This window comes from Tasmannia lanceolata, unplaced genomic scaffold, assembly GCF_043159265.1.
Source record: "Tasmannia lanceolata isolate RefF3 unplaced genomic scaffold, GAP_Taslan_0.1 ptg000015l, whole genome shotgun sequence".
NCBI lineage: Eukaryota > Viridiplantae > Streptophyta > Magnoliopsida > Canellales > Winteraceae > Tasmannia > Tasmannia lanceolata.
Genome location: NW_027518692.1, coordinates 56,895,440 through 56,966,030, shown reverse-complemented (window position 1 = coordinate 56,966,030; position 70,591 = coordinate 56,895,440). Strand labels below are relative to the sequence as shown.

Sequence of the window (70,591 nt, the reverse complement as noted above, 5' to 3'; positions counted from 1 at the left end):
ATAAAATAGGGTGAAAGTTCTTAAAGTGAGAGTTACCACAGAATGGGGGTTGAGGACAGTGAATCCCGAAGTGTGGTGGAATGTTATGGCCCTTAGTGGGAGCCTGCGTAGGTATGGGACTTGGTGGGGCCTAGACTAACACGTTCCGTTAGTCTAGGGGATTTTGGCATATTAGTTAAGTACCTAACATGTTTATTTTGATATTGCAGCTACAATTTACTGAAAGAATGTCTCAGAGGAATATTAATAGTCACTCAGCTTATATTAGGATTTCTAACTTTCTCTATCACCTTCTATGTTTATAATTAGGGAATGTATAAGCAATTTCACATATGAAGCCATTTCGCAACCCCTCTTTTACAGGAGAGAAGAGCCACTTCATAGCTGAATTTGCCTTATTCATTTATTTCATATGAGGTGGCAACTCTCTCCCGAAAAGAGTGGCTCCAAATTTGCTTTTGCAAAATCGCCTAGACCTCTCTTATAATTATCTTTAAGTGCGTTGTTTGATGTTCTATATAAACATTCATTAAGGTTCTTTGTTAATCATCCAAAACTAGTGAAATCAAATCTCTTGCGTATGAGATATCATTTGATCTCACTGTTGGATTAGATGCTAGCCGAGGTAAGTGCATTAAGAGGCAACCGCGCAAGATTAGGTAGTTATGTATTAAGATTTCTATCTTTATCACCTCCTATAGTTATCGTTGTCTCTAACTATGTTTATCCTTTCTGAGGGTTACATATAAACAATCATTAGTGTTCTCTGTTAATCACCTAAGATTAGTGAAATCAATTATTTTATAAATTTAATAAATTCACATTGTATGATTTGGTAAATTAAAGTATTTCTTCTGAACTTCTACGCCAATATTTCTAGATTTGATTTGATAATGGAACTCCTTCATTTGGTTTGCACTTGTAATTTATTGTTAAAATATGTTATAATTCCCAACAAGATATCAACAACCAATCAAAGAAGCATTTAGTAAAATGAGGAATGTCATTATCAAAATAAGGCAGTGCTGATATCATTTCCCCTCGTCTTGGCAATAATAATATTTATACCTATGAGGACTGATAATATTTAGACTATAACATAATATGTCTCTATCATCCACCCAGCGCACATGCCCACATTCTAGGGTATCCAATGGATGGTCCCCATGATGTGCTAATCCAAAAGAAACAAAGCACTAGTATGGATCTGTTTGGTTGCACGAGAGTAGTGGAATAAGTAGTCAACAGGAAGGAAATGAGCATTGGATTTGCCTGGATCTTACCTAGGAGAATAGTGGCAAGTAATGTTTGGTTTTCAACCTAATAGAGTAGTGGTAAGGGGGTGCCATTACCAATATAGAGAGAAGAGAGGGGAGAGAGAGAGAGAGAGAGAGGACAAGCATCATTCCCAAGAAATCGAACCAAAATTTTACCTTTTTGTGGTTTTAGGCTTGGATATTACAGGGAGTGACAAGGGTGACACATCAACAAACATGCAATGATTAACCAGGAGACATCCCTGTGAGTCCCCATAGATTTCAATGCTATATTGGCAACCAAACAAGGAATTTTGCTGACATGCCACCCAAATGCCAAGCAAAATCCCTAATCCATCCTAGCTTTCGTGAAAAATCTCCATTGACTGGATAGTTGCGATTCATGCGATTCATAAGTCAGTGCATTTTCGAAATGTAGTTTTGGATTATGGCCTATCAATTGGAGGACCCCAAAGGAAGAACAGGTGCACTAGTTAGATACACTAAATGACTACAGTGCACTGATTAGATACTAGAATTGACTACACACCAACTTTTTGTATATAATGTAAGGGCGATGATATCCCCCCCTCCTTGAAGTACGCATTCGGCCCCGTTTTAACATGATTTGATGCCAAAAAGCGTTGAAAGTTCCCCATTGTTCACGTTATAAGGGGGGTGAATGCGTACTGCGAGGAGGGGGTGAAAACATAATCGCCCATAGTGTAAACAGAGTTTTTCCCCCTCAGAGCATAAGCACATTTTGTTTCCTAATACTTCCGTTATTAACATAAACTATTCAAAAGATTTTTATTTGATAAAGGGAAAAAAACCAATCGCTTTGTTCCATTTGAAAATTTTGCAAATAGGAAATTAAGGACACTATGAAATAGGGAAGTGATATATCCGCCCCTTTTGATTACTCGGGACACCCAGAAGCATTGTATGTGACAATCAGCCCCATTGAATCCTTCTGGCAGAGATATCACTTTCCAAACCATTCACTATATCATTTCTGTAAGTATTATAATCATTTTTTTTCAAATATTGAACTTCAAAAGCAATTGCATATAATATTGTATTCAAAGAGTTTTTGGAGGCATCAGAAGGGGCCCTTAGATTGCCAAAAAGTTATTAGAAAGGTGTATAATCCCATACCTGAACTATGCATCCTCCAAGTCCCACTCCCTCAAAAAACTGATGGAAACTCAAGGAAGCCAAAAGAGGCCTTATTGTGTGTGGGATTTCAGAAGCACCCAATGAAATCCCAATAATTATGGAATGGACCACAATTCCCAACTCCAAAACCTATAAAGCAGATCCCTTCTTCAGTATTTTAGGAAGCATAAGACATAAGAAAGGGGAAAAAAAAGGAGATTTGATTTAGCAATTTTATTTTGATGCACATTTAAAACCATACAGTAAATCCCTTTTTGCTTGGAAAAAATAAAGAACAAAACAAATTAAAAAGAAAAGGACCAAAATTAGAATTAGCAATGTCCTTTTTATGGAGAAAAACCTATTAATTAGCAGATGAATTTCAAAATGGATAAGTTTCTAACCCAGAGCCCAGTTTCTAACTCAGAGCCCATCTTTTACAATGAGAGAGAGAGAGAGAGAGAGAGAGAGAGAGAGAGAGAGAGAGAGAGAGAGAGAGTTCATTGTGAAATCCATTTAGCGATTTTTTTTTTCAGAGTTGTGGTAGAAACGTTGGGCTATCACAGAGAGGATGTTATGTGGGGATAGCAAGCTGGGAATTATTTTATCCTTGGATAAACTCATTGTTTCCAAACTCCCGCACATTACGAGCTGAAATCCCTTTTTACCTTTGAAATGTTCTTGTTACGTCATTTTGCTCTATGCGGAAAACCAAAACTCCTTTGCACTCACAAGTTAGACTACAGTACTTGAGTCTCGCACCGAGTTGACAAGGATTTACTTTGGCCATGTTCATCGTTTCGGGCCGAAATTTCGAAATTTTCTTGGATAAGTTTATTTCGGCCAAAATTTTGAAATTTGCTTGGACAAGTTTATTTTGAAACACTCCTAAACTTTGTTCATGGATATTATATTACAAGAACAAAATTGGTGAACAGCGGGCAAGATTATGTCAAGATAAAACTTATCCAAGCAAGGTAGCCAATCTAAGGAACAACTTATCCAAGAATTTCTGTCCAGATGGTGAACAGCCCCAGTATCACCATTGAAATAAGAGCCAGAGACATGAACATACGCAGAGGTGTTGCTTTCGTCGTGAGACATAAAAACAATGTTTCATAATGCAGATGCAAGTCAAAATGCGGCCGAAGAAAATCCTAGTCGACTTGGCACAACGTAGTCCAACACTCAATTGAAGCAACTGAGTACTCAGTTGACACAGTCATATAACTCGGGAGAGCAAAAATAGTTTAATTTTATTGACTTAGTAGGGTGAAATGAAAGGTAAAAGTGAGTCGACTCGAGGGAGTCCACGATGACGTGGGGACTGGGGAGTTCTGAAATTATGCTTAAAAACCCAAACCCATTTAGAAAAAATGACAACGAATAAGAAATCAGCAACTTACTTGGGAGATGACGCGGTGGCGGATGAGATCAGTAGACTTCATGTTCTGTGACACAAAGGCCAAGCCATGGGTGTGTCCGTGTCCATCATGAGTATGAACATCAACATGACTGGAGCGCTCCCCCAACTCCTCCTCGCCCCCGCTCTCCTCCTCATTCACTGGTTGGGCCTTACTGAAGTTTGATCTCTTATAATAACTAGTAGCAAAAGTGTCCACCATTAATGTTCCAATAGCGGACAACATGGCGAAGAAGCCCGCGAATGGGAATTTCCCCCATGGGTTCTCTTTAAGGCAAGGTGATGATAAACTCTCGAACGCGCTGGGTAGTATATGTATCAATCCTGTTGCTAGGATCACTCCTGCCGCGAAAGCTTTGATTACAAAGAAGATGTCTCTATCGGGTCGAAGAACGGATATCGACTTGCCTAAGATTGGAAGACACACACCGATGGCACCGGCTGCTAGAATCGACGCGATTGCAGCTAATTTCAAGTGAAGCGCCTTCGATTTGTTAGGATCCGCGGAGTTGGCCTCACATTCACACTTGGCTGAGACTAAGAAAGGTATGAGAAGAAAATTGAAGATTAAGACCATTAAATAGGCTTGAAGCTTCATTATTATAGTAGTCGCAGTAGAACAAGAACAAAGTAATGAAGAAGGTAGAGGAGAATGGAAGTGTGAAGAGAGAGAGGGAAGTGCAATCATGCAAAAAAAAACAGGGGGATGGTCCAATAATTTTATAGCAGTATGAAAACATGGATTTTATTTGGGACTAAAACATCCTTCTGTGGCATCTAAAAAAAGTGAAAGAGGGTGCATTTTAAAGGAAGAAAGGTTGAGGTATTTTGGGCATTTCACATGAGCATGAAAGTGATTAGTTCTGGTGAAATGATGTGCTCATTTTAGTCGTAGATGGAGATTAAGAGGTTTGTATCTGTTTAAACCTATAGTTTGATTGGGGTCTTGTAGTTACTATCAACAGAAAGATGTTCACAGAATGTCGTCATGGAAGGAGAGGAATTAGGTAAGAATTTGAAGACTTTATTGAAGTAAGGAGTGACGTTACCAAAACAAGGGCGACCATAGTACGAGCGGCAATTGTTTGAGATGGGACCCTCAGCATTAAATGAATCCGACAATGAGGTCTATGAGAGAAAAGCAGCAGTAGTTGCTGACATGCCGGCCACATGTCCTAATGATTCGCACCCCCTGTAGGATGATTCGCACCACTCTAATGTTAAAGTATTTGGCGGACTTTAACGAATTTATCATCATCTCCCATAATTTTTAGTCGTTGATCCGACAACTAGGTTTAATCAATCGGTGAGATGTATAACTTGTGGACAGGCCATGTGGGGCCCATCATCTGTTTACATCTATTTTCATGAGTAAAATAATCCTTAAATTAAGTCTCTCATATTTGTAGACATGTTTAGTTAAGGGAAATTATATATTCACCCCCTTTTCTTCACCAGGCCACCGCTTTCTACTTTTCTAGTGTGATGTTGAAGTTTACTTTGTGTAAATTCCATCGTGTCGATCTTTTGCTGTAAAAAACTCCACCGTAGGCGTGTCGATGGAAATGGATAGGATCCGAACAGTGTCCATTGGATCCATATCCTAAGGTCCAAACTTATTTCGGATTGTAGGCTTATGTACAAAATCCGATGGAGAGTCTAGATCCGAATGGAGGGTATTGATGTGTGAGAATACCCTTCTTATTGTCCTTCATTTCTTTCTATTCGTGGGTTATTTTTGTAATATTTATAATTTATACACTAAAGAACAAATAACATTTTCTTTTCGTCTCTCCATCTCGAGTTTCTTCCCCTTCCATCCCTTAATCCTAAGCCACTGCTGAGTACAAAGTGAGTAGTACCTAAGACAATCTAATGGACAGTAGCTGTGCGACTTTGGTCGATTTTAGCAAAAGATCAACCCTACCCCACCCAAGTTGCACTCCTAATGGACGGTCCGATTCGAAATGGGTAATAACCTCCAAAAGGCATAGGGCCACACATGGTTTATAGGTATACAGGGAGTTCTTGTCTACGATTTACCCACAGGATCCTTTCTTACTCTGCGTATTAGGGGTGTTGGTTAACCCAAAGGGTCCGACGACGGATCTAAAATGGGTCCAGACGGTAATTTTAATTAGACGGATATATTGATTTTGGTGATATTAAATCATGGCAAATGATTTCAGCATTCCACTCTTTTTATAAGATGCGCGGAAGCATCTTATCATTTAGTATTTAGGGCTTGTAAAAGCTTTTTGAGAACTGTAATATTATTCTGACAGCCCTTTAAATACTACACGACAAGATGCATAATGCATCTTATAACAACATAGCAGCATTGGTATTATGTCTCTAAATCATTTATTCTCTCTTTGGAATATTTATCCTTAGTTTAAGGATTTTTTTTTATAAGGATTGAAAGAATAGGATTCTTTGTGGGTCACCAGGTTTTGTGAAGGTGAGTGCTAGCTACTTCCTTTGCTGTATCTTTCACATTTGACTGGTGAAAATTTTCTAGCCGAATTGCCCATGGACGTACCCATAGTAAGGATAAAATCACGTAAATCTCTCGTATGTTTTGTGCCTAATTTCTCCATTTTGTACATTATTACTTGAATATAATTTGTTGGGTTTATTCCACAGATTGCTGGGCCTTGTCCCCGACAAGATCATTTAGATTCCAAACAATTACACATTCCTATCCCTATCTGTGTTATGTGGATATGTTTGAATATCTGATTAGAGCCTGTTGAATTACAAAAATGTCCAGACCAGTTTTGTAGGGTCTTGTATAAATTATGAGGTTATTTTAATAATTTTCTTAGGGCAACTGATAGCCCCACGACCATGTTTTGATAATGGGACTCCAAAAAATCTACCCCAGTTGCACCCGGAGATATCAGTCTTTTTTTTGTAACATATTTTATCATAAATTATAATATTATTTTAGTAAATCTTTGTAATAAATATGTAAATACCCCCTCATTGCATTGCCTTTGCATCTATCATTCCTCCACTTACAAAATGGACCTCCTTTTTTAAAATAAAGAAGTAAATGAAAATGACAGACAATTTGGTCATTTTTATACTCTTTTTGGCATAGATTCGAGCCTTTCCTTGTCTTCATAGGCAAGTGCCACAATAGAGTATCCCACTTTTCTTTTTCTTTTTTTCACAAAAGGGATTTCTATTTTGGTAGAATTCCTCTTTTTATAATGAAAATAAAAATAATTTTGATTTTATTGTTTGAAGTCGGACTGTCGTAATCCAAGTTAAAAAAACTTAGATACAAACATTGAGAGTAGAATCCGAAAAAAAAAAAAAAATTTCGATTATAAAAATCCTAAAGTTTATCTTATTAATTATAGGGGAGTGATAAATCGTCCCCATGTGTCTTTCTCTCTCCTCTGGGTTAGAGATGAAGAATTTTGGAGATTTTCACTAATTCTTGGATGATTTACAATAGAGCTCAAGGAGTGCTTATATTGAGCACATACATGATAAACATAGAAAGAGATCAAGCAAACTATGGAAAGAGATAATGATGAAATATTCTAATCTAATATACTTACTAATTAAATCTAGCTGCCTGTTCTGATAGGTTGCCTCATTAACCAACTTGCCTAATCTCCCAGAAGAAGATCTAACGGTGAGGTCTACACCTAATCCAACGGTGGATCTCACATATTCTAACAAGAGAGAGAAAGAGGAAAGAGATAGACACATGGGGAGTCGATTTAAGATATTTGGGAGTCGATTTATCACTGCCCTAATTATATTGATATTGATATTATCCATGATATTGATAGATAGTGAAGGTATCAATATTGATGATAATGACGATGTTGATTCTAGATGATAATGATGATATTTGAATTTTTTAGGGTGTGCCACAAAAAATATTTTATGGAATATTCATGGGCTAGTTGTGACTTGTGAGTAATGGTGGGAGTGATGGGAGCATGAAAAGCCCATGAAAAATAGGAACAACAAAAAAGCAATTTGAAGTAAGGCATTTTTTTTTTCCATTGTTTTTAAGGATTTCTCATGCTCTCTCCGATCGTTCCATCTTTTAATTCTCTCTCCTTCTCAACTCGTCTTTCACAGTTGAACCCATTTATATTTCATGAAATAATTTTTCATGGTCATCAAACATGCCCTCAGAGAATGCTGAAAAAGTTGCTAACATTTGAATTGAAATTGTGTGAGAAGGATTTCATGTGCGAAACGCTTTTGTATTTGTTCAAAATTATCTTCGTGTATCAGACATGTAACATGTTGCTCTCTCTCGCCGGTTCCCACTCCACTCACGGGCCTATCCTGTGACTTTTTATAGCTTCTATGACTGGTTTTGTCATGTATTGCACCACTTTTATGTCTTTTCACAAAGTTAGAGAGAAGCACAAATACCCAATCTGTTCATTTGCCTGTGGGCCCAAAAGTTCAAAGATGATTTTGGGAAGGGGATATAGTGTTTTTTCCTTCTTCTTCCCTTTTTTTTTTTCCCCCGCCTGAATGTTGAATTGTCATCGAATAGTCTTCGATATTTTGCAATCATGACACTATTTTAAGTTTATTAATTTAATATTTTGGTGAAAAATCAGGAAAAGGTTGATCCTATTTTAGTACAATGTTTTGTTTCCTGTGGATCCTATCTGAGTACAGTTTTTATTTCTTGACTTTTAGCCACTTCTCACTGGTTGGAGACACTAGTTTCCTAATTTTTAGCCACTTCACCTGCACTCCCCTCTCTCACAACTTGGAGATGCCAATTTATCATGAAAATTTTTTATGGTAGCCAAACGTGCCCTAAGTGGTGAGAGAGGTAGAGCAGGTACAAGAAGGAGAGACTTGAGAGGGCATGAATGAGTAGATGGGGTGATGTGGCTAAAAAACAAGGAAAAATAATCATATTTTGGCTGGACTTTTTTGTCTCCTTATTTTCCAGGCTTTTCTTACCCTCTCCAGTCTCCTCACTCAGTCTCTCTCCTATCTATCCTCTCCCACCCTCCCTGATTAGGGGGCGGATATGATTTTAAGGAGAGTGACCATGTGGCACTACTCAGCCTTCTTCCTCAAACATCAAAATCTGATTTTTCCCTAGGGTTTTTGTCAAAGAGATGAGTGCAATCTGTTTTTCCAAAGTTTTATTTCAATTCTTGTTTTCAACAGCAAATAAATTTTGGATCCGAGTTGCACAAACTTGGGCCCGAGTAACCAACTTGGGTTCTAGTAACCTGTTTGGGTCCGAGTAACAAGTTGGATTCAAAATATTGTTTTTTGGGTTCATTAAGCCATAGATCATTCCTCTTTTGTTAACAATTTCAACATTTTAAGATTTATAATATTCTGAGGGAAATGGTTTCAGCGCTTCAATGTTTTGATAAACATGTGCTCCACTTGTTTGTCGTGTAGTATTTATAGGGCGTTAAGAGCTTTTTGAAAACTGTAATACTACACGATAGAAAATGGACGCATGTTTATCAAAACATTAGAGCGCAGAAATCATTTCCCTATTCTGATTATCTGTTTGAGAGAGAGAGAGAGAGAGAGAGAGAGAGAGAGAGAGAGAGAGAGAGAGAGAGAGAGAGAGAGAGAGAGAGAGAGAGAGAGAGAGAGAGCTTTTCCAAGTTCACAACACTTTCCTTTGTTTTTTCCAAGTTTACAACACTTTCCTTTGTTTGTTTGCTCAAGGAAAGGCTTTCCAAAGTGGAAAGACCTTTCCATCTGGAAGTTACTACTCTTTGTTTGTTTTTCGTCTTAAAGTTTTCCATCTTTTTTTTTCTTTTATCGGTAATTTGGGGTTACGCAGACCCCCCCCCACCAGCTATATTAAAAAAATAAAAAAAAATAAAAAAATTAGAACCACTGTGTACCTTTCCTTGCAGTCTGGACAGACAGATTGGGCAACATCCATCCATGTGGGGTCCATTAGATTTTGGCAATTAGTAATCCAACTTTTTACATTTATGTGGCCATCATTATTAGTTTTTTTTTATACCGTTGGGCCCTTATTCCTAGCTCTGCTACTTGCGGATCATCCATTAGTATACAAGAGGAGTCTATTATTATTATTAGGCCCTCTATCTGCAGATCCCACTAGCACTACCATATCTCATTACTATATGGATGATCCTCGTTAGTTTCTTCTCATTGGGATCTCAATACTCCACTAACCACATCACTGGGCTCATTATTTCTGGTTACTATGCCCTTTATGTGACCCCACTACTATGTAATTCATCACTACATATCTTCTCAATTGGTTTTTGGTTATTAGCTCAGTTAGTATATTAGTGATTAGTATGCATGTGCGGTTCATTACTTTTTATAGCCTTTATGTAGGCCCCACTACTATATAACTAGCTACTATACATCCGGGTGTCATTAGGCCCACATGTCATACAATCATTTATTAGAATACACGTGGGTCTATTGTCTTTTCTACCATTAGGCCCGGCTAGTAGATCATTGGTTCTTATACAAGTAAGTTTTTTTTTTTTTTTTAACCATTAGGCCCTTTGTAGTGCCCACTAATATGTAACTCATGGCCTCATGAGAGGTGATATATTCGCCCCCTTTTTCCCAGGGCAAGCCCCCTCTAGTGGGTGAGCCAAGGAAGAAAAAGGGGTGATATATCAGAGAAGAAAAACGAAGATCGTTTTGTACCTTTGAAGAGGAGAGAAAATAAGGAAAAGGAGGACTTGAGAAGGTATTCTCAAAAGTAACTTCTTGATTTCTTCGAGCTTGCTTGGATGAGAAGAAAGAGAAATCTTTGTATATACAAGACAATCATTTACTTGGGTGGAAGAAAAATTGAGTTGGAATTTCCAAAGTGTGTTTGTCCCAGTGGACTGATCTAATGCATGCAGCCAAAGTTTGGTGTTTAAACTTTTAAAAGTGTCTAACAACTATGCTGTCTTTTGAGTTTTGACAGCCAAGTTTTAAACATGCTTTGAGTGAGTCCATTCCTCCCTTCCATATTATAGCCCCCCCCCCCCCCCCCACTCATCACCACCATGTGGTTGTGAATCTTGTGATCACAATTGTAAGTAGCGTATATGCGTGGAATATCGGGTGTATACGCTAACCCTTTTTCCTAAGACAATGGATTTCATGTGAGTTTAAAAAACAGCCTAGCAAAATTTGCAAGCAATAGTAACCTCCAAAAGTTACAAGAATTTGAATCTCAATGTGTTGTGGGAAGAGTTTTTTCAAGGTCAACAAACATGTTTTTATAGGACCCATTGCCATGCGTACAACGATCTGGTCCATTAATACTGTCGATCATCACAAGCCTGGCCTATTGTCATTGATCGCTCCCTCATCAGATGATTCTAGACCTTTGATCAAGCATGATGAAAAAGACTTTCTAAATTTCTTTAAGCTCTATATATTTGCATGTCTCTATCTTGCAAATGAGATCTTTATTCAGTATCAAACCTGGACCCACTAGGTCACCTTCTGATGGCCCATCGATCAATGGTCCCCATCACCAGGCCCATGGATCATAGTCGTTTTCGTTCATCAATACGAGATCTTCCTGCTAGTCTAACTCTTTATAAAAAATAACTATATTTTCAACCCCTTTTGGTTGTCTTCCCCATTTTTAGAAAAAATACAAACAAAAGGGGTGGAAATATCATTTTCCTTCCTAGGATTTCATGTGGGATTCTCAATAACAGATTGATGGACCCTTCTTTGACACCTGAGGCCAAAAACAGGTCTGTAGATTGGTATGCATTTGTGACAAATGCAACTTCTTCCTTCAGCATAGGCTGTTTCGGAATATTCATTGTCCCTTGTTTATTCATATTTTATAAATTTGGACTTAATCAATTCATTTGATAAAATAGGTCTTAAGAGAATTTTCTTGGACCAAATAAGAAATGTGTTCTACAGTTGATCACATAATCACGGTTACCATGACTTTCTTAAGCAACATACCTAACTAAGGATATAAAAGCATTAGCAGAACTCCCTCATTTTTTGATAAATGGGTCATTGATGGGTCCATTTAGTTTCACAGACTAACCTAAGGGCCATGATTTTCATACTGCATCAGATTTCTATGCAAGGGTGACTAATTCAATTGCAGCAAATAAATCTGAGTGTTTGAATCAATTAGATGTGAAAGAATCCATCGCTTCAAGGAACGCCAAGAGGAGGTTTACATGATAAATCCAACTGAGTTTTCTAGTCAGGAGGCGAAAAGGATGGTTTATGATCAAAATTTGAAAGTGAGAACCCCTTTATTTGGCGTAACTACTTCAACCAGGAAAGAGGAAACCTTCACATCCAGTTTTTAAGAGGGAAACTCTTGACCAGATACAGTAATGCATCAACAAAACAAACCTTCCATTGAGATCAATGTGGCATGAACTAATTTCTTTGATTCCCCGCCCCTACGTATTACCAAGAGGCGACCCTAAAAGCCCTTGTAATTGGGTATAACCAATCACTCTAACAAAGGCACTAGCTCTCACAAGTGTTGTAGAGCACTAATTTAGTCGTTTGGGGGAAGAGTTATTAGCATTTCAAGATTTCATTTATCTGATTAATTGGAGTTTTGTCATTTTAAAAGTGGTGGGAACATCAATTTAAGCCATTGCTTTAGTAAGATTATTTGAGTATTTTACTTTATTTTCACTTAAAGTTAATATGTGTGGTTGAGTTAGACTATCTTGATGATGAAGATAGCTATTGGGGTTTGCATAAAGTATAAAAAGGGTGCAAGAGCTTTAAAGAGGGGATTATTGACAAGATAGTGAAATCATGAGGAGGTTTTCTCCCTTTTACCTAAACCTATTAGACTAGACAAACACCCTTGTTGTTTCTCGATCTCAGCTCTCTTCTTCATGTTATTTACTTTTCTCTAATTTATAAAACCAGATTATTAAATAGCTAGTCTTGTCTTTTATGTGCTAAGTTTGGTATCAGAGATGAAGTAGATCTGAGATTCACTAAGGCAGCACGGTGCCCACGAGTTCAAAAGGTCAAACCAAAGCCAGCGAGGTGAGAGGTAAAAAAGTTCAAAAGATCAAACCAAAGCCAGCGAGGTGAGAGGTAAAAAATGACCGAGCAGCTAACGCGCAAGGTGAAAATTTTGAAGCATAGAGATTGAGCAGAAGTCAGAATGAAACAACAGAAATGCGATTGTGACCCTTTAGACCTGCCGAAATGTGAATTTGAAGATTATGATGGTAATATGGAAGATGGAAACCCATTCAATGGTCTCACGGTTCATGATTAGTCCGAGCAAGGTGGATTAGAGGTTCAATCAATGAGGACCCATGATCTAAGCACTGGAGGAATCGAGATCAAGGTTGCTCATTTTAATGGAAAGATGCAAGCTGAATATTTCCTTGATTGGGAATCAAGTATAGAGAATTATTCTGAATGGAAAAACATATGGCTGAAGAAAAGAAAGTGCTGTTAAATTAAAATTGAAAGGAGTTCCAACAGTCTCTCCACGAGCAGAGCAACATAAAATATTGGACTTTATGGCTTTATCAAGATATTACCCAGAAGGGCTGAGAACTGCTGTGGTGATTCTCATCTTTACCTTCACATTTCTACCCTCCAAACCAGGCAAAAATCCCATTCTTATTTTCAAAAAAAGAAGAAGAAAAGAAACGAGTTGCACTTCAATGGTGAAAGAGATTTGAAGAGCAATGGGCCAGACAAGGGAAGTCGAAAATTCAAACATGGGAACATATGAAACTGAGGAAGCAACTTTTCTGTGTGAATTACTTGATGGTGATGTATGAGCATTTCCATGGGTTTAAGGCTATGTCACAAATATCTCAGATATTTTCAAAATATAGCATTTTTATAGCGAGATTTTGATAAAACGACAAAATCCCGAACTAATCCCAACATTTAAAAAATATAGCGATATGTTGGTTTTTATCATAAAATATCTCGATAATATCACGTTATTATCCCGATATTTTTATTTTATATTTTTTTCTTAAATTTAATATTCGTATATATTTTTCAATAATTTTATTTTTACCATTTATTTCCCGTTATAAACCTGAAAAAAATAATAAAAATTAATATATCCCGAGATTTTCCCTTGCCGAGAAATTCCCGAGAACGACATTTGTGACATAGGTTTAAGGCAGCATGATAGGACCATAGAAGAATACACTTCGGTAAGAATCTGTCCGTACAAGTTGGTCTCCAGGAAAGTGATGAGCAACTCAGTTCGCTACTCATCTGGACTAAAACCATCAAAACTCAGGATGAGATGGGGTTTATACGGTTATCTAACCATGAAGATACTCATCGGTATGCCCTTCAGGCAGAAGAAAGTAAAAAAATTTTTTTTTTGAAAGATAACAAAATTTCATTCCAAAAAGCAGAAATATAAAAGGGGGACGAGGAGTCCCGACACCAGAGCATACTCCAGACCCTGTATACATTGTTATACGATCTACGATAAAATACCAAGTAGATCGGAGCATATTACCGCCACTGAAATTAAATTTACACCCTCATTCGCTAAAGCATTTGCATCTGAATTTGCAGATCGTCGGCGATGAATGATTTGAGGATATAAGAAGGAGACCAAATCCCGAATTTCGTTAAGTAAGTTGGATATGGCCCAAGACGTTCTACAATGAGGGGAAGGTAAAACGTTATTTTGGATGCTTGCAACAGCAGAAACATAGTATCTACGAGACCATGGAGAAACTGAATTTACTAACAGAAAAGAATCCATATATTCCTATAAGGTGGCTGGATTCCAAACAGGTATTGAAGTTAATGTTACTCCCCCTTGTTTGGTTGAATTCTCTATAGGTCTGTTAATTTGTTTCATTTGCCGGGAAAGGAAACAGAAACAAGGCATTTTTTCCGTCAAAATGCATTGACTGTGTGTTTTGTTGCCTTCCGCCTAAGTTTTGATTTGTGGGTCATGCTCACGTGGATTTCTTGTCGCTCGACTCAGTTCCATGTCGGGATATGTGGACACCATATTTTCTTCGAACAAAAACTATTGCTCAGCAATGGATTTCAGTGGAAATCTCTCTCACTGCCCCTTCGGTCTCTTTCTCTTTTTTCGTCCATGGCCGCAAGACAGCAGCCTGGTCAACTACCCCTTGCCACCTGCTTCTTAGACATATATCACGAAGAGAGAAGGGGATACAGTTGAAAACCGATCTGGCCTAACCGGTCTTTCCACCGACCGGCTATCAGGCTTAATTGATCGTCGATCTGCAGCCCCATTCACTGAATTTCCGTCGCTGTTTTATCCAGCCACAAAGCTCCGTCATTTCAAGTTTCCGTTCGTAACCGCCCATGCTGGAGTTCTTTCAATCATCTCGCTCATTTTTCCTGTAAATGCTCCTTTCTCTCTGCTTTTGCCTTTCTTTTTTCTCCCACCGTCACTTCCACCCTAGGCCGAGCCTCAACCGACCTCGATCTCATCTTTCTTTTCTCCAGCTAGCCGCCCCTTCTTCTGTAAATGTCCCTTTTCTCTGCCACAGACCAAGTAGTTTCTTTTTCTTTTCATTTTCCTAATAAACTAATCCATTTTTATTCTTTTTTTTCCTTTTTCCACATCATTTCCTCAAATTTTCCGACTCGAGGAGCGCAACTGAACAGGTCATATCAGTGATAATTATAGGGATGGACTTGGTGTGGTGTTGAACCTATGGATAAATGTCATACATTGTTGGGCAGGCCTTGTTTATTTGATCATGATATAGTCCAACCCATATACATTCCGGAAAGAAGGGAAGAAGCAAATATTACATCCTATGAAAAATAATTTTTCTAATACACCTAAGGACAACAAATTCCATTGCTACCATTCAGCACACCAATTTGAAGAAGAAGAAAGGAAAGCAAAGTGGTTTATGTGTTCAGTGAGAGGATTGTATTACAATAGGATGAGAGTAACAATTATTCAATTGAAATTAAAAATTTATTGAAAGATTTTGAAGAGAGGTAATTGAAGAAGTACTGGACAAGAAAGAGGTTTGTTCTCGTCGAGGCAATTAGTATGGTTGATTCCTGATCAAGTGGCTAGGACAACCGTCCAGTGAAAAAGCACATGGATTTCGAAAGAAAAGTAAGGCATCTAGATCAATCCATACATCAGCATGCATGCAAGTATTTTCATTGGGGCAGAGTTCTCCCCAAGACCCCAGCCAAGTTTTTTCATCCTTAATAAAACTGTCTATAATTCAAAAAAAAAAAAAAGAGTTGCAAAGGGGGGCTTATTGACAAAGTAGTTAAATTGTGACAAAGGTATTCTCCCCTTTACCTGGACGTATAGACTAGACACCTGGACGTATAGACTAGACAAACACCCTTGGTGTTTCTTGATCTTAGCTCTCTTCTTCATGTTATTTTCTTTTCTCTAATCTCTGAAACTATATTATTTAATATTTGGTCCTTGCCTTCGCTGGGCCAACAGACCTGCCAATGCTTAGCCTCACACCCGCGTGGCACTCATGCAATTCCCCAAAGTCACCCCTAGTAAGCCCAACCCAAGTGCCCTAGCTTTGGCCTAATAGGCAAGGACACTAAAACTCTCACATCAAGAAGCACACAAGAACGGTTGGGAAGAAGGCTTGTATTACTCCGTGGAAAGCTTACAAGGCTTGAAGTTCTAAGGTCTAGAGGTGGTTTGCAAATGAGGAGCTCATCCCTATGTATAGGATCTTGACCATGCCACATGGCAATCATCGAGCAGTCTAGAACCATCCTAGAAACTTCCAGGCTCTTTAGAATTCTCCACGCTAGTCTCTACAAAGCACCTAAAGAATACTCAAGAATATCTACATGTTTCATTGTGAAAATGATCAATCTATGGTCTGATGAAATGAAAAATAAAATGGAGAAAAGCAAAACAAGTACACACGGAAGGCAAGAGATTTTACATGGTTTGGCAATGGTGGATATGTTCACGACCGAAAATGACGAAAGAGCTTCCACTATACAAAAATTACAAAATTCCATCAAAGTTCTACAACCAAGACCTTATATCATACCCCAACCCTAATCCCAATATATTTGGTAGCCCTTATACGTGGGCCCATCAGGCGCATATTCTAATCGTATGGGGCATATGAGTATACAAGTTAGAATTCAAGACATAAATATAACATTCTTCTGTACACTTCAAGGTATCTCCAAGAGTCTTCTACACATCTCTAAAGCATTAGAATGTTCTTTACTCCTCCACGACTGCTTTAAATCTCCTTTAGGCCTATAAAATGGGATCAATGGAGACCAATTGTCATCCCGAGACAATCCTCCCCCACATGATTTCACTGACGACCTCATCGCGTCTTTTTTGCATCACCTCCTTTCTTCAATGATTCTTCTGATGAGGAACTCAATCCTTGGGTTGAGTAGTCAATTGGTTTGGACAGTCTGAGTGTCCAAGTGTCTGACTTGCTCCTTTCTTTGCAGAACCATCAAGTACTTGTAAGGTTGAGACTCTCCCAATCTTACCCATCTACAAGTGCACAAGGGGAATCATGCATGAGAACTCATCATTCATTATTCTTATTACACCAAAATGAGGCATGGGTGTTACATTTACCACGCATAGGAACTCCACACCTAATATCACCTAGTAGTCATCTAGCGAAATCATTGTCAGGTTGATGGTACCTTTCCATCCTCTGATCATCACCTCCAAGCCTTTAACCACTTTGCTGATAGGCTTGGCCTAAAGTTTTTCGGCCTTTACAAGCATAGTTTCCTTGCCAAGTTGAAGGTCTAACAGCTTTGCCTCCTCCAAGTTGCGGGTCATGCATGTCTCTACCAAGGCCCTCGTGGCCTTCATGTTGATGTGCACATCCAGTTACATCAACTCTCTCTTCAAGGGACTTGTCGTTTTTGTGAAAATAAGAGGGTCTCTGTTGCCAAGCCTTGTCTTCCACAGTGAGGGAGTTCTTGCTCGGGGTCTGTTAATGAAGAAGAAAAGTTTATCCTTCTCTCCCATGTCTGGAAGATCAAGCACGAGGGTTGCGAACTGCATCACAAACTCACAAATCGAACCAGTGTCCTTCAGATGCATCAATTTCTTTTAACCCAAGAATTGCAAATTTATGAGAAATCCCTTATATTTTGACTGCGACAAGTAACTGATAAATTGAAAAAGAAAAGAAATGATCAAAATAGAATTTTTTTTTCAAATCCAATTATAGGGTCTCTGTTGCCAAGCCTTGTCTTCCACAGTGAGGGAGTTCTTGCTCGGGGTCTGTTAATGAAGAAGAAAAGTTTATCCTTCTCTCCCATGTCTGGAAGATCAAGCACGAGGGTTGCGAACTGCATCACAAACTCACAAATCGACCCAGTGTCCTTCAGATGCATCAATTTCTTTTAACCCAAGAATTGCAAATTTATGAGAAATCCCTTATATTTTGACTGCGACAAGTAACTGATAAATTGAAAAAGAAAAGAAATGATCAAAATAGATTTTTTTTTTCAAATCCAATTATTTCCTTCTATAGTTACTCAGAGATAATTTCAATTTCTATAGTTACAAAGAAAAAAACCCTCCGCTCCTTGAGATTTTTAACAATAAAAAACACAGAGAAACACAGCACAAGATCATCTTCCAACACAACATGGCATCATCCATGTGCGCACCTTGCCTTCCTCTTCCTCAATCTTTATAAGTTATAACTTTAAACTATTCCTCCAATAGCTAGCGAAATTTCTCTCTACTTGGCATCTCTAACACCTTTATAGCATTTAGGCTTAGGAATTTGTACCTTAGTGATGTCCCTAGTGACCACTCCCCCATTGGCAACTGCCTTCTCAAGGATGATCACCTTGGTCTTCAACTCTTTGACCTCCTCCAAGGATTTCAATCTCTTCCTTGAGTGTATCACCTTGGTCTTCAACTCTTTGACCTCCTCCAAGGATTTCAATCTCTTCCTTGAGTGTACTTACAACTCTGGTGACCATTTTCATGAGTGCATCCATCACCTTCCACATCTCATCCTTGAAGGCGTCAAATCCACTCCACATGCCGCCCTCAAGATATGCATCGGCTTTCGCAAGCTCATGGATGTCCTCTTCCCTAAAGTCCATCTTCGTATCGAGGTGTTAAAGCAAGCTCCAACTTGTTCGTGCCCCCCTCCAGTAGCAACAAGTCCTTGACCAATCCATCTTCGTCTCTTAGGACTTATTCTTCCTTGACTTAGGAGGCACACCGTCAATATGTACGCACAGGCCGAGTATCAAGTCTTTTATACATCTCAATATGTACGCACAGGCCGAGTATGGCGGATCATCGATGATCAATAAATGCCGATTTCAGTATGGACTTCGGTTCCCACAGATGTGGAAGTCTATGGAAGTCCATGGAAATCCTATAAAAATCATCGAAGTTTATGGAAGTCCATGGAAGCGATAGAAATTTAAGATGACGTCTCAGCAGATGCTAGAATATGCACAAATATACTCCTAAAAACCATTACATAAGCAAGACAGTCATCCATCATGGTTTAAAGAGATCAAACACCTAGAGACATCTGTTATCGAGCATATCTAACTCTAAAACAGTAAGATTCATTCTACATAGATATTTCACATGTTTTGAAAGGTGATAACAGTGGAATCGAGCATGTCTAACTCTAAAACAGTAAGATTCATTCTACAAAGATATTTCACATGTTTTGAAAGGTGATAATAGTGTAATTTCTTTTACTTTCCACTTACTCATCTTATTATAGAATGGCATTAATATTTCCTAAATATATGGGATTTTTTTGGTTCTGTGGGTGCACCAAAAGGAATCAAACTTCAGTCCCCACGAAAGTTGACATATGTTAGCCAAAATCAACACGTTACGGAAGTTTAAAATCATGCACTAAATCACTACTATTGTATCTTCCTAAGTTCATCTATCATGTCCAAGAAGAGGAGAAAAATCTACAATAGAAACAGATCATTGAACTACAATGTTTTCTTAACCACTAAATTTTCTAGTGTATGTATTTAGTCGACTTCTCCCGTTCCTTTTTTTAAACAACACAGTATATGGTTTAAAATAGCCTTCAAAATTCTTAACTCTCCCAGTCTCTCATTTGTAGATTCTTAATTGAGAAAGTGTTTACAACTTTGTCAAAGCTTTAGTGTGAATCCCATATAAACAAAGCAATCAAGGCTACAATTACTATATAAGAGAAAGTAAAATGCAATATAATAGAAGGTACAGATCATACAACTTTGTTATTTATCTTCAAACATTCAATATGGCAAAGTAAAGTTATAATGATGTTGGATTCTCGCTCTTACAAAATCAAGAGAATATCAAAGGGCTTTATTCTATAAATACAGATATGAGTTGTAAAATCTCACCAAATACACCAAGTTCTTTGCTCTTTCATTTTTCCTTTATTTAGCGAAGTCCACCAAGACAAGTACATGAACAGTCTGCTTATGTACACCCCCACCCTTCTCTTCCATGACCGAGGTGCTATATATGATACAACACCTACCATTAATGCATAACCGGAGAACAAAACAACCAATTGATCACCTCTAGGCATGATACCACATGATCACAAACAAGTAACCAGCGCCTCTTGCCTGAGCATATAACCTTCTTGGTCTAATGTTCCCCTTACTGCTCGATAAAACTCCAACCATGAAGACGAATACTCCTCTGGTGGTCCCCACAAGAATGTAGGGTTCGGACTTGCCGGACAAGCAGCAACCAAATCCAGGACTGAAGCCGCGGGTTTAAGATGCTGAGGGAAATTGAATGCCAGATTATCAACTTTGTGCTCATAAATCTTCCCATTACGATCCAATTTGTATCTAGAGCTCCCTTGAAACTCCCCTCTTGCCTCCCACGGAACTCTTGGAATGCCTCTCAGATTCCATCTGATGAGAATAACATTCTCCGACGGCTGCCAAACCCTAAGCACCTCGAGTGAGATCTCGCGAAACAGAACCCGACCATGGAAACGCAATGCCCAGAAGATTAATTTGTAGTTCTCAATTCCATTGAAGGTGTTCAGAGGATCGACAAATGTTATATCATCCCTGCAGAACGAGAGGGGATGAACCAAGTGTTAAAAAACAAATTACTCCAAAAGATTAAACCGTTAGAGTTAGTGTTGATTAATCATTATAATTCAACAGTCCCACCTCCTCTTTTTTGGGTTGGCCGTAAACGTGGATTTTTAACATTAAGGAGTTGTTGGGTTTTGAACCTAGGACCTGCCATGAGTCAATTGTTCTGATACCATGTGAAACAATCAGTTACTTAAGCCGTTAGAGTTGGTGTTATTTAATCATTTATACTTCAACAACACCATGTGAAACAACCAATTACTCCACAAGCTTAAGCTGTTAGAATTGGTATTATTTAATCATTGATCATTCGCGATCCGACGGCTATGATCATAAATATCATAAACCCTAATAGCCCATCAATTGTGGAGCCCAAACAAGAACAGTTAGAAATTTCCAATCTTTTTACAAATAGTATAGGGCAACGAGAGAATAAATTAAAACCTAACCCTAGAAAAATAAACCCTGATAAAAAGAAAAGAAAAAGAAAAAAGAAGAAGCTATTCTATTTAATTAAATACCTGTAAATGTGGTAATTGAGGTCTTTGGAGAATAACAAAGGCAAGTCTTCTCTGAGGGTCCGAACAGCCAATCCCAAATTAACGTAGAAATCATCCTTTTGCTTATTATTATTGTTATCCTGCGCACCGGGAGGGCGGCCCTTATCCTGCGCATCCCGTACGGGCGGAGGCTCGAGTTTCGTAAGAGGAAAATTAGAATAAGAAGAAGAAGAGAAGAAGGTGGGATTACGAAGAAGAGAATAAGTGTGAAGGGATTTTTCTCTTTTTTGGAGAGGTGGGGGGCGAGGAGAGGGAATAGGGAGTCCAAGAAAAGCCATTCTCACAGTTTCATTACAACCAGAGAGAGAGAGAGAGAGAGAGAGAGAGAGAGAGAGGGTTTGTGTGGTTTTGAACGTTGGAACAAAATACAAAAAAACACGTGGACGCAACAGTCAAGGTGCCTTTGGATTGCGGGAATCAGGGATATTCTTAATACGATCCCTTTTAAACAACCAAATGGGAAAAAAGAAATTAAAATTAGAAAATTCTTAGGGCCGGGAGGAATCTGAATTAGGTGGGTTAGAGTTGGAAAAAGATTTAATTTTGGGTTGGGTTAGGGTTGAGACCTTTGGCAACTCGACCCAACCCACACATGGCTTTTGTCCTTTAATTTTAGGGTACCAAATATCTTAAATCGACTCCCTATGTTTCTTTCTCTCTCCTGGGTTAGAGAGATAGGCACATTAGAGCGATTTGATTTAAGATATACGAGAGTTGATTTATCACTCCCCTAATTTTATTGTTATTTCTTAGGATTATGTTTTTTTTTTTTTTGGCCCTAGGTTAACTCGAATCCAATCTGACTCATCAGGCCCGATCGGGAAAAAGTAGGTTAGACGGGTTGAGATATTTAGAGGCAGGTTGGCTTAGGGCTGACCATGCTCGATCCGAGGCTTGTGTCATTGGGGGAATGTTATCTCGAGTTGGGCTAGGATTGGCCTCGACCCGATCGAACCCGACTCCAGTTGCACACCTAGCAGCAGGAAGTAGTTTTTAGCATTTCCCCCGCATTCTATATTTTAGGCCATGTCCGTTTAAGAATGGGCTAAGCAATTATGAGTCCAAAACCAATTGTTGGACTCAATTTTACATGTAATTTTGAGTACCAATAACTGGTTTTGGATTCACAATCTGTTGGCATAATCGTAAACGAACATGGCCATGCATTTTAGGCCCCGTTCGTTTGAGATTATAAATAATCGATTGTATACAATATTCTATTATACAATCGATTATTATAAAAGGAGTGTTCGGAAAACTGATATAACAATCGCTTATAAATCACAATCTGATTATTCGATTGTAGTAAAATATACATAGAGCTATAATCACCAAAATTGGTGATTATAAAACGATTGGGCGCGTTTTGAAGGCGGAAATCTGCCGAATTCCGACTCGTTTTCCCATACTACCCTTAAATATTTACCGTAATGACAATATTACCCAGATCCAAATTACCCCTTTCTCCAAATCATTTCTCCCGTTCCGAAACCCTAGCAGAGAGAGAGAGAGAGAGAGAGAGAGAGATGCGTGAGAAACCCTAACTCCCCCACCTGCGAAATCCTAACTCCGGAGAGAGAGGGACTTTGCGAAACCCTAACAAGAGAGACTTAAGAACTCGAAATCTAGGTTTCCAAAAGGTATTAATCTCTTGTTTGAACATCTTCTCGATTTATTTCTGTTTTATTTGAGATTTCTCTCATTGATCTGCCATGACGAACGCAGATTGATCGTTGAAAGAACTTGCAGATAGGTTGCTGTGATCGATCTGTGGTTTTTCTTTTTGTTTTTTAGGTTTTAGAATGAAGATGATTATTAGGGTTTGTTCTTTTTTCTTTTGCTTCAAATCTCTCTCTCTCTCTACAATGAAGATAGATCTATGGAATGATTGTGAACTGATAGTTATCATTGATCTATTCATTTTTTCTTTTTTCTTTTTTTTCTGGGTATTTGAGATTTAAGGATGAGTTTTTGGAGCAACATTTTAGGGTTTGTTGAGACTTTCTTTTTGCTCTAGCCATATATTGATCCGTGACTTTTTTCATTTTCATCTGTATTACAATGACAAGTCTTTGTCTAAGGAAATGAATTTCTTTGGTAAACGAAATGAATTTTCATGTGTATTACAATGATAAGTTTAAAATATTTATATTGTCCATGTAAATTTCTGCTTTCTGCAATGTACATGGTGTTTCCTGGTCATAAGAATATGCTGCAAACTCTAATAAATTCTATTTTTTCATGCAGCTGAATTTCTGACAGAGCCTTCAAATTAAAAAATTAGAGCTAAAAAAAAGTAACAAAAGTCATCCTACGTTCAAATAATAACAAAATTCATCCTATCATTGCATAAGTGCCACATCTTTATTGATACTCCATTTTTAGCATGATCATTTATTTCTCTGTTTGTGCATTAATGCTGTGTAATTCATCTTGTAAACTGATTATCCTCTGTCTGCCAAATGTTCGTGGAATACATTTTGAAACGACATACTGACACAACTATCCCATTGGCATTTTTATTTTATTCTTCCTGCGCACTCCAAAATTTCCATCATGTAGTGCATTCGTTTTAACTTTTAAAGAGAGCTGACCACAGGGACATTCAACTGAATAGTGAAATTTTTGGAAGGATCAGCTCTAAAAAGGGTCCTTTTTAGTCTTACCGCAGACTAAGCTATTGTTTTCAACGTTAAAATGCTATTTACGCCTGATATACTTGACAATAAATTAAGGGAAATGATAAATGCGCCCTTTTTCATCACTCGGGACACCCAGCTGCATTGTACGTAGTAGTCAGGTCACTTCATCCCTTCAAATGTGAAGTACATCAGCCCCTTTGCAGTCGTAGATACACTATAGCTGGGTGTCACAAGTGATGAGAAGGGGCGCATTTATCATTTCCCTAAATTAAGTGGTACTCAAATGAACTATTAGAGGTACTACGCTAGTAGCCATTAAACTTCTGAGAGATATACAACAAATAAAAATTTTCAGCATATTCTTATACCAAACATCTTTCTCCCCCGCCATGGTGTTTAGGTGTCGTAGTTAGTTTTTTCATAAAGAAATGGCCCATCTATTGATCCGTGACTTTTTTATTTTCATGTGTATTACAATGATAACTCTTTCTGTATGTGATCCATTGTACCAAACGTCTTTCTCTACCTGCGAGGGGTCATAAAATGTTAATAGATATTGAAAAGATCACCTTTTACCATACTATGGTGCCACTCTAAGCTAAAGAATTTATGGATGGTAAAATTTCATTTCCCAGTTTTGTTTGAGACCGAAGTTGCTTACTGCTACTTTGGTTTAGCACAGCTTTTGAATAGATGATGTTAATACACATTTTATCTTTTCAAATGGCAAAATTTGTTATGTAATTATGTACAGCTCATGACCTTTGTTCCACTCTATCTTTATAGGGGTTTCAATATCAACTCTGGTTTTCCAAGTCAGGCTGGGAAAAGTTGCCTCTTCTCACTCCAAAAATTTGAGAGGAATTGTTATGGAGGTACTCCAAAAATTTGAGAGGAATTGTTATGGAGGTATGACATGCCACATTCCTCTTCGAATTGAGTAAATCTTAATCGCACCTTGCATGCATATGAAGAACAATGCATTCTCTACAGAATATTAAAACTACACAACTTTCAACTGTATTAGCACCTTCTGATTGAAAAAAAGAAATGTAGGTTTTCTAGATTTTATGTAGTTCTCAAAAATTTATTATGTGAATGATACTTGCAATTTGGTGTTTCTTGTGGGGTTTGTCCTGCCTTCATTCCAAATTCAGAACTAGAAATTTGTGACCTTCATTAATGTTGAATCAGGCTACTGTCATTTGATATGCCCAGTTTTCCAAAAACTCATTCAAGTCTATTATTAGATCTTTGTTGAAAAGTTGTTTTAAATTTTGAAGACTAAGTGACGTTTTACACCATAGCCTGCCAAAGTTTGTTGAAGTAATAGACATTGATAGTTACTGAATCAGTGTCCATATATTAATATTAGGATTTTCCAGAATAATATAACACATTCTATTAAGAATTTTATAGAATTGTTAGTGGTGTCAACGAGCAGCCCGATAGCCTATTTGGGTCCAAAACCTACCTCTATCGAACTGGGCTAAATTGGGGCCCATTCATTTTCGTAAATAGATGTTGGAAAAATACATAGATGTTGTATAATTCCGGTATATTATATTGTGAGAAATGCTATCTTGACTTACTAACCATATTGATTTGCTCCAGCATGTTCACATGGACTGTGCAGATAGTGTTCCCATCTGTGACATTATGAAGTCAATGATGTGTCCACTGATTGATTACACCAACCATCTTAGTGTGTCGGGATCATGGTTTTAAATTTCGACCGAAATCTGAAATGGGGACCGAAACGAAAAGGTACCGAAACCGAAATTCCCGAAATTTACCAAATTTCGTTTGATTTCGTCGAAATTTATAATAAAATAACAATTTTTTATTACGTGAACGAATTTTGATCGAAATTTCATCCTAAAAATCTGGGATTTCGTCCTCCAATACCAAATTTCGTGATTCTGGCTGAAATTTCGGTTTCCGATAACTTCGAAATTTAGCCGAAACCGAAATTTAAAACCATGGTCGGGATAGCATGAGAAATTATAAAAGCATGACCAAATTTATCCATGTACTGGCTCAAGCATTGAAGATATCTGGAGACAACAAACTGTCATGAGAAAATCAGAAAATCCTCTCTTATATTTACGGTAGGATGCTTGATCATCTATTCATTCTATTGCTATCTATTCTTCATTTTAAGTTTTTAACATTTGACACTCATATACAACATTACAAATTTCATAAACAAAGTGTGGCAAATGGCTGCGATATACACATTATGTAATTCTCATAGATTACTTTCTCTTTCCACCTCAGAATCCCATAAGTAGTCAGTTTTTCACTTCTTTTTTTTCAATTCTATCCCTCAACGGTCTCAGATTTGGTGTGAGGTGTTTTGACTTGGAAATGTGTGGAGGAGTTGATCTTCACAACTTCTGTTTTAAATAAATTAGATTGGCCTGAAATTTCTCCCTAAACTGACTTTCAGAGATGTTTATCTATCTCATATTTATGCAGCTACTAATTGCATGCTAGAGTAATCATGGTCTCCTTCATTTGTTTTCTTTAATTGTCAGCATTGCACATTCTTGTGGTTACTGACCTACCAAAATGTGTTTATGCCAACTATAAGAGTATGACTACAAAGGCATTCTGGTAGGAAGGTCGATGACTACACAGAGATCTCTACACCACTGAATGTTTTCATATAGTTCTTGCATCTCTCTCCTGAGTCTGGATATTGGATTGAGAGAGACACTAAGAAATATGACATCACAATTTTTAAATGCATTTTATTTATTTATTTTGAAGATCACCCTTACTAAACCAAAATTGGAAAGCATGCACCTTAACGAGCTGTCTGGAATTTTAATGAAACTTTCTTTTTCAGCTTTCATTGTTTGTGGTTTATGGATGTATGATTTGTGTCATTTTACTCTTGTGGCTGATTTTATTCTATTAAAAAGTTAAAATTTGCTAATTGTTTGTTGTGGTTATGCAGTTGAACGCCAAATTACTGCAATTCGGGCTATCCGTGATGTAGAGATTGAACATTTGCTGATCCAGTTGCGTGTGCTCCGCTCATGTTTTAGTAAAGAACAGCTGGAAACCCCTGCTCTGCAATTTTTCAAGGAAAATTTACCAAACCTGTCAGTAATATTAAATGAAAAGGATGGGGAGTTTGAATTGGCAAGGAAGATTAATGTTAGCAGTATACCCATCAACCATGCCAATGAAAAAAATACACGAACATCATTTCTGCAAAACAAGTCAACAACATATCCTGATTGTGCTGCTGCTATGCCAGATATCAGTGGCTTTGAATTTTCAAGTAAATCAGGTCTGAGCATATATATATATATATATATATATATATATGAGAAAACGGTTTCTACACACAAGTGTAGAGAAGTTATCTACACACTAGCTTAAAATACAGTGGGGGCCCACATTGTTTGGGTGATCCAAAGCATTCATTTGATCGGGCCTCACATAGATAGGGTGTGCCCAAAAAATCAGCTTCATAGGATCATCCTAACCCTTCGAACCATGGAGGCAAAAAATGGACAGATTTGTGAAGGTTTATACACGTCCATTTTACCTTCACAAATCGTAGGGTTGGGATATGATCTTATGAAGCTGATTTTTTGTGGACACCCTATCTATGTGAGGGCCAATCAAATGAATGGTTTGGATCACCCAAACAATATGCCCTCCACTGGTTTGGATCATCCTATCTACACTTGTGTGTAGAAACCGCTCTCTCTCTCTCTCTCTCTATATATATATATATATATATATATATATGAGGAAAATGATTGTGAGCTTGAAGCTCATATAGCTTATATATATATAGGTAGAAGTGGATTTCCAACGTCTTTAACATAACAGTATCTTCACATGAGTTCCATTTGATTGCTGGCAGTGAAAACAAGCTTCTTAGAGGCTGCAAACTTGCATATCCCGGATTTTGTATGTATATTTCCTGTTTTTTGCTACAACAACAGCATTTAAACCTTTTTGAGCCCCTTCTGTGTTGTCTTACATTTGATTACGAGCTTCTTTTGTTTGCCATTTTCAGGTTTTGGAGGAACCAACAGAAACTCAAATGCTAGGAGTGCAAGATACCCTCCAAACTCCTGGGGTTTGTATTTCCTTAACTAGGGGTGCTACTTGGGTCAAGTCGGGTTGAGCTTTTGCTAGAAGATGATTTGGAAACAACCCAAAACTGACCCGATTTAATGGTAAAAATCAACCCGAATTCCAAAAATCGACCCGAGTTGGATCCCTATCCTTAACCATATCTCTACACACTTTGTTTTATGTTAGCTTATAGTTCATAACTGTAATTGTAGGTGAATAACCAGAGGTTATCAGTTGGCATGACACCCAAAACACTAAGGCTGCCAAAGCCTGGTGAAATGCTCCTATCTGTTCATGGTTCACCTCTGGGCGTTTACAAGGAAGAGAACATGGAAGTCATTGATGGTATTTCTTTGAGTTACTTAAACATAAATTTACTCTCCCAAGTTTTGTTTGTTCCTTTCTCTTTGATGCCTAACTTTGAATTTGCAGAATGCGAGGAAGCTTGATTTGAACCAAATCCAAAGCTGGGTGTTCAATGTCCTTCATAATGTTGTATACCAGTAGATCAATTGTTTTGATTACTTGGAACTCTCTCTCTCTCTCTCTCTCTCTCTCTCTCTCTCCAATTTGATTTGACTGATGTGGGGTCTCTTGCCTCAGCTCAACTCAACTCAACAAAGCCTTTGTCTCAGCTCTAATGTCAAAATGAAGGATATTTGAACACATATCTGTGAGTGAAAATATAGATTTATATTTGATGTCAAGGCAAAGTTTGCCTCTCACTACAATGAATCAATGGTGAAAATGGGTCTCATGTTTGCCTCTAGGATACTATTACTCCATATCTCTAGAGTTTGCACTCGCCCTTCCAAGAAACACAACAAATTTGCATGTGTCCCTTGATTACTTGAAAATAGAAGTGAGAGAGAAGAAAAATAATTGCTGGGAATTAACCGGGTAGAACTCACCCCTAAAAGCTAGCCGTTAGAGAGAGAGAGTGTGCCCGTTCCCTAAACACAACAAATTTGCATGTGTCCCTTGGTTACTTGAAAATAGAAGTGAGAGAGAAGAAAAATAATTGTTGGGAATTAACCGGGTAGAACTCACCATTAAAAGCCGTTAGAGGGTGCCCATTCCCTTATAGCCCATCCCCATCTCCATCTCCATCTCCATCTCCATCACTTTACTGATGTGGGACTATTTGCTTTTGCGTGGAACACCAACAATCTCCTCTATGCCGAAGCAATGTGGACCATCTTGCGCTCCATTGCTTTTGCGTGGAACCCCAACAATCTCCCCATCATTGCTGAAGCAACGTCAATGTGGTGGCAATGTGGGAACCACAAGAGACTACACAAGGTTTTCCGAGATATTTTCCGAGGGACATTCCTGCCCCGAAGGCAAGCTGGGGTTACAACACTCTAAGCTCTAATACCATTTGTTGGGAATTAACCGGGTAGAACTCACCCCTAAAAGCTAGCTATTAGAGAGAGGGTGCAAATCCCCTTATAGCCCATCCCCATCTCCATCACTTTACTGATGTGGGACTATTTGCTTTTGTGTGGAACCTCAACAATAATGAACAAAGAATAGCCTTGGTTTTAGGGTGGTTTTGTTTTGGGGGAGCTGGTTGTAGAGGAAGAATACTTTGAACATCCAACTATTCCTAAATTGTTATCTTAAATGGGCAAGTTATTTTGATTAACGTAGCTCTACCAACCTGCTAAGTTGCAGTACTAAAAGAAGGTACGATTTGGTAAAAAATGATGGATAGTATATAATCAAAATGATAAAAAAAAGTAGTACTTCAAATTGCAGAAAAGTCGATATGTCCGAGTGGTTAAGGAGACAGACTTGAAATCTGTTGGGCTTCGCCCGCGCAGGTTCGAACCCTGCTGTCGACGTTTCTTTTTTAAAATTTCCCGTGTTCTTCTTTTCTTTATCATTTAACTACGTATTTATTTAAAGGGAAATGATATCTGCACGAGTGGAGCGCTTGTTTATCGAAACACCTCGGCGCAGATATCATTTCCATATTTAAATTCCCCTGATGAGATTTTTATGATAATTTTCATAGCGACCGCGCGCTTTTTGCTTCCGTGTTTTTCCAAGAAATAATATTAAATCAACCGAAACCTGGCCCCATTTTATGACAAAAAATTCCCCAAAATGGACCCCGTGTCCGTACATATATGTGCATATTTTTTAAGAAAAGTTCGATTCACAGTTTAGACTTTCACCTCTCGATACTTTCTTTCTACTTCTCACTACCTACGTAGTGAAGGAATTCAATGAGTTATTATAGAAGTTGCAATCCCCATACCCAAATAGAGCAAACAGATAAAGCAGGTAACATAGGTCTAAACCATGTCAATCAGAAAGGTGGTTTCTCTCCTGTTAATCTGTGAGATCTGATACTCACAGCCGCGCCTCTCTGTTTTAACCTTCATTCATTGGCTGTAGACTTCATTAAGAACTGTAACAGCTGATGAAAGAAGATTAAAATAGAGGGGCTGGGCTTAAAACTAAGTAAAGAAATGAACAACGCAAGTACAGAAGCAAAGTAGTTTCAATTACCTCAACAGTAAATGCACCCTTTAACTGAAAGAAAAATTAGGTTTACAACCAATACACCAACATTTGAAACACAATCTAACATCCTCCAATTCCAGAACGGGGTGTAGAGGACATTTACAGAATTTTTCATGAACCTTGCATGTTTAGAGGGATGTAAAACACTACTAGGCGTAGTAATTCAGACTGGCTTTCTTCTTGGCTTGAACTTGGATTATCCCTTCATTAAAGTCCTCATGGGTTACCTGAATAACAATGACGAAAGAATTCAGGAATATACCCTCCCACACTAACCATAGTTCAAAAAGCACAAGAAAAGAACCTGTTGATATTACTTGTTTGTCACAGGGTTACAGAATTATAAGGCAGTAAGAAAAGGAAACCAAAAAATTAATCTTGGAGACTAAAGCACATCATGGTAACAACAAAAATAGTTGCTACCCTTGTCCGTCGATGCAAAATGTGAAAGAAAACAGACATGTGTATAGCATGACAGGAACATAAAATAAATCGAAGAGACGACTACAATAATGATATTTTATATGGTGTGCGGCCGCATACTCCAGTATTTTTCAGAAACTACTCCAATTCATAGGATTATCGTAACCGTTCATTTGTTGGGTGACAACGTAAATAGCCTGTGCCCGATCATTTCCATAGGATGATCCTAACCCTCAGATCTATAAAGGACTGCACATTATGGAAACCTCTATATATCGGAGGGTTATGATCATCCTATGAAAATGATTTTGGGGGTGCAACCTATTTACGTTGCGGCCCAACAAATGAACGGTTCGGATCATCCTATGACAAATAGCACGACAAAGGTATCAGTTATGCAACAGCCAACAATATCTTGGGCGAGAAGCGTTTTGGCTTTCCATTTTGTATCGGCCTTTGACTTATGGGAGGGTTGGAGGGAAGTATGTTTCAGTAGAGTGGATCGGCCTATGGTAGTGCAGCGGTAAGAGGTTCCGCCTAATGGGATGCTCAAAGTTAATTTCGACGGGTCGAGTCTCGGGAACCCGGGTCCAACTGGGGTTGGTAGTCATTGACGAGATGCTTGTGGCAATGTTAGTTGGGCTTATTCCGGCCCTCTTGGGATATGTGATGCCTTGGAGGCAGAGGTGAAAGCAGTATATCAATGTATCAAAAGGCTTGATAGAGTGAGTATGGATTGTACTATAGTGGAGGGTGATTCACTTAATATGATTAGATGGTTCCGTAGATCGGCGTTGCTTCCTTGGACATTTTCTTCTATGTTTTATAAAATAGATGATCTAATCTCGGGTTCTTCTAATAGCTTTTATCATGTGAGGAGATCTGCTAGGGGTGGGGTTAGCTGTTTGGAGTTCGAGTGGTTTGACTTCTTACCTCCTTGAGAGTCTTCTTACTATCTCTGTATTTGTATTTCTCTTGTTTCTTTGGGGGGTCCATCTTGGCCCTCTTCTTTCTTAATGAATTCAATTTGCCATTTCAAAAAAGAAAAAGAAGCCAATAATGGCCAATTCCTAGTCCAAACATGGATAGAGTGCATAACAGTGCCAAATCTTAGTATCAAACACATTGACAACAGCAGAAAATAAAGTGTGAAAAGGGAGAAATAGAAAAGAACCTCAGTTGCATCTCGACGAAGAGCCAACATGCCAGCCTCTACACATACAGCTTTCAGCTGTGCACCATTGAAGTCATCTGTGGAACGAGCCAGCTCTTCAAAATTCACATCTGGGTGCACGGTCATTTTTCTTGAATGGATCTGCAATGGCAACAACAAACATCTAAAGTACAGGCATATGTATAAGGAACACTTTAAAACAGGATCCCTTTCAGAAAATAAAAACGGGATACGTATGCCTGATTGATTCGGAAACTTTAACGTGTTGTTGAGATACGTGCCCCTCTTTTTTTGTGGGATACTCGCGTGTCACGATAGAGGATCCCGTGCTTTTTTTTTTCAGAACAGGATCCTGTTTTCCTAGCAACCTCTATGTATAATATCAAAGACCACAGGAGGAGACGTCAATGTAGCCTACCTGCAAGATTCGGGCTCTTGCATCTTCAGTAGGGTGAGGAAACTCGATTTTGCGATCCAAACGACCTGAACGCATGAGAGCGGGATCCAGAATATCAGCTCGATTAGTTGCTGCTATGACCTGCACATCACCAAAATCATGCTTAAATACCAGTTCAATAAAAAAAGTCAGAAAATAAACTTGATTATTTATAGAGGAGATGGAATTAATTCAAGAAGTCTTTCATCTAAAAAGAACTTCATGATTATTACTCAATTTATGAATGCAGCAAAACTGCGAAAATGATGTGTATACAGATTATAATGCACAAAAGAAAATTCAGATACTAATAGAGTCAATATCAATATAAATAGATCCAACAAAGGTTCTTTTCTCGAAGTTCTCAATAAAATCCCATCATATTATTGTCATGTATAGGTTTCCAATACCTAGGGTTAATGGCATGTTGGACACGTTGAATAATGACACTTTTCTTTCCCCCACGATCGATTTGCAAAGTAGATATCACCGTACTAGAGTAGGTGATGAATGGAAGACTACTTTCAAGACTCGAGAGGGTCGACATGAGTGGCTAGTCAATCCCTTTGGTTTATCTATTGCATACAACACCTTTATGTGTGTGATGAACCAAGTCCTTCGACCTATTATAGAAAAATTAGTAAGTATGCTTTGATTATATCCTCATCTACAGTTTAAACTGCAACGAACATGTTTACCACGTTAAGAAAATATTCAAACCATTGAGGGAAAACAAATTATTCGTCAATCTCGAGAAGTAGTTTATTACAGACAGATTGCTTACCTTCTTGGGATACATTGTGTCGGCTCATGGTATTACAGCCTACCGAATTAAAGTTGAGGCCATAAGAAGCCGGTATGTGCCTGAATCCATCAGTGATGTGTGCTGGTTTCGCGGAGTTGTATCTTTCTACCAGTCATTTATTCGCAATTTAAGTTTTGCAATCACACTCAACACTGAGTGTATGAGGCAAGGAGGCGAGGTGTACTTTGCCGGACCCTATAATACGAGTAGATCTTCAACCTTATTAAAGCTAAAGACGGTGAATGCCCTGTTTTTATGGCTCCTAGACTTAGTCGCCTTTGAGGTTGATTGTGATGCACCACATAGGGAAAGAAGCTGTCTTTAACCAGGAAGGACGATACATAACATTCTTTAGTGAGAAGTTGAGCAATGTGTGCTTGAGGTACTTTACCTACGACGTCAAATTTTATGCCATTGTTCAAGCACTCAATCATTGGAGACACTACTTGATTCAGCAAGAGTTTGTATTCAACTCTGACCAGAAAGCATTTTTTTTAATGGCGCCCTGACCACAAAGCATTGTGCTGCATTAGTTTTCAACGCACCTTGAATAAGAGTCATGCGAAGAGGGTCACATTTTTACAAGAATACACATTTAATCATAGGCACAAATATAGAATTCGAAATAACGCAGTAGATAATTTGAGCACGAGGTCATATTTACTTGGGACCATGAGAGTAGTTTCATTTCTTCTGACTCTCAAGGACTAGCACCCAAAAGATACATTTTTTTGTCCTAATTGGGACTATTGTCCGTCGAAGGGCACTGATCCAAGCACTTCTTCTGTCATTCATGATGGATTTCAATTCCATGGAACTCGCTTGTGTATATCCGAGATATATTTATGCAAGAGCCTTATCCACGTGCTTCACAGTGGAGAGGCTTGGCAGGCTGTCTTGTGAAGAAGGGTGCAGACACCTTACACCGTAACAGCTGGAGCCAGATTGGATGCGATACTTCAGCGGCAACCAAGTGCAGTCACATAGGCCAAAATTTGTGTTGTTTCAAATTCTTTACTGTGATCTGCTGGTGTAAGACACAACAAAGGGGAAAGACCTAGGAGACTGGTCTTTATGTGACGGATACAAAATCCTTATTGGGAGTCACTATAGAGTCATTTTAACTGCAGTTTACATGTGTGGGATGACTAGTCCCCTTTCTGTATTCCAGTTACATCATTAATGAAATCACTATATTATAAAAAAAAATGAAAACATAATCCTCAAACTACAGTTGCTCATACCACATCAAATACAAACTCTATACGTGACAAATGGCTCCATAAAACAAAAGATTATTTACTACTAGAAAGAATGAGCAAAACTGACCTTTATCCTGTCATCACTGCTAAAACCATCAAGTTGATTAAGTAACTCCAACATTGTTCTTTGAACTTCCCTATCTCCACTAACTTCACTGGAGAAAAAGTATTGATAAACAGGTAATTGTTATGGATTTTTTTTTTTTAATGGCAAATCATTGTTATGGAATTTTGTTAATAGCTAAAATCTAATCCAACTAACCAACAACAGAAACTCAGTCACATCATTCAGTTCCTGCAAATCGTCTAAAGAAGGAATTAAAAAATGAAAATCATAATACAGCCAAGACCAGTGAAAGGACAAAGGACATAAGCTGCGAAAAAACTTAAAAGACAAATTCTCTTTTGAAAACTCAACCAGAGATTCAATATCTACAATGAACTAATCTCTCAAGCCGGCTTGGGTATTTCTCTAGATGGTGGCTTTCTTGAACAGACCTTCTGAGAAGCTCAGCGAATCCAGTCCCTAGATTGGCTCGAGTGTGCTTTAGTAAGAGATGGAAGAAAAATGGAAATATGGCTTCCAGGTTTCCATTTTCACTGAATTAATGGAAGAGGAGTTGTGGGGTTGCCAAGGGGATCATATGGAGACTCTTCAAAAGTCACTAGCAATAATCATTGTTCTCAGTGAAAAATGGATATTTTAAAGCAACTAATATTACATCGTAGCATGAATTTCCATAATGACTAAAATGTTTTGACCCAAGAACCATGATAGAATCTTTTAAAATGAAAACAAGATAACAGTCCCAAAATGTCAGGGCAATTCAATAAAGGTGCATAAGACAAGAACATGACTTACCTGTCGAACCGCTTCGTTCCAATTGCATCAATTTCATCAATAAAAATGATGCAGGGAGACTTCTCCTTTGCAAGTTGAAATGCATCACGGACAAGTTTCGCACCGTCACCAATGAACATCTGAATAAATTCCAGGTCAACTCTTGTTTGTCAAAAATATGGATAAAATATTCAGAGATGATAGAAAATAATAAACCCCCATCCCTAATTTAGCTAATTACTCAAGCAATGAACAGTGAAATTTCCCTAATATAATATAGTGACCCACTGCAAAATAAGCAATGCAAAAGCCAGATCTAAAACTATGGCATCAAGAGAACTAGCATGACGATAATAAAATACTAAGCAAAGCAAAACCAAATCTACGAATACTGCACCAACAAATAGAAAGATAAAAGTATTAACAGCAACATGAAGCATAAAAGGCCAGAGTTTCTTCAAATATGTTGCAGAATAATGCAGAGACAAATACAGTATTTTACAACAATTGTGATTTCATTCACTCTTCTACGTCAAGAAGTAGAGGCAAGGGCTTGACTTTCTGGGATGCCCTGATGAAGGAATTTTCCTCTTCCTACAGGGTCATTAAATGGAAGAGAGATGGATTAGAAAACCAATTTTGTTACTAATACCAGGAGCTAAACAAGTAGTCCTGTGTTTTGAGGGACTTATAAGGAGTAGATTCAAGAAATCTTCCTCATCCCATGAAATCATCTGCGTAGAAAATGGTTGAGGCTAGAGAGAGATGAGTAATAACTGAAATGTTAACTTCAGGATCTACAGGGTCTCTGCACAGATCATTCTCACTCTCGTGAACTTTTAGGGGCCGTCTGCACGCGGATTTTAGAATCTTGGATTTCCTTAAAATCCTGGATGGGAGACGAGAGAAGGAGACTGACCGTCTGGCTTCTCTTTAGAATCTTGGATTTTAAGCAAGAAATCCAGGCTTTAGAAATCTCTCACCCATCCTTTAGATGGGATGATCTCCTACTCTCTTGCTGACGGAAAGAAGGGCGAGAAATCAGAAAACGATGGCCGGTCTCCTTCTCTCGCCTCCCATATGTGATTTTGAGGAAATACAAGATTCTAAAATCCGCATATCCAAACGGCCCCCTAGAGTCTAGAATTTCTGGAATTTCACAGGCAATGTCCATTTCTAGAGCCAAGAGAAGCCCAACATAGAGCTTGGGATTTGTTCAGGAGTCGTCCAGCCTATTTTAATGGGCTGTTTGGATGCAGGGGAAAAATTATTGGCAAACTCATTTTCTCTAGAGAAAATTTTCACTGGAAAATGTGTTTTCCAGCATTTGGTTAACTCATTTTCCATAGAAATTTCTTTCTAAAATTGAAATTTTTTCCCTGATTTCTAGGAAAATCCGATGAAAAAAAAAAAGAGAAATTCCTTGGCCAATTACAGTTGGTTCAGTTGAAAGTGTCTTTTATATATGTCGCATCATGATCGTGTTGATGGTCATGACGTGTCTTTCCAGCATATTCGCAGATCGGAAAATGAGGAAAGCTGATTAGATGGCAACATATGGTGTCAATTGCAGCACCATATTCCCTCATTGTACTGCCCTAAGGATTTGGATGTTGAGTCTACTATTTGGCTGTTGTTGTGTTTCTCTCTCGACCATCTCGGTCTATGACCTGTTGTTTTCTCTTTGCTTTTTTGAATAATGTTTTCTTTGCCATTCAAGAAAAAAAATGCCACACCTTGATTTAGTTGCATGCCTTCTGAGGTTAGTTTCTATAGAAGTTTAGAAAAGGTATCAATATATCAGATCGTAGGAAGTTCACAAAAATGCATATATATCAAAGTTATACGATGAATGTAAATGCAAAAATCTATATATCTCTAAAAGGCATCATAGTAAATAGAAAATTTGTGCATAAGGTTTAAGAATTTCTCAGTAGTTGAATGGTAACCTGAACCAGTTGAGGACCAGCTAACTTCAGAAAAGTAGCATTTGTTTGTGCTGCACAGGCACGAGCCATTAACGTTTTGCCAGTGCCAGGAGGTCCGTATAAAAGTACTCCTTTGGGTGGACGGACTCCTAACTTTTGAAACCTCTCTTTATGGGTCATAGGCAAAACAATCGCCTCCACGAGCTCTTGTATCTGCAAAAAACATACCAATGCTAATAAAAGTAGGACAGAAACTTACGGAGTGAACATTAAAGCGATCCTCTACCTAAAAAGATATAACAATTTAATTACATATAATTAGTTATTCCGTTATTAAAAAAAAAATTGCATATAATTAGGTGTTAACCCCATAGCAAAACGTGATTCGGCAAAAAAAAAAAAAAAAAAACAGGACATGAAAAATTCGAGTTTAATACGGCATTGGTTAAAAAAACATAGTCAAGAAGAATGGAAACACAAAAAACAAAATTTTGTCATATACAAAATCAGGGGGGGGTGTTAAAGTTGAAAAGGTTGCCAAAATACATGTTTAATACGTTTAAAACGGATTTTAAACGTGTTCTAAGGGGGAAGGAGGGAGATTCGGCCCAGTGATTTGTGGAATCATACAGGCCCCTGAATAAATTTGTTTCATCTTGGTGCTTTAGTGGCCCTTTGGTAGGTGCAACTAAAGGCCTGAATGAAGAATATTTTCACGTGTTCTAACATAACCCATGTTATTCCCACACTACCGGGCAGAATCAACAAACCTTGAGTAAGAGATGTAGCGGCAAAGGCAAAGGATTCTGGAAGAGCAGCACATATAACAGATGAAATGAAAGAAAATGATAATGTGGTGACAAAGCAGAGATTGGGGAAACAACCAATGTTTGATCACGAAATAAATTTATCTGTAAATCAGTACTCCAGCAAGAAGGGCATTCTTGCACTAACGATGCTATACCAAATCCCTCGAGCACGAGATATCAAACAACTCGATGAATCTGAGGCCTGATACCCTAACTTCGGCACCAGAAAAACATTGGTATTCTTCAAATTGAAAAGGCAAACACTAATTCAACAATTTTCTCAAATAGCCCACATGGCAACTTGTCTGGAGTTCTAGAATGTAGATAAACAGAGAAGTAGTTTTTTTTTGGTAGGCGAGAGAAGAAGATATGTAAGTTGGGGCGGGGGGGGACGCTTTGAGGGAAGGGATTCCGGTGGGTGTGTGTGTGTGTGCGTGTGTGTGTGTGTGTGGTGTGTGTGTGTGTGTGTGTGTGTGAGAGAGAGAGAGAGAGAGAGAGAGAGAGAGACGTTTACCAACTTATGCACTATAACATCCTGTCAGAAGTCTTTTCAAAAACATCCTGTCAAAAGTAAATAAGATAAAGAGGTGGATGGCTAAAAATAGGGGTGGAAATATCACCAGCCCATATAAAGGTAGAAACTAAGAAACACGAATGCTTGAGGATCTTGGCATATCATTATGCTGGTTTGTATATAAAAAAGGACAATCATGAGGATTGGAATGGCTAACTTAAGGGGCAGCAATATCAGGCCACATATAAATGACCCATTGATATCTACACTCCCTTGTTTAGTTCGTGGCATTCATCACTTTATTAAACAACTTTTTTAATGGCTTGTTAATAGCTTTGGGGAATTATAACAACCTTTCAGAGTAAATTAGAAAAATGTAAAATAAAGAGGGGTTATCATTATGAAAACAAGGGAACATGGAAACACCGAAACATATACATGCACATGTGTGAACACATATTTGAGGATGGTTTCCATCTAGTATGATGATAACCATCTATTCGTTGCACCGTCTTCACTGTTACATCTGGTGGGCCCCCAGATCATACACCTAGCCCTAGAGATCCCCACTATGAGCAGGTCACAGCCCAAATGTTTTTGTTAGAAAAGGCAGGTATAGTAAAAAACAGAAAGGGGTCCCAGGTCTGAGGCAGCCCCAAGCCCCAACTTCTGACCAAGTCACAGCCCAAAAGTTGCACTAATGGACAACTCTAACCACCCTATCAATTACAGGTCCATAACCACTATTTGTCATGAAATAGAAGGCAGAAGTTCACCTGTTTCTCGAGGCCACCAATATCGTTGTAATCTTCGGTTGGCTTTTCATCAACCTCCATTGCCTTTACACGTGAATCATATTCAGAAGGGAGAGTATCCAATATCAAGTAGCTATCTTTGTTTACCCCAACCAAATCGCCGGGTTTCAGCTTATCAGGGTCAACTAACCCAACAACGGGCAAAAAGATTGTCTACAATCAAGAAGAAAAGTATAAGTAGCTGTCCTCCAAGGCTCCATAAAAGGATGATCAAAACTTTAATAACTATAGATTCAAGAGAAGAAAAGTATAAGTAGCTGTCTTCCAAGGCTGCATAAAAGGATGAGCAAAACTTTAACAACTGTAGATTCAAGATTTCCAATTAAGCATTCCTTAACCGGAGGACAAAAAATCCGTAAACTAAATAAATAAAAACAATATTGAAAGCAAACTCTTTAAAAGTACTGACAGACTAATTTCAACGAATAGAAGTGCATGGTGCATTTTCGTCTGCAGACTAATTCACAACTATTCATGGTGGAAGCAATATTGGAAAAAATTAGGGTAGAAGCTAATTTTACCTTAAAAATAGATCAACATTCCAAGCAAGATTTGCAAGGAACATAAAACCCTAACATTATGAACACAAGTACATGTGTCTAGAAGTATTTGTGGCAAATTAAAGTGTATGGAATTTTAAGTTTCTATCAAGAATAAAATAGTTATCCTCAAAAATGCTAACAACTATATACAAGAAAATAATCGACCTCTGAATTTGATAAGTGATTTTTTGTTAAAAAATTTACGTACGAAGAGTTAGAACCTATGCAACCCAATACTTGTAAAAGCTCAGAGTACCAGCATATCTATAGATATGATTACAGGTATAGAATATGGCATGGAAACGGCTCATGCCTTATCTGTCTGTTTACGAAATTTTGTGAACCAAAATGTTTATAACTATAATTGCATATAATGAAGAAAATTCAAACTAGTAAAAAGACTCCTTGTGTCTTGTTATTTTAACTCCTAATAAGTTTTGAAACAGATTTCAACTAATTCAGCTTTAATAAAAAGAAATATCACACACAGGCTAAACCCCCATTCAAGCAACGTAAGTTAAACCCCCATTCCAGGCCCTCACACAACTATTTTATTTTTCCTCACATAAAATGACATAATTTCCTCTAATGAACTAATTCTAAGTCCGACAAAAACTCCCATGAATACAAGATATAATTTCAACAGAGTTACTATAGGACCCAAAGTTCAGTATGTGAATAGAATAGCCAATAATTCTTTAATTCATGATTAAGAACGTGCAACAGCTGCATGCATGAGAGGATAGCAGACGACGAATAGATAACCAAGGAGATCACTTGATATTTCAATATTCACATCAACATTTACAGTCGACTAATTGTAAGGATCTTACCTAAGAAATAGCAAGAATATGTAAATGCTAGAACAATCCAAAAAATATGAGTGAAAGAGAAAATGTGGGCTCACTTGACGTGTAGATGTTTTCAGTACAACACACTTCCCTTTCCTTTGTGAATCTAAATCAACATTAGCACCATCTTCCTCGGCCTCATCTTCGGGGTTCATCTCCAGAATCTAAGGAAGCAATACATCATTGTTATTGTCCTCCAATAAATGCAAAATGTATAGATATAAGAGTAAAACAATACAAGTACAGGATGCTTGGCCACAAAAATACTCATTGAAGAAATTGCCAACTATTACTCCATGCATGAAATACTTCCAAACCTTAGAGCCACCATGGTAAACAAAAAGCAGAGAGCAATAGAAGAATTAAACCATGTATATTAAAGAATTAAATTTTTTATGCCAACCACATGCTTGACGATATTTATGAGATGTTGAAGGCTGCAGCTTTCAATGTTTACCAGGTTTATAATTGTCTCATCAACTAGTGTAAGCTACTTTACTGTGATGAAGCATTCTGATAATGTTACACAAACCTGAAACTTCAGCTTGATAGGTGCAATGGTGCATACTAATAGACTCTCCAAATGTCCCTCTTTTTTAATTGTACTCTCCTAATGTGACTAATGGACGAACAACGAGAAGCTTGCTATCTTGACGTGATTTAGTATTAGTTTTAGGAGTAGTTTATTGATGGACTTGATTAATTACATATTCTTAGGGTTTTACTTTAGTTTAGTTGCATTTTTGTGGTCCTAGATGTGGGGATGTCCACATCATGATATTTTTATTGAAATAAAACCCATATTATGATCCTAAATTCCCAGACAGTAACCTGCCAACCTTAGGTTTGCCCCATATCTGGACACTTCTACTTTGGATTTTGGCCATGGTGATGCTTGGAAGCATTGAACACTCGCATACACGTAAACCTATGTAAGGTAGATATGTAGAAGGCCTATGATAGAGTTGATTGGTGCTGCTTCAATTGGATTTTGTGATGGGGCTTGTGGGAATTGGCAGCAGCCGGTAGATGTAATGGTAGGATGTATCAATGTATTTCATATGCCTGGTTTTCGATTCTCATTAATGGGCCTTCCAAATGCTCTTTTAACGGAAAGGGGACTCCGTCGAGGGGATATACGGTCATCATTCTCATTAATGGGCCAAATTGATGGAGTAAAAAGACGTAGGGGCAGACTGAAAACAACTTGGGTAGAAACAGTGAGGAAAGACTAGATGGCTAGGAACGATAACAGAGAACATGACCTTGGATAGGATAGAATGGAAGAAAATGATCCACGTAGAAGAACCCAACTAGAACCAGGATTAGAAACGGGCAGATTCCTTTTATCTTCTTCATGAATTTTTTTTCTAAAGGATTCATTTAGCCGACCCCAACTAGTTTGGGACAAAGGCTTTGTTGAGTTGAGTTGAGTATAGTTGCGGTGTCTAAAAGCAGTATGATGGACAAGGCTCGAGTTGGCGGGCCGTAGAGGGATTCAGGATTGGATCTGTGGAGGCGGAGATCACTCATTTCATTATGCGAATGACACTCTTTTATTTAGTATCCTATCAGGGAATAAAGTCAGTAATCTCATAGTAATTCTAAGACAGTCAAAACTACTTCCAACCAGAGATATTTTTTAATGGTGAAGATTAATTCATGAGATTTTTTTCAATGGTGAAGATTAATTCATGAAAAGGACCCTTGATGGAGTAGGTCAAAGATAAACCCAAGCAAAAGGAAAGAGAAAACTACATCAAACCCTGAAGAGAAAACTTCCTTATTAGACATTGCAGCATCACAAGGTTAGTTTTAACATGAAGAGAAAACATCTAAAGATCGTAATTACCACAAAACCTAGATTGAATACAAAAAAAAAAAAAAAAAAAAGTCTACGAATAAGAGGACTCAAAAGTACACCAAAATTAGGTTTTCTTTCGTGATGATAAAACAAACATCGGATAAATCAAATCAAATTACCTCAACGATATTGCCGACTAAATAAGGAAGCTGTTTGTTGAGCTTTATCTTTTCCTGATTCTCCTTTATCTTTTCCTTGAATGATTCTAACTCTAAATTAGTTCTCTGCAACTCTTCCTGAGAGAAAAAACAAGAGAAGAATTGTAAAATTAGGGTTTGCTGGGAATGAAAAGAAGAGATGGAAATAAGGGATTTATCTAACCCTAAGGATTCTGATCTCGTTATCGAGGAGGCGAGATGCCCTAACGATGTCGTCCGAAGACATTGAAGCGAGCTGGTCGTCTTCCATGTTCGTGTCTTCGACCATGGCGGTAGCCATTAGAGAGATGAACGAGCTCTGTTCTAGAGAGAGAGAGAGAGAGAGAGTCTGTTCTTGCGAAGCAAGGTATGTATAAAGTTTGGGAAAATTAGAACTTATAGATCTGATCTGATCTGATCTAACCCGGGATAAAATGACTTAAGGGAGATGATATTTTCACCACCCCCCTTAGGATTATGCGCCCACTTTTGACTTGATTTGACGTCAAAAAGCGTTAAACTGTTAAAGTTTGCCCACAAATCACAATTCGGTCAACAGTGGGGCGCATAATCCTACAGGTGGACTTAAAAAATCATTACCTAATGGCTAAATAGGCCTCGATATTGAAACTTGAAAGAGAAGATTGTAATGGCACCCCCTTCTGTTGATATTGGCACTCTTCTCTATTTTTACACTTTTTATCTGTCACAGTGAAAAATTCGCGACTGATTGTCGCATAGTGGGCTAGAAATTAGCCTTTCACATTTTTGTGAAGGGCTGAGATTAAAATCATGGGTTTCAGTACGATTTTTATTTTTATTTTTTGTATTTTGGGGTGAGACGAGAGCTGAAACAATCTCAATTCAAGGGTGTTTAACCTTTGTCTAAGGCCATTGTTTTTCAACCATGATTTTATTTTTATTTTTTACCATGGAGGGCCTGCTGGTTGGAAATTGTGGCAACCGATTGTGAGCCCCAATAATAGGTTTGGGGCTCACAATCAGTTGCCAAAATCTCAAATGAACAGGGTCGGAATGTTAGGCCATGCTTGTTTGAGACTAATGCTCTGTTTGTGTTCGTTTTAGATTGTCATAGTCGATTGTGAGCCCCAAATCGATTGTTGGGCTTAAAACTATTGAGCCCAATAATAGGTTTGGATTCACAATCGGTTGTCACAATTTAAAACGAACAGTGCTTATGCTAATTGATTGTGAGTCCAAAGTCAATTATTGGACCCAAATTTACATTTAATTTTGAGGCCAATAATTAGTTTTGGACTCACAATCGGTTGGAATAATCTCAAACGAATAGAGCTTTAAGCCTTGCTCGTTCCAGATTGTGACAACCATGTTTGAGCAACTTTTTTTTTTTTTTCTCTGTTTTTTCAGTTTTTTCTTGCCCTCTCCTCACCCACTGTCTTTCATGCCTCTCCCTCACCACCCTTACCAAGAACATTGGGTAAGATAATATTCCATGGAAAAGAATTCATGGTTTCCAGACATGGCCTAAGCGTGGCGCCTAGAAATCAAGTGTTCATTTTTTGTGAAGGGTTTAGATTAAAAACATGGTTTTTATGGTTTTTCAGTGAGATTAATTTCAACCCTTTCACAAAAAAGTAAAAGGTTGATTTTTGGGCAACCCACTTAGTCACAGTCTCTTATAATTCCCAACAACAACTACCATTTGTTAAGGAAAGATGCGGTGAGAAGCACTTGAGAACCTTGACTCGGCTCCACCTATATTGAATTACATAGCATGTGATTGGGCCCTAGTGTGGTTCTTATTGATATAATGGGCAGCCCAAAAATACTTCCAGGGAAGATGATCCTAGCCCACTAATTTAATTGTCATAAAAAATAGACCGCTTAGAGAATATCAAAGTCATTGGATCACTGTATGTATTTTACATCTCGTTTTACTAGGTGCAGTGGATGAACAAAAAAGGAAAAGTTTAAGGTGTAAAAGTTTACCAAGTAAAGGCTTTACTCAGAAAACTATTACATGATAGTAGTTTTAATGTGATTGGAATGGACCCTCAAGGAAACAATGCTTTGTCTTAAGATATTCAGATGGACATAAGCTCATTTGTTACTTGCAATGTAAGGAGGGGTTTACACTAAATAGATAAATTAATTAACGAATCAAATGAATTAAAATATTTTTGATACATAGAGAGAGGCCCAAAAAATAGAAATTAGAGGTAGGGTAACAACCATTGATCTCCATCAATGTAAGTAGCATTAAGGAAAGGGGAAGCTTGGGTGTCATTCAGTTTGAGCACATAAGGCGCCCTCAAAGTTGCATTTGCTCCTCCACCATAGCAATCGTACTCTCCATAGAAGATAGTCCTGTTCCTCCCACAAACCAAGTGTGAGAAACTGAAACTCATAAACAAACCCATTAAAGAGAGCTTTGATCCTTACTGGTCTCTAGTGACGTCGTTGAAGTCGTTCCATCCCTCCGGCGAGATGATCTCGGACATGAAAGTGTAAGCAAAGACCACACGAGAGAACGGCCGCCATGCTCGGCCTAACCATATCCTACCAGTTCCGCCTATAGTGCAGTTAAGAAATGCGAATCCAGTGTTCTCGATATTGGATGTTCGACCGTGTGCGGTAACACAGCCATTTATGATCCTCATTCCTAGTGGAACTGGATTGGCAATAGAACTCAATTGACAGTTCTGAAATCATGGAGGTAAAGGGTTAGATTTGTGAATAATGAGGAATTCCAGAGTGAAGACATATATTTTTCTTTCAAGAAACATTTCATACAATTGAACTATGATCTTTTTTGCCTACTATAATCATTAGGAGGAATCATATGTACAAGCCCTTGTTTAACATGGATTTTTTACTAGTTAATTATAGCAAGTTAGTAAAATGATTGCAGAAAGGAGATTTCGAAAAAAATCATTAGTAAAATTATTCTTTGTCAAAAGTCCTTTTAATAATGACACTTCTTCCCTCATTTTACAAGTACATAACTAGTCGCTAAGCTGATCAATTCCCAAAAAGCTATCAACAGCCAGTAGAAAAGTGTTTAGAGAGGAGTCTCATCATCAAACAAGGGAGTGTGGATGTCATTACCCAGATCACTATTTTAGTAATTGGACTAGAGTATAATACTAACCTAAGTGGCATTGGAAAGGATTTTGTTTCTTCTCAGGACACTCTAGAGAATTATCTACGTAAAAAGTTTGCATATATGCATGCAAAAATAAATCCTCTCATATTTATATACACATTAGTACAGAGAAAAACATTAGATACATAAAAAAAACAGAAAAAAATGAAAGATATGGTGATATATGTAGAGGTACCTCGTATAAAGACCTTGCATTACCGAATATAAAATCAATGGATCCTTGGATGAAGCAATCCCTGAAATAATGTCTACCCCTATCGTCGTGAAGGGTGTCTTGTGCTCCAAAGAATCCACAGCCCCAGAAGGCAGTTTGATCTCCTGCTATTCTAATGGCCACTGCTTGAGCTCCAACATCACCAGGTTTTGGAAGTGGAGCTACATTCTAATGTAAAAGGTAAGCATGGAGGATTAGTGCTAGATAACATGATTAGGCTACATAATGTAGTTTAAACATAACAGACCTATAAACAGACTCAAATTAACTTAATTAGAATAAGCATCTTTTGTGTTAGATACAAGAAATGTGACATCTATGTAGTATGATTTTTAGTAGTTTCTAAAAAAAATTATTCCATTAAGGCAATGTTTGGTAACCATGCAACTTTTTTCCATGGTGAGGGAGGTACTTAGGTTGGAAGGGGGAGAGACTTGAGAGAGCATGAATGAGGAGAGGGTGGGAATTGGCTAAAAACATGGGAGAAAATAAATTGAATTCTTAGGCCCCCCCCAACCCCCCCACACACACACCACCCTTTTATCATCTTTTTCTTACCCTCTCTTCACACAGTCCCTCTGATCTAAGGTCTATCCCTCTCCTGCCTTTCCTCAGCATTGGGTAAGCTAATAATCCATGAAAAAAAATTCATGGTTGTCAAACATGGCTTAAGTTTGTGGTACTTTCGATGTAAAATGGGCGTTAAACAAATTTTACTCCCATTTTTAAACGAGAAAATGTCATCAAAAATGTTTTATGCCCTTTTATGTTGAAAGAAATGGAGCATAATTAAGTTATAATTTTGTAAAAGAGTGGAAGCAAACAAACAATGTAAAATTGTCCCACCATGAAGCTTATGTTCTTGGCTATGAAATTGGCAGCAAATATTTGGATCGACGCGCTGAAGAATGTACCACCAGCAGAGTTAGCAGTGTCATTCCACACTATCGCTGTTGATTCCATCCCTTGCCCTTGAAATGTAATATTGGGTTTTGTTCTTGGCACCATCACCTTCTCACTGTACTCATTTAGTCCTAGTTACTAAGGAGCACAGAAAAACCACTCAAACAACTAAATTAAAAGGCTAAGGCTCTATTTCTTTCGAAGTAAAATATGCACAAAAAAAATTTTACCTCCATTTTAAGAGGAAAATGAACATAAAATTTGTTTCATGCACATTTTATGCCAAAAGAAAGGGAGACCAAGTAACTCACAAGAAAAAAAAAAAAACCCTTTAAACAACTAAGGCTGAGGCTCTGTTTCTTTCCACGTGAAATGGGCGTGAAACAAATTTTTCCTCCTCTTTAAGTGATAAAATTATGTCGAAAGAAACAGAGCACAAGTAACTCACAATTAAAATGCCTGTGTTGATCCATATAATGGTTCTCTTTTGGCTTAGTATTTAGGCTACTCTACTTCTTTCGACTTAAAGTGGGAGTAAAACAAATGTTACCTCCATTTTAAGTGGAAAAATGGACATAAAATTTGTTTTACGCCGATTTATATCGAAAGATTCAAAGCCCAAGTCACTCACAACTAAATTCCTGTGTAAATCCGTATAATGGTTCTCTTTTGGCTAAGTATTTAGGCTTGTGAAACAAGCAATTACTCCAACAGCTTATGCCGTTGGAGATGTGTTATTTAATCTTTGATACTTTACCACCCCCCCTCACGTATGATCCCTTTTTTTAAAGTTGGCCTACACATGGCACATGTGGCCCTTGTTAGGTTGGCCGTTACATATGGATTTTTAATAACAAGGAGGTTTGAACCCAGGCAACCACTCTGATACCATGTGAAACAACCAATTACTCCAAAAGCTTAAGCCGTTGGAGATGACATTATTTAATATTTTATACTTTAACAAGGCTAAGGCTCTATTTCTTTCAACATAAAATGAACTTTCAAGGTAAAACAATTTTTACTTCCATTTAAAGTGTAAAAAATGGACGTATTTTACATCCATTTTATATCGAAAGAAAAGAAGCCCAAGTGACTTACAAGTAAATGCCTGTGTTGATCCATATAATGGTTCTCTTTTGGCTAAATATTCCAACTGTGTCCACTGCCGACTGCACCGTGGTAAAATTACAACATCCATTCCGATCCACGCAGAGAAACGACGTTGTGTTAGTGTCCGGCGGAGGGATATCAGGAGGGAAATAATCACAGATGGGTGTAGATTGCCTTTTGTGGTGGTGATGATGGGAATGGATTTTATATGTGGTGAGGGTTGAAATGATGTGAGATGAGAAGCTGCTTAAAGCTACATTGATGAGGTTTTGGGGGTAATGTGGGTTTGGAATAAGGAGTTGCGTTGATAAGAAAGCTGCAAGAATAGCAGATATAAGAGTGAGAGAAACTCCCTTGGGATTCATATTGAGGAGAGAAGGGAATAATAGAATAGATGGAGAGAAAGAGAGGAGGGAGGGAGATTTTTCAAGTGGAGGAAACATTGAAATGCACTTGAAGCACAAGGCTAAATAGCATGTCTTGCAAATTACCCATTCCCCGTATGGGTTGGACGTTTGTAAACCTACCAATCTTACTATGGGTGTTGCTTGAAGGAACAAGGCCAATCAAATCACAGTTTCCCCCCTACATTCGTAGTTTGATGTGGTGCATCTGTATATATGGAAGGTTGGCTTCACCTTTGATAAATCAAAACCATCCCCACCTTTGATTCCCCAAGGCCCAAATGTCAGTTCCATCGGATGCTCGTAACTGTCCAATCAAATTTATCTTGTTCATTGGATGTGGGCTACATTTATTCATCGTCATCTTCGTCTTCAAATGTCAAAGAATTTGCCGATAAAACACACATTTCTCATAAATTTTAGAATAATTATTCGTTAATTTTTGTCGTATGACTATTTCGTAAATGACAATTACTGACCCACTTCTGCCTCATTTATGTGATGGGTGTTAAAGTATAAAAGATTAAATAATGCCTTCTCCAACATCTTAAGCTTTTGGAGTAACAAGTTATCTCACATGGTATCAGAGCAAAGGTCCTGGGTTCAAACCTCCTTGATAGTAAAAATCCACTTGCAATTAGACCTGGCAAAAAGTGACTCGGACCCGCGGGTCCACCTGGCCCGCCCGTAAATTCCGGGTCCGGGTCACCAATCTGTGACCGGTTTAAAATTGACCCGCGGGTCCACCCAGCCCGTCAAAATTGGGCCGGGCCGGGTGGACCCGCGGGTGCCCGTAGAGAATTACAAAAGTTTTATTTTGTCCTTTTATTCCCGTAATTGTCATATATTTTTTATTTTCTTTGTAGTTTTTTTTGGTAATTGTCATATTTCAATACACTCTTTTGGTACTTTTTTGGTAATTTTTCTACTTTGGTTCCTTTTTCGGTAATTTTTCCATTTAAAACTTAGTAACTGTATGATTATTATAAATTGCTATTATTTTATTGCTAGCGACCTTTGCGCAATCCGTACTTCTGTCAAATCTTTGCAGCAAAGGATGTGGACAAGCCGAAAAGTAGACTAGGGGAAGGTGGCTAGCGAATCCCTATTAAAAAAAAATTCTTAAAAAATAATATGTAAGAAATTCGGGCGACCCGCAGGGTCCAAGCATAGTGACTCGTAAAATTTTCTGGGTCATTTTGACCTGGACCCGTACGGGCCAGGTCAAAACCGGCCCGGCCCGCCCGTTTGCCAGGTCTACTTGCAATGGCCAAACCCAAAAGAGGGGCCACATGTGCCACGTGTAGGCAAACCCTAAAAGAGGAGCCACACATGAGGGGGAGTGTTAAAGTATAAAAGATTAAAGAACGCCTTCTCCAACACCTTAAGCTTTTGGACTATTTGGAGTAATTGGTAGTTTCACAATGGGATCAGTCCTGTTTAGGGTTCCGCCAGCCGATAGTTGATTTTTTAAGTCCTCTATCTTACCTTTGCGATGTTCACTGGGGATGGGACCAAGACCATGTGGGTCGCCTCATAATGTTCTAAGAGATGAACGGACTTGATTTCACAAATAAATATAAACGATACACATTTTGAAGTTTTAGGGTTGCATGATTGAGTAGAACTCACAAAAAGGCCTATCTAATTGGATGGTTTAGAAGAATCAAAGTTAGGACCCACTTTGCCGTATAGAAGCATTCCTTCTTATCCGAGTATTCATTTAAGTTAGGGTCCTTATATCCAATTTCCTTCTTACTTGACTTTCACGCACAGGCATCGATCAAGGGGTAAGATCCCCTTGATCGTCTGATTGATGTGAGATTGGCTATACGGCCCCACAGTGAACAGCCAATTGAATGGCCCTGATCATACCATACCATGACGTCACATCTATGGTGACCAGAAAGTGAGAGTTGGAAAGAGAATAAGAGAGTGTATGTAGCAATCCTCATATTATTCAAATAAAAGCCAACATGAGGTTGGAATCAAGCAAGGAAAAGGAGGGTAGCTTCCCTCTCATTTTTAGCTCTAGGGCTTTGAAAAATGACATTAGATGAAGATGATATAGGTAGCAAGAGAAGGAGAAAATCAGAAACGGATCAGATTTGCTTCAGAGGCAACTTTTTCTCATACTCTGATTAAGAAACCCATTTTGGAAGGATGTGCTTTAAGAGAATGATGCCCGACCGTCAAAGCAACAAGGGCTAGGTGGTTTGCTGGTATGGGCAAACCACCTAGCCCTTGATTTTTCATCGGGTCAAAATAGGCCGATTCGGCAGCTTTTTGTTCAATTTCTCGTGGAGTCAAATTTTCATCAGTTCGAGTCAAGGGGATAGCTCCCTGGCCTCTAATTTCCATATAAAAGACACGACGGGAATAAAGGCCCTCTTCGGACACATTTGGCATGGGGCTAGAACCTTGTTCAGAGATGTTTTTGCTGGTATTGACCCGGATTTGGGGATTCTCCTAATTTCTGTGTATACTAATACAATATATATATATATATATATATATATAATTTATTATTCTTGCTCTTTTTGATTGTTTTTTGTTTGTTATTGTCTTCTTTATTAGAGTTATATTTCCTTCGGATGAATCTAAAATTCCAGAGTCGTAAGGTCATATGATTCTAGTTCTTCCATTTCTTTGTTCTGAACCACTCTTTCAATTCTTCGCTCTTTCTCGTCTATATCCTTAACTTCATCTGTTTATTCATTCAATCCACAGCCACCAAATGAAAAATCAAACCCTTGTGATTCTCACGGTCGGGCATCATGTAAAGACTCGTGTTTTAAATAACACACTACTGTTTTGATAACAATAGCCACTCTTGTGGTTTGCGGGCATCTATTTTAATTTTAATTTTAGTACCCAATCTATTTTTAAACAGTTTATTAACTTTAATTGATGTAAGAACAAATTTTCATTGTGAAGATTTGAAGATCTGTAGTTCCCTTCATTTATGGGTACTGAACAGATATCTAATCTGCTAGTATAGAAGTGCATTTTTTTTAAAAATTGTTGATAAAGTGCTTTTTCTAATTCTCTAGCTTTCATGGCATTAATTAGATACTGAAATGTTCGGAACCTGCTTCTTTTTCAAGAGAAAGAGAATAAATTCTTGTGTAACATCTGTAGAAAATCATAATTCCATACTAGCATCCTTTGTAATATCTTATTGAGATCCTCTATTGGGAGCCAAAATTGTTGGAGATTTTATCAAGAAATCTATCTTTAGGAATTTTCTATTAATATTACTCTATAAAGATTAATCCCACGAACTCGTCAATCGCCCATATCGCAAACACAATAAAAAAAAAAAAAAAGACTCAAAGGAAAAATCCATAGGGGGGTTTTCAAAGGGAGAAAGCAATAATTTTGGGGAAGAGATATATTCGGAAGAAGCAGTCTTGCTTTCTCACACATATCAATATATCAGTAGAGAAAGCCGTTAGAGATATTAAAAGAGTAGCGTTTCATACGTTCCAAAAACCTCTCCCACTCCCCAAAATATCTCATAACGTTTTACACCTTGTACCTTCCCCAATAAATCGGAAAAGAAGGGCTTAAAATCTCTCCCATTTGTAACTTAACAAAAAATGAGAGAAAATAGAAAAGGTAATTAAAGCAATTTTAATTTTAAATCATAAAAAAAATCTAACAATATGTAGCAATCCTCATATTATTCAAATAAAAGCCAACATGAGGTTGGAATCAAGCAAGGAAAAGGAGGGTAGCTTCCCTCTCATGGGCTTTTTCTTGGCTTTACCCTCCCTACAATAATTTTGTTTCATATTTCTAAATAGGAGACAGATAAACACATATTAGTGGCCTCTATACCTGATTTTTATTTGTTCTCAAAACATTTTACTTAGGTCTTCTATAGTTATAGTCATCAATACAATGCATGGAGTGCGTACGAGTAGAAATACTCTGTAGGAAACCATCAGAGATCTCCAAATTAGCTTTAGTATTGCTAGACACCGGAAGAAAGGCCTCAGTTGCGTTGCCCAATGAAAACTTTGGATCCTCCCTCCCTTGCAGTTGTTGCTGCTGCTGCTGCTGATGATAATAATTGTCTCGTGATATTGATCTCATTCGTTGCTGCCAATGATGAGCTCCGAATTCATAATTCACAGTGGACCCACTAGTCTGGGACCCAGAGGATAACGGTGCGGTGGGGAAGCCGGTGAATTGTTGAACCATGGCTCGAAAATTGGTTGCATCTGTGCTGAGAAGGGTTGTAGGGGCTCTCCTAGAGGCCCTTGTTCGCTTTCGAATCGACTTCCCCACGCGACCTTCTAAGCTTAAGTGGGTGCCGATACTATTACCATTATTGGTGGTTGTAGAGTTTGAAGCCGTGGTGGTAGAGGTCGTGGTGTTTGTGACAATAATAGACTCCGCAGCCGTAGGGATTCGGCTGAAAATGGAGTGAGGTGGAGTAGGCGCGGGTGATCCTTGTGACTGAATACCATGGTAGAGGTGCACCCAGTCGTAAGGGTTCGAACCTGGGTTGCTCATGGCTAGGCCTGATGGCTAACTAGTCTCTTGCTAAGGAAGAAGCCATGAGATTTCCTACACCGTTTATATAGAGAAGTTATACATGCCCCCACACCCCCAAACCCCCGGGCCAACCCCTGTAGTGTATTTTTTACTACTTTTTTACACTACAAGGGGTGGCCCGGGGAAGGGAAAGTGGAAGGTGATGGGTCAAAAGAGTGACCATGTTGTGATCCTGGCCGTCCATTTCAATCCAATTCTCATATGTATAGTATGGTTCCTCGAAGCAACGCCAACTTAACCATTGTCGCCATCAGATAAATAGTGACGTCATCTGCAAACTTTTATTCGTCAGCTCGGCTTGACTGGCTCGGCTTGACTCAATTTGTTCTTTGTTGTTAGGGAAATGAGACGAAGACACAGTTCTGTCAAGGTTGTTTCAAACAATCAACCTTTTTTTTGCCAAGTGTACCCAGAGGGAGATTTTTGTACTTTTGTAAAATATAGGGGTATTTTTGTCATTAAAATACCCTTCTGACGGTGTTTGTTATATTTTGATGAAATTGATAATTGCACTCTTGGATCTATCTTTGGTTGATGATCTGACTACATCTTAACCGTTCATGTGGTACAATTTTATGCCAAGTCGCACAATCCAAATTGTGGGCCCTAACATGAGCAGTGGGTCCTAGCCCAAATTTTTAAAAATCCAAATAATCCAAACATATGTTGGTTAGCAAGCGACTTCTAGATCATCAGACACGCCACTGTGGGGCCCACAATGTAGACAATCTTGATCTTCATATGCCTGCACCACACGTACGGTGGAGATGAGTGGTCACAACTAATGTATGCATATGAGGGCATGCTTGTGAGATGAAGACCGTACGAACTGATGTTCAACACGTAAGATAATGGACTACAATGATCAACGGCTTAGATTTTCATAACTGTCACTAAATTAGGCATGATCGATCAAATGCATATTTAGGCTGTCTCATAGGAAAGAGCGTAAAAGTCACTTTCTTTTGAGCATTTTCCATGCCTTTGTTTTTTTCCTGCCCAACACGTATTCTACGTTTCAGTAGACTTTGATTGGGTACCCTTCTGAGGCAAATAAGGAAGCCAGCTGAGACTGAGAAAGAGGAGCCAATTCATTCCACGTCACCGGGTTTGGTTTCTATCCATGTCCACTGACGTGGTTCTCAGAAATGACACGTTGACGTCGTGGGTGACGTGCTCCTGTTAGTAAAAGGGCGCTGCAGACTAGAACTGCCATTTTACCAGGGGAAAAAGGGTTAAAAAGGGCAAGTAGTTGTAAACGTGTGAAGAGGCTATTTGTTGGTTTGTTGGTTCCCAGCTCGGTTACTACCTAATCATTATCTAGGGACTAGGGATGCAAGTTTGGCCCTGTCAGCTCTTACCCGCCCTGAGCCCGAACAGGGTTTGGGCTAGATTTTCCAACCCTTAGGACGGATCAGGGTTCATTTTTTAGGCCCTAACTCAGCGTCGGGTCGAGTTGGGTTCAGGGTTAATACCTCGGGTCAGCCCGACCTTAAGTTTTCTATTATAGAATTGAACCATCTGTATATGTTTCTTTTGCTAATGTTTCTTTATTATCTTTGGTTGATGTTTCTTTATATTATTATTAATTGTCTCTGCTGCCCGTCATGTTGTTGAATTCATTTTATCTTATTTGTTCCCTGTCTCTGTTTATTGATCATTTTGTTCTATATCAATATATGATATGTGGTTGCTTTACTTTTGGCAGTTTTAACATGTATTTGCACTAGGGTCAATCAAGGCCAGGCCCGACCCAATTAGGATCAATCAGGGTGGGCGAGGCTGTGTTGAGCCCTGTAGGGCGAGCAATGGGTTAAGGTTTTTCGGCCCTGACTCAAGGTCAGGGCCAAGATAATGGGATCTAGGGTTTTGAAAAACCCAACCCTGTTCAGCCCTAATAGGGACTTTCGCAGTTCGCGGGGGCTGGGCCGTTGCATGTGAGAGCAGACTCCTCAAAAGAATTAAATGAAAAAGACAAAATTTGAGCTTGTATGGCTGCTCGCACATGCAACAGCCCAACCGCAAAAAGCTCTCTGCGAATGTCCCTAGCAAATCCCCAATTAGTTTTAGGGATTTGCTAAGTAGGGCCATGTTGGTTTACTGGACTGCCGAATTCCGGTCAAGGGCGGCGGGAACAACAGCCTACTCGTGACTAAAACCACACGGTCGATGGTCAATTAGGAAAATGGTGGGACCCATTTTTTAAAGAAAGACAGAGAGAGTTTGAAAATTCTACTGAGCAAACGTGACTGATTTAATAAAATGACAAAAAAAGAAAGAAAGTATGGCAGCAATGTCTCGATCCAAGTATGGCATATGTGCCTGGAGATTGGGACCGCTTGCACCCACGCCCCTTTTATTTCATTCAGTGTGGGGAACTTTCAAATGGAAAGTGAGAGAAATGCAAACTCCTTACTATACTGAGAGGGAGAATCATCATTTTTTTCGGCACATTCTTTTGCTGATATTCTCGTTGTGTCCCGCCTGTTGATGGGTATTCTTTCGTAAATTTCCTTTGTTGCTATTCTTTTTTCGTCATTTCAATGCCCCTCTTACCCCTCCAAATACGACAAAAAAAAGAGCCAAAGTCTCCTTTCTATTACTGCCATCTGTGTTCAATAAGTGTCCAAAAATCACTGATTTCCTTCCCTAAAAATACGTCAGAGAAGATTCTCCCTCCCCAAAAATCTCCAAGGCTACTTTGTCTTTATAAAATATTAATTATTAAGAGTACCCTTCCTGAAAAATCTCTACAAGGCTACTTTATCTTTATAGAATATTAATATTAAGAGTACAATCTCCTTTTCTACGCAATTTCGAAGATAGCAATTTCGCGGCTGGGTTTGGCACGTGAGAATAGCCACACGAGCAGATGTTTCTACCCCCACTCACATGTACTTTACGGCTTACCTCATAGGATGATCCAAACCGTCCATTTGATGGGCCACAATGTAAATAGGTTGTGTGCCAAACATCATTTCCACAGGATGATCCCAACCCTTCTATCTATAGAGGTTTCCAAAATATGCCCTTCATCTATAGATTGCAGGGCTAGGATCATGATATGGAAATTATTTTTTGGGAACAACCAATTTATATTGTCGCCCATTAAATCGACGGTTTGGATCATCCTATGGTACAGGGCGTACGATACTTTTAAAAAATACTTCACTGTACGGACTTACACCATAGGTTGTATGTCAAAAATCATTTCCATAGGATGATCCCAACACAGTGACGAGGTTTCCAAAATATGTCATTCCTCTAAAGATTGTAGGGCTGCAATCATCATATGGGAATGATCAAATGGACGGTTTGGATCATCCTATGGTGTAGGCCGTAAAATATTCGCTACATTTTTTTTTCTTTTTTGATAGGTAAGCTGGGGACCTGGGGTTTTGCAGGGAACCCTACCGGCTTATTGAAAAATACTTCACTACATGGGCTTACACCATATATATTCCAACAAGAATTTTGTGACAAAGCTAGCAAACCAAAAAATATTTCTTACACTCCCTATTAAAAAAAAGTATTGTATAACTATCAAAACTAAGGTATTTTGTAATGAAATATTTTCTCCGTATTGGAAAATCAATATGCATGACACAAGATTTTAATCTTGTTTTATATGGTAGAGAGCAGCAGGATTTTAATCTTGTTTTATATTGGTAGAGAGCAGCAGGATTTTAATTTTGTTTTTTTGGCATAACAGTAGTGACTCCATAAAATTATAGAAAGCTTGTAATAAAATCACCTTTTGGATATTGGCACCCCTGTGTCTCTATCACCTTATTTTAATTACTTGAAAACTTATTTTAATTAATTGAAAAATGGAAAATTTCTATAAAATTCGAAATAAGTTTTCTATGCTTATACTAAATTTCATTACAAAATACCTTAGTTGCACGGGCAGGTGCGTTTTTACTAGTACATACAAGCAAGACAGTACTTTGTGGATGCTTATATAAGCATCAATAATATTTTCGTCCAAAAACAGTGGGATCAAAAGTTAAAGTGATGAGAACTTTCAAAAATATTATTAGAAACATTAGAACAAAACAGATGCATACTCCTTACAACAATACAGATACATTAACCTAGATGCAATGTAGCTTCATCTTAAGTTCTGACCATCACTAGATTCTAGGATTAGTCTAAGCCCAACCCATTAACAGAAGTTCATGAAATCGCAAATTCAACCCATGTTATGGGATCTATTGTTTGGCCCAAGCTCATCCACATCAGTTCCAACAAGGCCCATTACCGTAACTTAGAAGAGTGTATTGGAAATTATACTAGTTCCTAGGCACACACGTAGTGTAACCAGAGAAAAAAGCTCAAACATATCAGTTCTAATTCCTAAAAACCAGAGTTGTGCAAGTAGAGAAGAAAAAAAAAGTAATCTTATCTCTCTTTTACCTGTTTTTTTTTTTGTCATGTAAGATTTCACCATAGCCATCCTTGTCATTATTATTTCTTATCAATGCTGCTATTTTCATGCCATAAATTTGTGTTCCGGCCTGTGGCTGAACTCAAAATCAACATGTACAAAGGCACGCTCGACTTCTGGTAGGTTCTCAAGTTTCTCTTGGAGTGTCTCACCAATGTTATGTGCCTGGCTCAGGGGCATGCTCCCCCGTAAGACTATGTCAACCTCTACAAAGTAGTGAGAACCAAAAGTGTAAGCCCTAACTGTGTCAATGTGCTGAATTTCTTCATGGTGGTTCCATATGAGGTATGTCACCTTTGTCAAGTAATCCGGCGGAGCTGTTTTACCAACCAATGACCACACGTTCTCAATAACAGTCTTTGCCCAAGTTCCCATTGTGTATATAGCTATCTGCATCCAAAATTCAATATAGCATCCTTAGTTATCTGTTTCAGTTAGATAAGTCAGTGGTGAATGGTTAAATGTAAGTCATAAAATTACCGATCATAAAATTCCATTTCAAAATAAAAAAAGGAAGTCAAAAAATTACCAGTATAGCCCCAGTTGGATCTATCCACCAGTAGAAATTTACAGCAAGTATCGCTGACGCTAGACCAGTTGAGTTGGTAATGACGTCGAAGAAATGGTCCTGGGCATAGGCTCTAACAATTTCATTTTTAAATTGTCTACAATATAGCATGAGTGCGAATTTCACTACTGTGACAGAAGTCATGATTCCGATCATCCACATTTCCTTTTGATGATCCATTGAAGAGTGAGTCTGCAAAAAAACATAATTGTGCTTTAGACAATAAAGTAGGAAAATATCCTTGTATATAGTTTGTGAAAATATTAAAATCAAATTTCCAATTTTAAAACATGTCTTCTTATAAGAAAATTGCAGTGAAAAAAAGATATAATGGGAAATAACCAGAGCACCTTACAATTAAACCAGTTTCCCTAAGCTCTTCTCAAATTACCGTATAATAGGAAAGCAACAAGTAGACCCTTTTCTTACCAAAAAGTGGCTTAGATGTAATAAGCTGCTCTAACTTGTTCACCAGAATATTTTTCTAGCCTGGTTGAGTGTGTAAAATAAAAATAATGGATTTTTATTACTTCTAAGATAATTTCAATGTAAAATATGGATGTTTTTTTTTAAACCAAGTTCAGCGCATTTTGACCTCTTTTAATTAGTAGAACGCGGTTTGAAAAGGCAAGGTTGTTTTTATTTAAAGGCGACGAGGATAGGAAAAGGAGACAAGGATAACTCAAAGTTATTTTTGAGTTTCGCAAGGAATATGATCATGAATATTATGAATAAGGAAAGGAGTCTGATCATAGCTGCCAATGTTGAGGACTTAAGAAAGTTCAAAAGTTTTCAGCTTGAAAGGCTATTCTAGTCATTTACTTTCAACTATTTCATCGAAATTCATCCTAATGAAGAGATTTTTAATTGTGCAGTAGTATTCTATACGATCCGATTAGAGGTGAAGTCGGATAGGGGTGCAGCTTGGGTCAAGTCGAGTTGAGCTTTTACTAAAAAATGAATTGGAATCAACCCGACCCTGACCCGTAATTTTTATGGTAAGAGCTCAACCCGAATTCTCAAAAATCAACCCGAATTGCACCCCTAATGTTGTATGATTGACAGATGTCTTCAAGCCATGTTTGAGGAAATTCATTAAGTTGAAAAGAAAGATAATTAGTAGCTCACTTCTCTTTCTGATGGGAAATGATTGATTTCCATAGTAAGTAGGTATCAAAATACACAATAAATTCAACGTTTAGATAGATTCATAGAATGCTAAAGTATTCAATAAACCTTGGTGCTAACTATTGACTACTAAGTTTTTTCCTAAAATGGGAAAAATTGTATAGTTGCATAACATGAATAGAAATGCTATAAGATGGATATCTAATCATTTTTGGATGGTGTCCTAAATTAGAAGTATACATTGAATAGCCTGCAAGTTATGTAAAGTGAGAACAAAAGTGGAGTTGAAAAGACCTTACATGGGTTGAAAGATCCTATAAGTTCTAAGAAAGTGAGTATATCAATAATTTAGATGGAAATGACACTGGCACTTCGCAAAGCACGAGACGATCCATAAAGCACTTGATCATGATCAAATTTGTAAGTATACTTGGGTACTGAGCACTTACATGTGAGAACTGAATTCCATGCAATGGATAGTCGCAACTCCTAAAAATGGAATTCGGAAAATATTTTCTTACATGGAGTCAGCTCTGTGTGGATGAAATATAGATTTTATATGACTCCATTTTTTTATTTCTTTGATTCTTGCTCGAGCCGGATGACGGGGGATGGGTCCATGAATTCACCTATAAAATATACTGGCACTCCCATATTTTGATAATCAAACACTTCTCTAATTAGTAGTTGATAGCTTTGCCAAATTAGCAGCCTTCAACAACTAAGTAAAGAATTATAAATAAAGAGAGGAGTTCAATTACGGAAACAGGGGAATGCACATCTCATTTCCCAATTTTAACTATTACTTACATACCTGTGAAATGATTTGCCGAATAGATTCTAACAATATTTGCAGACCAAGAGTCGCCATCACCGAAGCAAAAACAATGATGCCCTGGAAATTGAAGTGTTGTAAGTTCAAATTTAGTTGTAATTAAAAAAAAAAACAGAGAGAATATCAAATGATAAAAAAAACCTGATTATTGGGCATGCAAATTGATGGTTAAGAATAAATGTGCAATGGTAGATATGCAAATTTTATAAAGAAGTGGTTAGAATTGTTCAGTCGAAGTGAATTTGACATTATTTCAGCTTCATGTATGAGGTCCACCAATTAAAAGTAGGCTTAGGTTACGCTTCTCCTTTGCTTTTCGTATTTTAGGCTTATCGTAGTATCATAACCCTACGTTGTGTAGCTATTTTCAGAGGCATGATGTCAATGTCGTCCCAAACAGCCCTCCTAATATCACTACGTGTATTTTCAGAGGCATGATGTCATTTTATAAAAGTAAAGAGTGTTTTTGTCTTCAAAAGTGGTCATTACTACATTGTTTGGGAAGTGGCGTAAATAGGACTCTTGTTAAGATCACTGAAACGGGGTGTCTTGCTTGCAACTCTCAACAATGAATCGATGAGCTTTACAAATTACATTCATTTACACCTGCATTTAAAAGGAAAAATGATATGAGGAGGCCAGAGCCAGTAAGTCCACTCCTATGCACCCCCGGCAGCAGTCTGGCATACATGCTGAGTGCACACAGGTAGGGATGTCAACTGACCTTGATAGTCCAATTCGGATCCATTGGAGTGTTGGAGTGCCCCGTGTGGGACATAACACAAGTTGTGTGTCCAATAGTGTATCCCAAGTCTCACAGAATGGACACTCAACTCAAATGGTGAAAACCCTAAAAACTCTAAAAGCATTAGGCTTCTCATCAGCAGAAATCGACAATTAGCCCCTTCAGCAGTCATCATTATACATCATCAGTCAATGTAGGATAGGTTCTGAGGGATTCTTTGATTAGGATCTGACCGATAAGGAGCCATATGGATTGTGACCTGGGCATTGGTGGATTTGATCCTAAATGGACCACTCATCATTTAATTGAAACATTGACAGCCCTACGGCAGGGCCCCTACTAGCACTCGTTTAATCAGAAAAGAACTAAGCCAGTGCAAAACAGGTCTATTTGCACAAGTCAAATTGGGAGAGTCAATGCAAAAATGTAAGAATTTAAATAGTGTTTATATATGTAGCCTCAGTGTATAGTTTACCAGCAGGATTAGAGAGTTAATAACAAACTTACCACTGGTTGCATTCGCCTCTTCCCAATCGGATACCCGAAATGATTTTGCTTTCTCATGGCAGACGCAGTAAACCAAAGAATAAAGCCAGATAAAAGATCCAACAGAGAATCCAAAGTCGATGCGATCACAGCCAACGATCTGCTTTCTAAAGAAGCGTAAACTTTCGCCAAGAAAAGGATTAGGTTAGCAATGTTTGAAACAAGGATCGCTAGCTTTTCGCTCTTTGCAAGATTCTTCATTTCATCCTACGAAGAAGTTAAAAAAAAGAGTATTTGAAAAAGAACAAGAGAAACCCGATCTCTAAATTCAACGAATATATCAGGTTTCATAAAGAAAGAAAAAATGAAAAACAAAAAGGACCCCATGTGATAAAACCCAAAAAAATCTACCTCTGTTAAACGTCCTGGCAAACAACCCGATTCGGTCATAACTTCCATTTCGTTAAATCCTTCAAGAAGCTTCTCCTGCCTCTTGTAGTAGTCTGCAACCTTTCCTTGTTTTCCTGATAAAACAAAGAAAACCCTAATTCATATTTTTCAAAAAAAAAAAGAAGCAGTATATTGATTTTTTTAACGGTTGCAATGTATTGATTTCCCTCCTCATTCTTTGGTATTTTCACTTTCAATTTCGAAATTTCATTCAAGAAAAGAAAAACAGATAGAATAAAAAAAATAAAAAAAGAAAGAAACCCATATGAATTGGATCCTTTTGCATTTCTTTTCATGATTTAACATTAACCCTGTTAGAATTGCAGGAGTTATTTAGAAAAGTATAGAAAGGTAAAATATTCCTAAAATTTCTTAGTCTTTTTACACACAAAAAACATAATTTGAACAAAACCTAATCAAATTCCACATAGAGGAACGTTCAATTTATGATAATATTCCTCTAAAATAACCACAATTATATCATTTCCCTCTAAATTGTCAAAAGAATAATTTTTCCTCCAGATATAGTTTTCTTGCAATCCAAACAGAGCCTAAAATGCTATCTATTTGATGAAACCCTACAGTGAGAAAATGGGGATGAAGTAATCTAGGGTTTTAGTAAGACAAATAGAAAAATAAATTGAGAGAAGAGAAAACGTACTTAGAACCTTGAAACAGTCGAGAAAAGCATGAGGATCTTTACGTCTTTCTGGTAACTGAAAATCGTTGGATTTGAGTCTCCATGAGGGCTCTCTAGACAAGATCATGGACTCTTCTACCGGGTTCGGAGAGAGTAACTCGGCCCGATAATCAACGGACTCAGTCCGAACCTCCATAGAGCAAGAGAGAGAGGGTTAGGGTTAGGGTTAGGGTTAGGGTTTCAGTGTTGCGAGAGAGATGACGGGATTAGGGTTAGGGTTTCAGTGTGGTGAGGCTTTCTTCTTTGTCGGGAGGGAAATGCTTTTTATAGAAGAGTTGGTTAGGCAGTAACATTCTGCGTTAGAATGGTGGGCCCACATCTCTATATATTTATTCTGATCGGACGGTTGTGATTATTTCTGTTTGGCGTCGGTTTCCTTTTATGTACTAAAAGTCATTTAGTGCTTTGTCGGCACCGCGTATAAATTAGGGTCTTAAGATTGACGGTTATATTTCGAGGGATTTGCTAGGGACCATAGCAGAAGGCACTTGGCAGGGCTGCTGTTGCATGAGAGAGTAGCCACATAGGATAACTTTTCAGCAGATTTTGTCTTATTCATTTTATTCATATAAGGTGGATGCTCTGTCGACTGTCATGCAACAACCGTGCCCGATAAATGTCCCTAGCAAATACCATATTCAGAACAAGATGCTGTGGCACAACTTTTTAAAACGGAATTTGCTAGGGAGCATCGAAGAAGGCATTTCGAGGATGGTCTGCTGCATGAGAGAGCAGCCACCTCATCAATAAAGACAAAATCTTTTGAAAAATAAGCATATGTGGCTGCTCTCTCATGCAACAGACCATCCGCGAAATGCCTTCTGCGATTGTACCTATCATCCCTTTTAAAATTTGAAAGAGGAGTTTAAAATAAGAAAAGGAATTTGCTAGGCAATTTAGGGCAAACCAGTTTAGGGAGTCACTTTTGCATGAGAGAATAGTTTTTGGCAGACTTTGTCTTATTCATTTAATTCTACTGAGGTGTCTGTTCTCTCCTGCAAAAGTAAGCAGCGAAATGGGCTTTGTGCAAAATTGGAAAGGAAAAGGGATTTTCTAGGCAATTTCGTGGAAAGCCAGCGAAATTGCCTAGCAAATCCCTAAGATAAGAAATTGGTCACATAGCATATTAAAAAGAAAGTGACTTTTACACTCTTCCTATAAGATAAGCTCGAACCTTTGCCTCACTTATTTGATCGAGGATGTTAAAAGTCACTTTTATGCTCCTTCCTAGAAGATACGCTCTGACTTCTACTTCACTTCAAGAAAAACCCCTCATACTAGCAATGGGAATTTATTCTCTGTAATTTCTTTTATCACTATAGACACTTTATAACGATGGATTTTATTTTCGTTAGCATTTTTTTTACATCGTCGACGTTCACAGTATTAGGTCGCTATTAGTAAACCATTAGCCATGGTTTTATGTCATCTGTCACTCAGATTTTATATTATAAAATACATTGTATTTTAATTTTATATCTAGCGACGGAAGATGTTTTAGTCGCTCTAATGTATTAATAGTGACGGAATTTGACTTTCTGTCACCAAAATGTATATAGCAGCGGATTCTAGTTTTTTGGCGACGGATTATTTTTTTAGCCAAAAATGTATTTCCATGGTGCTTGTTTATGTGGTCGGATCCGTTGATCCAAATGGCAACCATAAGGCCCTGGTTGGATTCCAAGAAAAACATTTATGGTGAAAAGAAATTTCTCAGTAATATTTTTTATTTCCACGATTTGGAGTCAAATGATATACCTATGGTTAATCTGGAGGGATTTTAATATTTTCAGAAGGGAATTGCTAGGCAATTTTGTGAAAAGCCAGTTTGCGGCCGGCCTTTGCACCTGTGAGCAACCACGCAGGTTGTCTTTTTGGCAGATTTTGTCTTACTCATTTGATTCATCTTAGGTGGTTGTTCTATCGCGCTAAAGCCACCCCGTGAAATGGCTTTCCGTGAAATTGCCTCGCAATTCCCTTAAGCATTCTTTGGGTAAGTAAAGTCCATGTAGGGGCAGGATTTTGGATGCAATTAAAACCCTCCTAAAGCTTAGTAAAGCCAAGTGATTTATTTTGTTTGGATGCAGGTTAACATGAGAGAGAGAGAGAGAGAGAGAGAGACTACTTGGGCTCAACTTCAACATCTTTGGGTGCGTTTGGATTGCTAGATTTGGAAATCAGTAATGGTATCCAATTCCAATTTAGATAATTCTAGTGTTTGGTTTCGTTCGCAAAAAGGATTGGGAAACAATACTAAACTCCGATTGGAAAAAAACAAAGGAATATTTGGCATTGTTTGTTTCACGCCCACGGGGTGATATTCTGATTTATGGAATGGAGAGAAAAAAATCGTGTTAAACCTCTTTTTAATTACACTTGACCGCATCCACTGAGTCATGGAAAATGACTAAAACACACTCACGACAAAAAAAATGATCAAGATACCATGTATTGGATTGACCAAAATGACTAAAACAACATTATGGTATAAACACAATCAAAATATCCAATATCAGGCAAAAATTTTACTCGACATGGGGTATGACATAAAAATACCCCCATGACATAAAAATGATCAAAATACCCCATGGGGGTATCCAATATTCTTGTCATTTTTATGTCATGGGGGTTTTACTCCAATACCAGTCATGAAAAGTTTTCACGACTAAATACCCCCATGACATAAAAATGATCAAAAGTTTTCACGACTAAATACCCCCATGACATAAAAATGATCAAAATACCCCATGTCGAGTAAAAAAGAGCAAATTGCCCTTGAATTATGGAAAATAACTTAAATACCCCTATAACAGGTAAAAATTAGAAAAAAAACCCCTGAGTCGTGGAAAATGACTAAAATATCCCTTGTGATATAAAAATTACCAAAATACTCTGTATCGGGTAAAAATGACTAGAATACCACCGAGTCATGAAAAATAACCAAAATACCCTCATTGCATAAAATTGATTATAATATGCTAATCGGATAGAAATGAGCAGAAAACCTATTAGTCATGAAAAATGACCAAAATACCACCACTCATGAAAAATGTGAAGCGTGTTGTTGGTTTTGATTGAATAATTGTATCTTGCTAATTAGGCTATTAATCACTTAATTAAGTTTGCTAATCAACAATGGCTTTGAACTTATATTAATTTGTAATATTGTTTTTAGGTTCAACTATTTCAAACTTAATTAAACAAGGGATAAAACTAGGGTGAAATTGGTAAAAGTTTTTTAAAAGGTAAAAGTTTTTATAAACATCATATTCACCCCCCTCTAGGTTGCCAAACCAGGTTACTCTTTGGATTGGTATCGGAGCTAGGGCTCTTGATTAGACCCTAACCGATTAAGAGTCAAAAGATCAAATCTTTTTTTGGCAACTTAAATTGATTGGATCTAAACTACCTATTTGTGATGGATCGGATTATGAATCATGGGTGATCCATATGAAGACATATCTTAAAGGTCTAGATAGAGATATGGTAAAGATAATAGAAAATGATTTTGTTATAAATGCTAAATCTAAAAGCTTAAATGAATATAACAAAAAATTATCTTTACTAAATACTAAAGCCCTAATCACTATATGTTGTGCCTTACCTCCCACCATGTATGATAAAGTATCCTCGTGTACAAATGCAAAAGAGATTTTGAACAAAATTGAAAAGGTTAGTCAAAGTGAAATTCTATGCTTGACCGGATTACTTGATGAATCACATAAAAATACTTTAAAAAATGTTGATTTCACTTTTGAAGAACTACGTAGTGCATTTCAAGATTTGAATAAGAAACTTGAGGATCAACTAGCCAAGAATTCAAACTTGAAAAATTATATTGCTTGTATTAACAAGGAGCTTAGGTTGTTAGAAATAGATCATGTAAATCAAAGTGAGAAAATTGAAAATCTAGAACATATGAACCAACTCCTTAAAGAAGAAGAAGAAAAGATAAGAACATCTTCATCTCATAACATAGATTATTTGAAAATGGAAGTTGAAGAGATGAGAATGAATAATGAAAAGATTATGTTGAAAAATCATCATTTACAAGAGAATGCAAAATATACGTGTCATCATAACTCCTCTTGCAGATCATCTTGTTCATCCCATCCATCTACCTACTCTTATGCATCTTGTGATTATTGTGGTAGAATTAGACATTACAAATATAAATGTAAGTTTATATTTGTAAAAAATATCAAGTTTGTGTGGGTGAGAAAAGATACATCAACTAGAACAAACTTGCTTGGAACCAACATGGTTTGGGTTCCAAAACCCCAAATTTGATCTAATCTTGCTTATCTTAGATTTATGGGATGTACTTAACTGAAAATTTGTTTGTATAGATACCTTGTGTTTATTCTTATTTGATTTCATTGTATCCATGCATATTGGTGCTTAAATGATAAGTCTTTTTTGAAAATTCAAAGTCTATACACTTAAACTTGATCACCATAAGACTTTGCTATATTGAGCTAAATTGAATACCATTTTAGAATTGTTAGTCTAAGTGCCCACATTCACAATCACTTCAAATCTTAAAAATATACTAATACCCTTAAAATTAGGCATGACACTGATGTCAGTTTATATTCGTGTAAAAAATTTGAAGCAAATCAAGTAGATAAACATGTCACGTGCAAAATGCCTAATTTTATGGGTGTCAATACTAATTCCTTTATTTAAATCATATAATGATGACCACGCTGCTTCTATCTCCATGCTCCTTGTAGCTCTCATACTTTGTTGTTGCTCCAACTGTTCCTACACTCTGTTGACCTTCTAACCGAATGCCACATTAAATTTCCTAAATTCTACACTGTGAAGAGGTGTTGTGATGAACTGCTGATTTTTTTATACTTATGAATCTTGCTTTCATATGGTATGTCTTTTAATCCCTAGTCATCGATATTACCTTTAAATTGCCATTAGAATGAAATTACTATAATTAATCTGATTTTGTTATATTAGCAATTGAATTTTTATGGTGCCATTGTCTTAGTAATATATATTGTTTTACGTTATAGTAAAAAACTCTTTTTAAATTGTTCAGTAAAAAAAGTCTTATTAATTGAGATATTATGAAATACTCATCTCAACTCAACTAAACCTTTGTCCCAAACTAGTTGGGGTTGGTTTAAGATATTATGAAATATTTATTGAAAATTTGATTACATGCCAACGTTGCTCTGGACGGTACCAAATAATATAATTGGAATTACGATTATTCCCTATATGAATTCCAGTGCTTACACATACACTCAAAATACCACTACTCATGAAAAATGTGAAGCGTGTTGTTGTTCATATGGCATGTCTTTTAATGCATAGTAATCGGTATTACCTTTAAATTGCCATTAGAGTGAAATTACTATAATTGATTTGATTTTGTTATATTGGCAATTAAATTTTTATGGTGTCACTGTCTTAGTAATATATATTGTTTTACGTTATAGTAAAAAACTCTTTTTAAATTGTTTAGTAAAAAAAGTCTTATTAATTAAGATATTATGAAATACTCATCTCAACTCAACTAAACCTTTGTCCCAAAGGTTGGTTTGACGTTACACATACACTCAAATTGGAATCGTTATTCCATTTACAGGGGGATTGGAATGTGAGGTGATTTGGGCCTTCTTGGGTCCATTTGGCAAGAGAGAAGAAGTTTCAGTGAAGTAGAAACATTCATGAGCGGTATTCGACCCACGTGGGAGCAATTGAATCATCTTTCCTTAGAGAGGGAGACTCATTCAATCAGGTTAGGTGCATGGGGGGAGAAGGCTCATATCCTTAGCGATTTGCACGTCATCGATGAGATTAGAGACAAGATTGAAGATACGAATACAGAAATTTAACATATGTGGCATTCAACAAACTTGACGGTGGATTCATTAGAACATGGAGGGGTTAGCAGAGGGAAAGCTTCAGATGTTTCACTTTTTTTCCACCTTGGCTTGCCTTCAAGATGAGTGTTTTGGGATGAGTCTAAGATGTACATTTATAGTACCTTGGTGTACTTAGGTTGGTTTGCATCTTTACTTTTGATCACCTCGGTCATATGTTCATTAATAAAACCATCTTTAAAAAAAAGAAATTTTTTTCCAGAATTTTCCGCTTTATCACTTATGATTACAAATGGAAAAAGTACCTTTAACCATCACAGTTCAGGTCTTATTTACAGGGACCTTCAATTATCAATTATTCCATTTCTCTCTAATTCGCGGAAGGAAAAAACTTTTGGAAAAACTTTCCTGCGAGCTACAATTAATCCAAAAGAGCCTTAGCTTGCCTTCTAGTTAATTTTTTGTTGTTTAGATTGCTAATCAACCAACTAGGAGGCATTTTACTTGTTCTTAAAACAATATTTCATTACTATCAATACGCAACATAAACAACAATACTAACTCATACGTACTTTTTATTTGTGTATTTAGTACCATGATGCGAAAATTGCATTACTGAGAGGTTCCAATTACTATGTCATCTATTTGGAAAGCAGTGGGTCAATCCCAAACAACCATCATTAAAGAGAAAGCAACCAGAAAACCAATATATATTTAGCGGCTAAACCAATGGTATTAGCAATACTTCAATTACATTTAACAATGAAAAAATAGATGTAGACACAAATCATTAGTAAAGGGAGCTTGCAATGAGTAAGTAAGGTTCAAGATGTTTTTCATTTAGAAAATGGACTGGAGATAATCAACTACTTTATTGTCCAATTGGAAGGCTTTGGCAAGAACATCATGGGAGATGGGTGGGTTGGACCCAAAGACGGCGTTTGCTATGGTGATCACACCAGGGTTCTGGCTGCTCAGAGCGGCAATGGCAACTGCTTTACCGTAACCAGCATTACGTTGGAAGTGAATGAGACCCTCCGGGAAGACAAACACGTTGCCCTTTTGAAGTACCTTGGTGATGAGACGATTGTCAGGGTTAGAAGTTACAAATCCAACGTAGAGGGTGCCCTCAAGGACGGTCAAGATCTCAGTAGCCCGTGGGTGAGTGTGGGGAGGATTGAGACCATAGGGAGCAAAGTCTATATGAGCCATGGAGATGCCGAGAGTATTGAGTCCTGGTATTTGCACCACATTGACTGGGGTAACCTTGGACCCTAGTGGGTTTGATGTGTTACCCTGTTTGTCGAGCCCGCTGAAGAAGAAATCGTCTGCTTGAGCTAGCTTCGGGTCTTTGCAGGCTAACCCATTTACCAACACTGCCAATATATTTTGAATAAGAGATTTAGAAACCCGGGTTCAATTAGCTCTATAAAAACAACATAAGATTTAGAATGTAACACAATAAAGCAAGACATGTTTCCAATTTCATACCTTGGCTGTTGGGCATTGAGACACAAAAATCTTGCAATGGACTAGGGTCAGAGGCCACGGCAAGGGAGCAAGTGAGAGCCAGCATCCCTAAGAGGAGACAAGATTTAGTGGCCATCTTTGAACAACTCTTGTACGAGTTCGTAAATGATCCAAAAAAGCAATAAGTAGCTAAGGAGGAGGACTTAGTAGTTTGTGGGTTTATGGAAGAAGCAGCTTAGCTACTATATATACATGATTTTTGCAACTCTTCCGTGTACGATTTCATGCCATTGAAATGGCCCTCTTGGACCTCTTCTCTTCTATTTTAATATGTATCCTAGGCCTGCAGAGAGGTTAGACATTTTCTTTAGCACGCTGGCAACAAATCCTTTGTTTACTTGTTCCCGTATTCTCAAGTTTTCTTA

At 37.8% G+C, this 70,591-nt stretch overlaps 7 protein-coding genes and 1 non-coding gene across 11 annotated transcripts in view; 2 read left to right on the top strand and 6 right to left on the bottom strand.

Annotated features, from left to right (window-relative positions):
• The window catches only part of LOC143892601 (zinc transporter 5-like), a 5,327-nt gene extending 704 nt beyond the window's left edge, over positions 1-4,623 (bottom strand). The window contains exons 1-2 of the mRNA XM_077397331.1: positions 3,821-4,623; positions 2,415-2,564 (exon numbers count right to left, since the gene is read on the bottom strand). Coding sequence (XP_077253446.1) covers positions 2,415-2,564; positions 3,821-4,525 — 855 coding nt within the window. The 5' untranslated portion in view covers positions 4,526-4,623. The remainder of the gene's footprint in view (positions 1-2,414; positions 2,565-3,820) is intronic.
• Positions 4,624-19,998: 15,375 nt separating this feature from the next.
• Positions 19,999-21,807, bottom strand: LOC143892600 (uncharacterized). The gene is made up of 2 exons (XM_077397330.1): positions 21,420-21,807; positions 19,999-20,868 (listed from the first exon to the last, which is right to left on the bottom strand). Exons 1-2 carry the CDS (start codon positions 21,734-21,736, stop codon positions 20,382-20,384), a joined length of 804 nt encoding a protein of 267 aa, XP_077253445.1. The 5' UTR covers positions 21,737-21,807; the 3' UTR covers positions 19,999-20,381.
• Positions 21,808-22,925: 1,118 nt separating this feature from the next.
• On the top strand, positions 22,926-28,976 carry LOC143846187 (uncharacterized). 3 transcript variants are annotated; one of them, XM_077354607.1, is made up of 7 exons: positions 22,926-23,098; positions 24,887-25,009; positions 27,066-27,404; positions 27,990-28,036; positions 28,146-28,208; positions 28,420-28,552; positions 28,640-28,976. In XM_077354607.1, the coding sequence occupies exons 2-7, from the start codon at positions 24,970-24,972 to the stop codon at positions 28,654-28,656; spliced, it is 639 nt and encodes a 212-aa protein (XP_077210722.1). In that variant the 5' UTR covers positions 22,926-23,098; positions 24,887-24,969; the 3' UTR covers positions 28,657-28,976. The 3 variants fall into 3 exon arrangements, 2 of the variants coding, with proteins under 2 accessions (XP_077210722.1, XP_077210721.1); XM_077354606.1 differs by lacking the exon at positions 22,926-23,098 and adding an exon at positions 25,715-25,867; XR_013234683.1 differs by lacking the exons at positions 22,926-23,098; positions 28,640-28,976 and adding an exon at positions 25,715-25,867 and having other exon boundaries at positions 28,146-28,308.
• Positions 28,977-29,972: 996 nt separating this feature from the next.
• On the top strand, positions 29,973-30,054 carry TRNAS-UGA (transfer RNA serine (anticodon UGA)). Its single transcript has one exon. It is a non-coding gene; the product is annotated as a tRNA-Ser (tRNA).
• Positions 30,055-30,701: 647 nt separating this feature from the next.
• On the bottom strand, positions 30,702-48,901 carry LOC143892599 (26S proteasome regulatory subunit 6A homolog). The gene is made up of 12 exons (XM_077397329.1): positions 48,507-48,901; positions 47,497-47,523; positions 43,328-43,487; positions 43,126-43,242; positions 41,199-41,306; positions 39,711-39,902; positions 37,633-37,824; positions 35,705-35,823; positions 34,910-34,997; positions 32,758-32,877; positions 32,340-32,480; positions 30,702-30,969 (listed from the first exon to the last, which is right to left on the bottom strand). The coding sequence occupies exons 1-12, from the start codon at positions 48,881-48,883 to the stop codon at positions 30,892-30,894; spliced, it is 1,719 nt and encodes a 572-aa protein (XP_077253444.1). The 5' UTR covers positions 48,884-48,901; the 3' UTR covers positions 30,702-30,891.
• A 3,680-nt stretch (positions 48,902-52,581) lies between these two features.
• On the bottom strand, positions 52,582-53,490 carry LOC143846185 (uncharacterized). Its single transcript, XM_077354604.1, has one exon. It carries the CDS (start codon positions 53,444-53,446, stop codon positions 52,793-52,795), a length of 654 nt encoding a protein of 217 aa, XP_077210719.1. The 5' UTR covers positions 53,447-53,490; the 3' UTR covers positions 52,582-52,792.
• A 4,013-nt stretch (positions 53,491-57,503) lies between these two features.
• Positions 57,504-63,113, bottom strand: LOC143892598 (metal tolerance protein 10-like). Of its 2 annotated transcripts, XM_077397328.1 has the most exons (7): positions 62,812-63,113; positions 62,112-62,224; positions 61,722-61,967; positions 60,449-60,529; positions 58,468-58,698; positions 58,233-58,328; positions 57,877-58,144 (listed from the first exon to the last, which is right to left on the bottom strand). In XM_077397328.1, the coding sequence occupies exons 1-7, from the start codon at positions 62,984-62,986 to the stop codon at positions 58,133-58,135; spliced, it is 954 nt and encodes a 317-aa protein (XP_077253443.1). In that variant the 5' UTR covers positions 62,987-63,113; the 3' UTR covers positions 57,877-58,132. The 2 variants fall into 2 exon arrangements, with proteins under 2 accessions (XP_077253442.1, XP_077253443.1); XM_077397327.1 differs by having other exon boundaries at positions 57,504-58,328.
• Positions 63,114-69,536: 6,423 nt separating this feature from the next.
• On the bottom strand, positions 69,537-70,302 carry LOC143846616 (putative germin-like protein 2-1). The gene is made up of 2 exons (XM_077355101.1): positions 70,188-70,302; positions 69,537-70,072 (listed from the first exon to the last, which is right to left on the bottom strand). The coding sequence occupies exons 1-2, from the start codon at positions 70,300-70,302 to the stop codon at positions 69,537-69,539; spliced, it is 651 nt and encodes a 216-aa protein (XP_077211216.1).
• Positions 70,303-70,591: the final 289 nt, after the last annotated feature.

Bases quoted from the DNA above. Each gene is read 5' to 3' on its own strand.
- LOC143892600 (XM_077397330.1), bottom strand. From the start codon at position 21,736: ATGGCTTTTCTTGGACTCCCTATTCCCTCTCCTCGCCCCCCACCTCTC. The intron at 20,869-21,419 runs GTATTTAATTAA...CTCGTTCTGCAG, and splicing joins CTCAATTACCACATTTACAG to GGATGATATAACATTTGTCG.
- LOC143846187 (XM_077354606.1), top strand. From the start codon at position 25,819: ATGGTTTTAAATTTCGACCGAAATCTGAAATGGGGACCGAAACGAAAA. The intron at 25,868-27,065 runs GTACCGAAACCG...GTGGTTATGCAG, and splicing joins ATGGGGACCGAAACGAAAAG to TTGAACGCCAAATTACTGCA. The intron at 28,209-28,419 runs GTTTGTATTTCC...CTGTAATTGTAG, and splicing joins ATACCCTCCAAACTCCTGGG to GTGAATAACCAGAGGTTATC.
- LOC143892599 (XM_077397329.1), bottom strand. From the start codon at position 48,883: ATGAATCCCAAGGGAGTTTCTCTCACTCTTATATCTGCTATTCTTGCA. The intron at 43,243-43,327 runs GTTAGATAAATC...TTTTTCTCTCAG, and splicing joins ACGAGATCAGAATCCTTAGG to GAAGAGTTGCAGAGAACTAA. The intron at 35,824-37,632 runs GTTACCATTCAA...GAATTTATTCAG, and splicing joins CTGGTCCTCAACTGGTTCAG to ATGTTCATTGGTGACGGTGC.
- LOC143846185 (XM_077354604.1), bottom strand. From the start codon at position 53,446: ATGAGCAACCCAGGTTCGAACCCTTACGACTGGGTGCACCTCTACCAT.
- LOC143892598 (XM_077397327.1), bottom strand. From the start codon at position 62,986: ATGGAGGTTCGGACTGAGTCCGTTGATTATCGGGCCGAGTTACTCTCT. The intron at 62,225-62,811 runs GTACGTTTTCTC...TTGTTTTATCAG, and splicing joins CGACTGTTTCAAGGTTCTAA to GAAAACAAGGAAAGGTTGCA. The intron at 58,329-58,467 runs GTAATTTTTTGA...TTTTGGATGCAG, and splicing joins ATCCAACTGGGGCTATACTG to ATAGCTATATACACAATGGG.
- LOC143846616 (XM_077355101.1), bottom strand. From the start codon at position 70,302: ATGGCCACTAAATCTTGTCTCCTCTTAGGGATGCTGGCTCTCACTTGC. The intron at 70,073-70,187 runs GTATGAAATTGG...ATATATTGGCAG, and splicing joins CTCAATGCCCAACAGCCAAG to TGTTGGTAAATGGGTTAGCC.